Below are 72,089 nucleotides of genomic sequence, written 5' to 3' on the forward strand. Positions count from 1 at the left end.
ACCAGGGCCATCAAAGATGAGGAGATAGATTAGTTGCTCAGAGGATGAGCAACACTTTTAGTAGGGGGTGATGATGAGCCCAAAAATGGATAATTATATGGGCTCATTCAACCTCATAATTCAACTTAATCCACCATTCTCATTAGTTTATTGCATGTTTTTTATTATATTTATGCTAATAGAGTGAATTGGGTTAATCATTATGCCAACAAGTCTAATGTGTGCTTTGTGTAGTCTTTTTGGTCAATTTGGAGACAAAATCAAAGGTTTTAATGAGCACTTGGCAGCCAAATTCGTGGGAGAACAAGGGAGAGGATTTGTAGGAAGGTGTCCCCTTCATTTATGGGCCCTTACCTCAAATTCTCCACCATCAGCTCGGAGTTCAAGGGCCACCAAATCAATTATCACAAGGGCAGCCGAGCAAGTGCTAGTAAAAGTGTTGTTAACTACAAGTTTTGGCAGCCGAGTTCCTAAAATTTAGGAGGGTTGTTGGGGTCCTCAATTTGTATAAATAAGAAGGCTTAGGGCCTCATTTTGGTTAGCCAGTAGTTAGTCACTTTGTAGGCAAAAGTTAGCTAGCTTGTAGTTCGATTTTAGTCAGTAGATTAGCTTTGCATTTCAGCACATTTTCAAGCTTTCCCTTGTGGACAGTTTTGATGTAACTCTTCTTTTCTTGCTCAATAAAGATGAATCCAGCTTTGCACCAGTGCTAAATCTCTCTTAGGAGGTTGTAGCTCTTGGGGTTGGGCCCATCTCAAGTGCCCAATACCTCCTTTGTTTATCTTTATGTGTTTTTGCTGCATTCTTAGAATAAAATCTGCTATTTAGATTTAAATCTTGCTTTGTTATTTAGATTGCTTTTGATGATTAAAGAAGGCTTTTCATGTTCAGATTTAGTTGATAGGTTAATAACAGGGAAGATCTTCAAAAAAAAAGGGCCATCAAACACCTCTGATTTCACCTCTCCCTCAGTGGGATCGTGAGCTGGGACAAAGGTGACATTGCTGCCAACAAAAACACTAGTTTGCTTTACCATGCAATCCTTAGTGTACTGTCTTCATTTGCAGAAGTTGGTTATGTGTTCAGATCTCTGAAATGTTTCATTGCACAGTTGATATACATGGTTCTCTCTCAAATAAAGTTGTTTTTCATTCACTTTATTGTTAGTTAGATTAGATTAGCTAGGACTTTGATCACTTGCAAGACTTTGTTGATTCAGTTGAATGTATACGGTGCAGAGCATCTCTACCACTCCTTCATCCACCTAAGCTTCATCAGAGCCATCTGCTCCATCTCCTAGCTAGGTTCCTCGTCTCACATCGATCCTCTTGCCCACGTAACCCTACCTTTTTGTGCAATCATTGTTTCAGCCTTATTTGAGCCAATTTAGCCATCTACACCTTCTCACCACTCCATCCACCAGTCCCTGGGCCACTTCAGACCCCTATCCTACCTCCATATCCATTCATGCATCTTCCCTCACTCACCCATCCTCCAAAATCCAATTTTTAAACATCCTGTAGAAATTTCTGAACATCCTGTAGAAATTCCAGAACATCCTGTAGAACCCCTGCAGACTTCCTGTAGAAGCTCACGAATGAGGTTTCTTGATAGCCAAACTCTGTGAAACTCTCTGGAAGGGTGTTAGGGACCCCTTAGGCCCTCTCTGAACCTTCCCGACCTCTTCCAAGCATTTCCTCTCGCCAATCCACCTCTGCACAGTCAAAAACAGTTAAATTGCATGCATGATAATTGTGACAACTTACTCAAAAATACAAAAAGATGGTTCTTTCATATTCTGTTGTAGACATAGCTTAGATACATGCATTTCGACTTCTTAGAATTCAATGGCATCTCATTCAGTAGATTGCATCTTCCTTCTTGCGTCAGTAGGACTAGCTGGTAGAATTAGGGTTTGCTAGGGTTTGCGTTTCTTTTTGGCTTTCAGTTTTTTTCCGCAAGTAGATTAGCTTCCTTTGAGTTAGCTTTCATCCATAAGTTAAAAGGCTTCTTCTAAGAGCTCATAGAAGTTGGCTTAAGCTCCTAGCGGATTTGTGCCAGCTAACCAAGTGACAGCTGCGGCAAGAGCTAGTACTTGTACATACAGCACTGTCGCTTCCAAGTTTGTTACGAACTACCAGGTTGATAAAATTAAAGAAGGGAGTTCCAGGAGTTGCAGCATTATTGTTGCAATACTGGGGCTCACCACCGTTGGCATTTGCTTAAGGCCATAAAGTGCCTTCTTTAGCCAGCAGACATGAGTCTCTCTATATTTTACTTCAAATCCCAAGGGTTGTTTTATATAGACTTCTTCATCAATAGTACCATTCAGGAATGTTGTCTTGACATCCATTTGATGGATGTTCCATCCCATCGATGTTGCCAAAGAGACCAACGATCATATAGTTGTATACCTTGTTGTAGGTGAAAATGTCTCTTCATAATCGATGCCTTCTTGTTGGGAGAAACCCCTAGCCACAAATATTGCCTTATATTTATCAATACTTCCATATGTTGCATGTTTAATCTTGTAGATCCACTTGGAAGTTACCACAGATTTGTCTTCAGGCCTAGGAACGATCTCCCAAACTCCATTCTTCATTATTGATTGATATTATTCATTCACGGCATCTTTCCATTCTTGATGTTTGACAACCTATTCAAAAGTGGATGGTTCTGCTTCAATTAATTTTGTCATATAGGTTGCATACCCTAAATATCTTTTAGGCTTCTTAATCACCCTAAATGTACCCTTGGTTGTTCCATGTCCCTCCGCATCTAGAATGGCTGACTTGTTGCACAAGTTCATTGGGACCTACTTCTTCCTTATTTGAATCATCTTCCTTACTAGTGCATTCTTCTTCACATATTGTAATTTCTTCATCATCTGAGTCAATTGGGAGGTCCTCTGATTTCTTGAATGCAATACTTTCATCAAAGATCACATCTCGGCTTACTTCTATTTAGTGTCCTTCCTTTATGTAGATCCTATATGCCTTTGAAGTATTACTATAACCAACAAATATTCCATTCATGCTTGTAGGATCTAACTTATTTCTCTTATGTTTTGGAATGTGAATATAGAAAGGACAGCCAAATATTCGGAGATGGTCTAAACTTGGTTTCTTCCTAGTGAATGCTTCCTCAAGAGTCATGTTATCTAGTGTGTTGATTTCTGGTAGCATCAGATGTGCTCTAAGTCTCAAAATTTGCAGGGAGGCTTAGACACATGCATTTTCCAATACCCAAAAATCGTTTTGGGAAATTCCACCCAGAGACAATTTTATTAAAATAATTAATTATTTTTAATGGGACCGTAAGTCTAAACTTAGGAAATTAAAATAATTAAAGGGTATTAGTCTAAACTATGGGTAAAAGTTTAAGAAGGCGGAGATCAAGTCAATATATGATCCTAGCCATTAATTAGAATCTAATTTGGGTCGTTGATTGATCAACAAGAGGATTATAAGAGAAGGCTTGATGGGCACTTGGAGAACACAGAGAGAGAGTTCAGAAGATCGAATTTATGAAGCAGAGCAACCGCTAGTGAAAAGTTTGAAGTGAGATTTTGCAGTGAGGGGCAGGGATAGTATCCGAAAGGAAATATTTCTCGGTCGAAGAATACTCAACAGAGAAGGCAAAGGGAGATCCAGCAGTGGCAGCGCAAAGCTAGAGGGGCTGACGCAGAGCCGCGCAAAGGCAGCGTAGAAGCCGAGAGGAAGTCCAAAAATTTATTGAAGGAATCAATTGCAGAAGTCGGGAGCCGAGGTGTGAGACCGGGAGGCAAAAATCGAAGTTCCTTGGCAACAAATCGATTAGTTGGAGGATTGATGTTGTCCCCAGAGGGTTTGACGCTGGGCTAACACAGAGACTGCGCAAAGGCAGCCAGGGGAACTCATTCAGGGGCTGGATCATCCAGGATTTCCAGTGATAGTGTGAGGTGATCTCACAAATCTCTCTGTCAGTGATATTCTTTGTAACTAGATTGTCGAGAAGGCATCCAGAAGTTGTATTTAGACATTAATACTACATAATAATAAAACCCTCAGTTGTTGCACCGGTTTTCCCGCATTGGGTTTTTCCGGGGACATTTGTCCAAAAATAACGGTGTCATTGTGTTGTATCTTTTTCATGTTCAGTTTCCTGTTTCGACATATTATTTTAAATAGTGAATGTTGCGGTGGTATTTACTTCAATATTTACCATAGAACACAGTAAATAACTTGTATGGATTAACAAGTAGGAGAACATCAATTTGCTGCAATAGGGATTACGGGTTTAGGAATTTTCACATAGTGATCTATGAGGAATTTGATTTTGAACATACACAGTATTTTTTGTTGCTTCACCCCATAGAAATTTAGGCAAGTCTTGATCATGTAACATGGCTCTAACACTTTCCTCAATTGGTCGATTCTTTCGTTTAGCAACTCCATTTTGTTCAGGACTATATGGGACTATCAACTCCCTCTTAATCCCAACCACCTTACAGAAATCTGAGTTCCTTAGATGTGTACTCTCCTCCATTGTCAAATCTTAATACCTTTATCCTCCTTTCTGTAAGATTCTCTACTTCAGCTTTGAATTCTTAAAATTTGTCGAATACTTCATTGTTGGACTTCAGCAAATAGATCCAAGTTTTCATTGAGTGGTCATCGATGAATGTTACATAGTATAGATGACCTCCAAGAGACTTTGTAGACATAGGACCATAAGCATCAGAGTGAATGAGATCCAAAAAAAAATTTTACCTTGAAGCACTGCTTCCAAATGGTCTCTTAACATTTTCACCTAATGCACATCCCTTGCATACTCCCTCATGATCCTCCTTGAGTTCAAGGATGCCATTCACCATTGAATTTAGAATTGGTAAGATTTTGTAGTGAAGGTGTCCAAACCTTCTATGCCAAATTTCACATGGACTTACTTCAATGTGAACCAAATCTTGAGAGAGAGGCGTCAACAATCTATAGAGTCTTCCTTCACAAATCTCAATGATCTTAAGGTCCCTTTAAGAATAATTAATTATTTTAATAAAACTGTCTCCAGGTGGAATTTCCCAAAACGATTTTTGGGTATTGGAAAATGCATGTGTCTAAGCCTCCCTGCAAATTTTGAGACTTGGAGCACATTCGATGCTACCAAAAATCAACACACTAGATAACATGACTCTTGAGGAAGCATTCACTGGGGAAAAACCAAGTTTATACCATCTCCAAATATTTGGTTGTCCTTTCTATATTCACATACCAAACATGAGAGAAAGAAGTTGGATCCTACAACCATGCAGGGAATATTTGTTGGCTATAGTAATACTTCAAAGGCATATAGGATCTACATAAAGGAAGGACACTAAATAGAAGTAAGCTGAAATGTGATCTATGATTAAAGTATTGCTTTCAAGAAATCAAAGGACCTCTCATTTGACTCAGATGATGAAGAACTTCCAATATTTGAAGAAGAATGCACTAGTAAGGAAGATGATTCAAATCATGAAGAAGTAGGTCTCAATGAACCTGTGCAACAAGTCATCATCCTCGAGAGTAGAAAGAGACCTAATTGGTTAAAGTCTGCCCTTCTAGATGCTGAGGGACATGGAACAGCCAAGGGTACGTTTAGGGAAAGTAAGAAGCCTAAAAGATATTCAGGGTATGCAACCTATATGACAAAATTAATTGAAGCAGAACCATCCACTTTTGAAGAGATTGTCAAACATCAAGAATGGAAAGATGCCATGAATGAAGAATATCAATCAATAATGAAGAATGAAGTTTGGGAGATCATTCTTAGGCCTGAAGACAAATCTGTGGTAACTTCCAAGTGGCTCTACAAGATTAAACATGCAGCATATGGAAGTATTGATAAAAATAAGGCAAGATTTGTGGCTAGGGGTTTCTCCAAACAAGAAGGCATCGATTATGAAGAAACATTTTCACCTACAACAAGGTATAAAACTATATGTTCGTTGGTCTCTTTGGCAGCATCGATGGGATGGAACATCCATCAAATGGATGTCAAGACAACATTCCTGAATGGTACTATCGATGAAGAAGTCTATATAGAACAACCCTTGGGATTTGAATTAAAATATAGAGAGAGTCATGTCTGCATGCTAAAGAAGGCACTTTATGGCCTTAAGCAAACGCCAAGGGCTTGGTATGTAAGGATGGACACATAGCTTCAAAGATTGGGCTTCTTGAAGTGTTTTGTTGATCCAAATCTCTATATCAAGGTTGTGAAAGATGATTCGTAATCATTCTTCTATATGTGGATGATCTTTTCATGATAGGTGTGGAAGGTCGTATTTAAGAATGTAAAAAGCAATTGGTAGAAGAATACAGTATGAAGGATGTAGGGCTGATGCACTATTATTTAAGGTTGGAAGTTTGACAAGGACCTGATGAGATATATCTGGGTCAAGGAAAGTATGTGATCGAGATACTAAAAAGGTTTGACATGATGGATTGCAAACCTACGACAACCCCTATGATCACAAACTTGAGGGGCTAAGAAGTTTTGAATCAAGCCTTGTGGATCTGACAAGGTATAGACAAATTGGTTGGCTCACTGATGTGTTTGGTAAATACTCGACCAAACATTTGTTTTGCAGTGAATATTCTCAGTCGGTTCCAGGTAGAGCCCAAGCATGATCATTGGATAACAACCAAGCATATATTGAGATATCTGCAAGGAATAATCCACTACTGCGTGAAGTATGATAAAAGGAATGATGTCCACTTGATTGGATATACAGATTTTGACTAGGGAGGTAGTGAGATGGGTGGGAGAAGCACTATTGAAGGATGTTTTAGTTTGGGATCCTCCATGATAGCCTCGATGAGTAGAAAGCAAGAATCGATTGCTTTGAATAGTGCTAAGGCTAAATACATTGTAGCTGGCGAAGTAAGCAAAGAAGTTGTTTGGTTGAGGAAGCTACTGTCCGACTTATTTGAAGGATCGATGGATTCTACGATGGGACATTGTGACAACACCAATTGTGCAAGGGGTTCTAAAGACCCAGTGTTCCATGGAAAGACTTAGCACATAAATAACAAGTATCACTACATACGAAAGTTGGTGCAAGATGAAGTGTTGCAGCTACAATATATCTCCACTGATAAACAGGTCACTAACATGACAAAATATCTTCCTAATAAGAAGCTTGTGTATTTGAGAGATAAGCTTGCACTGGTTGATATATCCTCCCCAATGGAGAGGGAGAGATAGACACATCATTCTTGTCTTCACTTCGTGAAGAAAGAATGGAGGATTGGGTAAGCATCATACTTCTGATACTCTTTGAGGATGAAGTAGGGAATCCAAGATATAAGAGTAGTCAAAGAGGAAATTCCTTGATGATGTATTATTCCAAGAAAATATTAGGACATACCCTATGAACACCCGGGTGGGGTATGTGCCTTGAGAGACAATGATGATGGTGTCTATCAGTCATTGGTCTCGCAACCATTGTGCTTTGATCTTGTGAAGAGATAGAGATGTTAGTCAAGGCATTACTATGTGACAACGTTGGTTGGTATGATGCAAAAAGATAAGTTGGAATGATAGCTTATGATATGGCTTACCAATCTGACTCTTCTTATGAGATCTCTTCAGTTTGAGAATGTCCATGTACCATTATGAATACCTCCCTAGTTAAGAGGGAGTGTTGAAATGTGTAACTAAGCTCGGTTGTACTTTTGATTCTTGTATATTGTAAAAATAAAGAAAATTTATTATTGTTATTTTTGTAGCATGGGTTTCATACTCAAGGTCTTTTATTTAAAGGTCAAGCACCCATTGAGTGCTTCTAGGGTTTGTCCCATAGTTTTAAAACTCTAACTTTGAACCGGTGGAGGGTCTACTTCAACTCTGACTCTGACTCGGTATCGACTCGGCCTAGTTGATTTCAATGACTCAGCGTTTGTAAAAAATATATTAATTTAATGAGATCAAATATTTTCTTAAAATATTCTCAAACCCTAATCTTAGATCATTAAAACAAGATTACGAATTAATTTAATGCTAAATAAAAACCTTAATCAAAAATTCAGAGAAACAATCCTAAGGTGTTTGTTTAATACCAATAAAATAATTATAAAAACAAATTAGATAAACATAACTCATCCATAAACAATTCAAAATAACTAAAGCTCATTAATCTACATTCTAATTAGACACTTTCAAAATTTTAAACTAATTTTAAAATTATACATTTAAATCCATTAAATAAATATGATAATATTGGAATTAAATACATTAATTAGGTCAAACATTTAAAAAAAAAAAATCAAAAAAATCAATATACCAAATAATTTAAAATTCTTTAGGACATCCCCAATAACTAATCAAACCCTAATTTTCATAAAAAAATTCAAATTAAATCCAGATTGAATCATTTATTAAACAAATAAATAAATATAAAATTAAAAAATAAATAAATAAATAAAATTTTAAAAAAATAATAATAATAATTCTTCCTAATATCACATGAATTTGGCCGAATAAATCTTTTCTTATTGTCCCTTTCCAGTATACATACATACATAAATTTTAGCTCTACAATACATCATTAATCTTCTCTTCTTATTGTCCCTTTCCAGAATCTATATACATACATACATAAGTTTTAGCTCTACAATACATCATTAATCTTCTCTTACACTATTAGTGTATCCCCTAAAAATAGACTCACTTGAAAATCCAAAACATCAAGTTAATTAAACTCTATTAACAAACTATTCTTCTCTTATCTAAAAACTTTATTATTAATAATAACTTCTTATTGTATCACTTATCTCTTAAATTTATATTTTTTTAAATTATAATTTAATTGTATTTTTATTTTTTTATTATTTAGTTATATGGTATCTCCCACTCCCAATGCCTTTTTGACCCTAAATTAAGAGAATATATAATGAGGGAAACTGTGATTGGGAAAGTGGGATTGTTCTAGTTTTTTTCTCTCCCACTCCCGAGTGGCTTCTTAACCCAATGAATTAAGAGTATTTAATGAGGGAAAGTGTGATTGTTATAAATTTTTTAAGTTAAGTTAAACATCTATATTTAAGTGGCTTGGAATTTATTGTGTTGATAGCAACTTTAAAAAAATGATTAAAAATAAAAATAATTTATTGAAATATGATATTTATTCATGGTATTTATATATGAACATCTATATCTAATTGGTTTGGAATTTATTGTGTTGATAGGAACTTTACAAAAATGATTAAAAATAAAAATAATTTATTGAACTATGATATTTAGTCATGGTATTTATAGAGAATATAGTCTATTTAAAATGGTAGATTTTTTAAAGGAAGATATATAAGCCTAAATCCATTTTAATTCAAGATCTCGTAAACACTCGAAAAATCAAATCTTCAAATTTGTATCTCAAAAAATTTAATCTTCTCCACACTTGGTATTCATATATTCAAAAAATCAAATCTTCAAGTTTGCATCTCAAAAAATTTAATCTTCTCCACACTTAAGAAATTTAATCTTCTCCACACTTAATAAATACAAAATTAAAATATATCTGAAACAATTTTATATCAATAAAATCACTGCGGAGTAATTTAATACCTATAAAATTAACTCAAAATCCTAGAAATCGCCATAAAATTAAGGCAATCCGGAAACGCATAGTGAAATTCAATAGTTATGACTACATGTAAAAAAGACAGTCAAATTCAATAGTTACGATGCGGTACATTTATAAATCTAGATGCTCGGGAGGTTTTTGGAAATCTACCATGTTGACTTTCCAGCACAGCGTCCTCTCGAATCATCTTCCGTGTATTGCTCTCAATTAATACGACTTGGTATTATAATTATGGATACGCATAGTGAAATTCAATAGTTATGACTACATGTAAAAAAGACAGTCAAATTCAATAGTTACGATGCGGTACATTTATAAATCTAGATGCTCAGGAGGTTTTTGGAAATCTACCATGTTGACTTTCCAGCACAGCGTCCTCTCGAATCATCTTCCGTGTATTGCTCTCAATTAATACGACTTGGTATTATAATTATGGATACATTTTGATTGAGAAAAATATTATATTGTCATTATTTAGTAGAGTTTATAATTATGTTATTTTTAATTAATCAATGATTATGTCATATAAATAGATAAACAACTTATAAACAATTAAAAGCGAGTCGTCCTTTAATTAAATTGATTGATGTCATATAAACCAACAAACAAGTATATTTAACAAATTTAAAATTTATCATATACAGCACAATTAGATGCTAGTTTTAGTTTTACTATATGCTTAACACAATTAATTGTCTCACCAGCAGTAAGTACAGTCAAACTTAGATACTCTTAAATTATAGTTTTACTATATGCTTAACACAATTAATTGTCTCACCAGCACTCAGTACGGTCAAACCAGCACTCAGTACGGTCAAACTTAGATACCCTTAAATTATAGTAGTTTGCACTCAGTACAGTCAAACTTAGATACCCTTAAATTAAATTATAGTAGTTTGCACTCAGTACAGTCAAACTTAGATACCCGGTTGATAATTAGATTAATGTCATATAAACCAACAAACAAGTATGTTTAGCAAATTTTAAATTTATCATATACAGCACAATTAAATGCTAGTTTTACTATATGCTAAACACAAGTAATTGTCTCACCAGCACTCAGGTACAGTCAAACTTAGATACCCTTACCCTTAAATTATAATAGTTTGATAATTAATGTATGATAATTAATTTAGGACCATGTGCTCACTAGTGAAAGAATGCGTCTAAAAATACACTTTTTGTATTTTAGTTTCTAAAAAAACTGTAATATTTTCAAAAATTATAGCTTTTAGTGAGACTTTACAAAAATTATAGCTTTTAGCGAGACTTTTTGAAGTTTTCTAGTGGATTTTTCTGGTCTAATTTTTTTAAAATCTCACCAGAATTTATTGAAATCACGAATTTGATGGGTAAACATTACACAATCAAAGTACCCTATAAGTTTTTAGGGGTGCTAAATCCATATATACAGTCAAAAAAATCAATTTAAATAACAAAAATCAAAATTTCACCTCAAATTTTTCCACCAGATTCCACACCAAAAAAATCCAAAAAAATTGAATCAAAACAACTCATTTTCAAAACATCGCCTCCCACCACTCTCAACGTCTGTCCACTCTCAACGTCTGTCCAACAACCATTGCACAAGAATCTTGCCAATTGTAGTTCTTATGCTTAATACTTGTTTTTATCTCTCAACGTCTGTCCAACAACCATTGCACAAGAATCTTGCCAACAGTAATTCTTATGCTTAATACTTGTTTTTATCTCTAGTTTAGATGGTGGACATTATTACGTATAGCACGAGAAAATCCATCAGCGTTCAACATTTTGGTAACGTTTCATTTAACATCAGCCATCGCATACTCCTTTAAAAGAATTATGAAATAAAGCCGTGACATGGATATTGTACAGATTTGCAACATTAAAATAATGGTAATAAGGGAAGACTTTCATAAGGCTTTAGGACATGCCCCGGAGGGAATGGCTAAATATGTCTTAGACGTACATGATAATATAGTAAAACATAATCCCTTGCATTGAAATAATCTCTCAGCCAGAGTCGAGAGTCCTCAAACTGATAAACGCCGAGGGGAATGGCTAAATATGTTTTAGACGTACATGATAATATAGTTAAACATAATCCCTTGCATTGAAATAATCTCTCGGCCAGAGTCAAGAGTCCTCAAACTGATAAACGCCTCGGGAAACCTGGTAAACATAATGATGGGGAAAATAGAATTTGCACGGCTATTGCTGAACTTTCCGAGTTTACATGTTTGTATGTATTTATTAAAACTAGAATGAAATTAGAACAGCATACAATTATCTTTTCTAACATCCAAGTTATGCCTTTGCGATTAAGACAGGCTGCCAATTAACAATCAAAATGTTACTAGAGCGAATGAAATTGTCATCACCCGGGCTTACTGTTTCACCCGTCTAAGGGAAATTATAGAGAAATAAATACTGGGAGATATCTTTGGCCATTGTTCCCCTAAAATTGTAAGCAGAATTCTTTTAGTTTCTTTCTACAATAATTTTATTACATTCATTCTGCAGAGGAGAGATTATTATCAAAGATGAGGCCTAAGTGAATTTTTATTCGAAGCAAATATATTAAGGATAAATAAGATCAATTTCAATGAACTTACAAGAGGTCGCTCAGACCTGCAACAGTTATTTATTTACCAGAAACAGTTATTATTAGCTGCTGTATGGACCTCCTGGCAACATTCTTTAAGATAGCTAACTCCCTAAATAGAAGGTCATCTGTATTAAAACAAATGCTCTAGCATTTTCCCTGGCAATTAGTAATTTCAAGGCATACATCATGGGCTTTAACGAGGCCGCCTCAAATCAAAGGCATAATTCAAGAATCTTTCAATAACAACAATTTAAAATAAAAAAATATGGACCACAGACAAACAATTTGTGGATTTGTGAATAAGAGAATCCCAATTAAAGTAGTGTTCAGTATCCAGTTATCCCACTACATAAGAACCAGTTGACCCTAAAGTGGTGTTCTTAGCTATACAATAGACGAATAACGGGCGCCCTGAATTACCAATTAAATTCTTTACATAGGCAGACCAAGCAGCCATGACCTTTGAAAAACATCAAGCTTCTTGCAAAGGAAACTGGTCTGTCAGTTATTACAAGCTAAATGTGTTGCCAACTCATCAATTGTATAAATTTTCAGGGGTTATAAGAGAATAACCTGGAATGTTTCTTGCCATAGCTTGCTATCAGTATAAATTCATGTACATCTGAATATAGAAATCAACTTTTCAAGCCTTAAAAAATCAGACCTCAAGAGGTTTCATTGAATATCATTTCCTGTAGTCACAGAAAACACAAACAAAAAGTGAGTAGATCCTATGCCACGAGCCAATTAAAATATTGTCCCTAATCATCAATAGTCCATCCATAATCCATTCTTCAAACAGTTACGACTCCTAGGAAAAAAATTAAGCGCAACGGGAACGAAACGTTTTGAAAATCAAGGCAAATTGTAACCTCCAAACGTCAAGACAAGGAAATTAAACGCAGAAATAGAATACAGTATACTAATAGAAAATTTGAATAAGCGTAAATGCAACCCTTTTCAACTAAGGAAAAGGATGCCGGTCTTGCTCTGCTGTTCTCAGCCAGAATAGCAAAACGCTTATGAACAAATAAACTAATCTCATTTAATTTACTTTTAATGCATTGACTGAATAAAAATTTCGATGGCATGCTTATGTGTGCCGGAGATCGAGACATGTGAGGTCCAAAATAGAACGTCTAGGATACATGATGCTCAGATAATAGTATTGTATTGTCAACTCTGGATGATTTTACAAATAGAAAAAAAGTTCATCGAGTATAAAGAGAATCTGCACAACAGTGCCACTTGACCACCTCAAATGTATAATAATCTTACGTACAATCGTATCATAGAATATAAACGTGACATGATAGAAATAAACATACATTAGTATTCTATAATTTGCAAACATAATGATGCTGATGTTGGGGGGCCTTGTTATCAGCGTTTCCCCGTTTCTTGGGACTTGGAAGCTGGAACGAAACCTTCTGTCTTGGGCAGGAGAAATTGCAGGAACCTGTGGGACATTCTCGGAGCTTCGGGTTAGTGCCGAGCCACTCCCTTCCCAAGATGTTCCATCCAGTCAGAAATGCACCAAAGTTCCCAACCTCTCGAGGAGACAATCCCGACAGGGCCAGCACTGCTGACATTCCCAGCCACGTGAACCACATAGAAGGCACAAATAGACACATTTAAGCGTTGTTTCAGTGGTACATTAGCACCATCGGGTCCTAAAACTGGGCAACAAGGTCTAATAACCCTAATCAGGATTCTAGTAGTTAAAAGAACGTTCATCACATGGAATATTTCTTATTCGAACAGGAGTAAGATGAGATAAAAATGGTGTTAAAAATCCGAAACAATGTTGCTTCCTGCCTTATGCGGATGTTTTTGCGCAAGTTTTCTTTCAATCTGCAATCTACAATAGTTTCATGTCTTAAAGAAACAGGGCTGCAAGGCCAGCAACGCTGTGAAAACATTGTTACAGATAGCCAAGCTTATGCTATTCTAGAATATATACTGATACCAAGTGCTCTTGCTTGCCATGCAATCATCACCAACACTTTTGTAGCAGTTTTCAATAATAACATTCTGACAAGAATCTGCGAGGAATTAGACCTTTCGAGCCTTTTCCATTATAAAATCTGAATAAAAATAAACTTTAAACATAATAATTCTTGATGGATATCTAGATAACAGGAAGATTCCAATGTGAGAGCATACATCACGATAACGTGAAAGGTTAATAAACAATTCACAGGTATGTACAGATCTTGAGTTACATTTTCCTGGTTACGAAAAATTCAGATATAAAATGCTGAAAGTTTGAAACACTGTTTCTAAATTTTCAAGTCAAAAGTTTGGATAATGTTTTACCATGTTACGACACACTTCATATGAAAAAAGCCATGTGCAGAGTAGGTTTATTTGCTAACTTTTTTAGTGTGCTTGCCATGCAATCATCACCAACACTTCCGTAGCAGTTTTCAATAATAACATTCTGACAAGAATCTGAGAGGAATTAGACCTTTAGAGCCTTTTCCATTATAAAATCTGAATAAAAATAAACTTTAATTCTTGATGGATCTCCATATAACAGGAAGATTCCAATGTGAGAGCATGCATCAAGATAACGTGAAAGGTAAATCAACTTACATACACATCTTGAGTCACATTTTTCTGGCTAAGAAAAATTCAGATATAAAATGCTGAAAAATTGTTTCTAAATTTTCAAGTCAAAAGTTTGGATAATGTTTTACCATGTTACAACACATTTCATATGAAAAATAGCATGTGCAGAATAGGTTCATTTGCAAACTGTTTTAGCGTGTGAAGCATTTCTGCAAAGGAAAACTTAAGCAACTCTAGATCATTTTCATACGATACGTTAGATAGGGTTAGTCTATTCAATTAACTTAGATATATATCCTTGCAAGAATTAGTTTCTTGACATTTATTAAACTATTCTTTGTTATTTTGGCATCTAGGTTTTCAGAATTATTAATTGGAAAGTAATTTAATTTAAAGTTCTGATATAAAGCCGGATATATTTAAGAGTTGCACAAAACCTTGATTGTGCAAAGAGTAGCAAGCTGCCGAGGTAGGTGTGTCGTGTCTGTAACATTAATAAACTTGTTGGAAGTACTACACACCTACATGCAGACTCTTACTTAGAGCATGAGACTACATGCAAGATTCTTTCTGCATGATTTACTCCTTGATTTGCTCCTTCTTTAACTCCGCAACTGGTTAGTTCTTCTGCATGATTTACTCCCTGATTTGCTCCTTCTTTCACTCCACAACTGGCTAGTTCTCTCCGGAACTTGTTGTAGGTGTTGAGTCTTCTCATTGATCACCACTATGGTGCATTACCTTGGGATCTTCACCCAGTAATGCTATATCATGAGCATTGTAACCTATTTTCTAATGAATCATTCTTTTGTTCTTTCGATTTTCTTTTAGTGTTTTTGCTCTGCAAAGTTGTGTGTTCAACCTTTACTAGCTAGATTCATCTGTGCAGGTTTTCTAACACATTTACATGGTATCAGAGCCCACAGGTTGCTAGATAAAAGGCGCACCAGTACTTTATTTTGCAGGTATTACAACTTGGAGATCGAAGATCGACAAAAAAATGGAGTTTCCCAAAGCATCGATCCTAACACCGTACAACTATCACGAATGGAAGGACCAAATGGCTCGATACCTTCGTCAAAAAGGGTTGTACAGGATTACCATGGTTGCAGAAGTGGAACCCACTTCAGCCATAGAGAAATCCAAGTACCTCAACCACATGGTATCAGAGCTTGGACCCAGGTTTGATTCCCCCGAGTTGCGTTTGGGGGGAGGTGTTGGAAGAATCACCACACCTCTATGGAATCCGTAATTTCCACCCTGGGGATCCTAGTAACTGATTTGTAATGTTTACCAACACCTGCGGGTTTTGGTGTAATGTTACAAATCAGTTAAACGTTACAAATCAGTGACTAGGATCCCCAGGGTGGAAATTACGGATTCCATAGAGGTGCGGTGATTTTTCCAACACCTCCCCTCAAACACAACTCGGGGGAATCAAACCTAGGTCCAGGCTCTAATACCATGTGGTTGAGGTACTTGGATTTCTCTATCGCTGAAGTGGGTTCCACTTCTACAGCCATGGTAATCATGTACAACCCTTTTTGACGAATGTATCGAGCCATTTGGTCCTTCCATTCATTATAGTTGTACGGTGTTAAGATCGATGCTTTGGGAAACTCCATTTTTCTGTCGATCTTCGATCTCCTAGCTGTAATACCTGCAAAATAAAGTACTAGTGCGCCTTTTATCTAGCAACCTGTGGGCTCTGAGACCATGTAAATGTGTTAGAAAACCTACACAGATGAATCTAGCAATTGTCTTTTCTTCCTCTTTTCTTTTGATTACATTGTATTTTGAGGTGGGGGTTTTCCCACGATGTTTTCCTTCTTTCCTCAATCTTAGTACAAGTTGCACTGTATTTTGGGTGACCTTTGGCCTTAGTTGTCAGGGCCCATTTTCTATTTTTCCCCATAGTGGTGTTCAGGGGGGGTGTTGGAAGTACTACACACCTACATGCGGACTCTTAGTTAGAGCATGAGACTACATGCAAGATTCCTTTTGCATGATTTGCTCTTTCTTTAACTCCGCAACTGGTTAGTTCTTCTGCATGATTTACTCCCTGATTTGCTCCTCCTTTAACTCCGCAACTGGTTAGTTCTTCTACATGATTTACTCCTTGATTTGCTCATTCTTTCACTCCGCAACTGGCTAGTTCTCTCTGGAACTTGTTGTAGGTGTTGAGACTTTTCATTGATCACCACTATGGTGCATTACCTTGGGATCCTCACCCAGTGATGTTATATCATGAGCATTGTAACATATTTTCTAATGAATCATTCTTTTGTTCTTTCGATTTTCTTTTTAGTGTTTTTGCTCTGCAAAGCTATGTGTTCAACCTTTACTAGCTAGATTCATCTGTGCAGGTTTTCTAACACATTTACAAAACTAAGTTGAAAAAAAATCAAAATGCATAAAAATTAAAGATTAAAAAACAGCCAACCATAATAACTATAAAAAATTATAATAAAGTAAACCAACATAGATCCATCAACAAGATCTTTTAAGCACCAAGAGAATTTCATTTTTAATATTTTAATCCCTCTCAATGCTTATTAAATCTGGGTTAAGATGAATCAATGCTGGTATAATTGAGAGTGCAACTGCAGATATGTAACCATGAGTGATATTAACCCATAATACTAGTCATGTATGTATCATGGTTATTTTTGCATTGAGAGGTGCTCTACATATGGGGGAGATGTAGTGGTGGTTGTAAATGAGTGTAAACATTTAAATGTCTACTCAATATGGGAAATAATGTTGTAGTGTCTCTCAATTAAAAATAAGAAATCAATTCAATTCAATTTCTTATGTTGCAACTTTGATTTTATTTTATAAAATTTCAAAAAATGATAATAATAAAACATAATGTCCGCTCAATTAATAAACAATAAAAATAATAAATCAATTCAATTCAATTTTTTATATTGCAATTTTGTTTTTATTTTTTAAAATTACGAACAATTTTTTGCAGGAAAAAATCATAATATGCATGTCACATTAAAATAAATTTAAATAATAAATATATCGCATTAAAAAATTAAATTATAAAACATGTTAAAGAAAAATGCCACATGTAACTATATGTATTATATGGTTTTAATAAATTAAAAATAAGAATAATTCTATATATAGAGATGTAAAATTTATATAAATATAAATAATATTACTAAGAACCAATGTAGATCCATTTTAAATCCAGATCAACCAGGGGCCAAGAGGAATCAAATCTCTCAAGGCGCAAACCTTTCCACCAGTTTGCACTCAAAAAGAGATTTGTATTTTGAGAGATCTGATCCCATTCAGCACCTGGTAGATCCAGAATTAAGATAGTTCATGCTGGTTTAAAAATGTTCCTATAGTAAATTAGGAAAAATACCAAGCAAAAAGCCACCAACAGCACAACTAATAAATCTCAACATGTAAAAAAAGTGATCACAATTAGTGCTTTGCCTTTTAAATTAAAATAAGTTAAGCATGATCACCTAAAAGCATGAAAGCTACAATAAAGCAGTCCCTTTATGCACAACTCAGTAATGGAATTTCACAATAGTGTAGTTTTTCATTGCATCTGTTAAACAGAACCTACAGTTCGTCAATTCTGCTCCTCACATGCAATAAATGTTGCAACACCACATACAGACAAAACTGTAAAGACTTTTCTACATGGCATAGAGAAAGAGATGACCCTTCATCTTGAAAACTGTGACCAAATTATTGACTCATCAATTTCAAGCTGCAGGTATGGCTAACAAATAACTCTGATATATTTAGAGCAGGCAAAGGTAAAGAATAACCTGGTAACATACGGGACAGTTATCACTCCTTTCCATCCACTCGAGAATACATGCAAGATGAAAATGGTGTTCACATTTTGTAAGTATTCTGGGATTTTCCTTATCGTATCCTGCCATAAGATATCAAATTCAAATATTAGCTAATGACATGTTCAAAGCTTACGGATGAATGATAAAAACTCAATCCGCCAATAAAGGAGAGGCCCTAATTTCAAAACAGCCAGAAAAACATGGAGCTTCCTGTCACAAATAGCAAAAAGCCAAGACTGAATGCAACTTAATTATGATTACGTGCATGAACTCATTAGTCTATTTAAAAAATGATAGCGTAATTAGGTGATCATAACTGGAAGAACGTATTAATCTTAGAAGGCAAAAAAATAAGATAACTGCAACGAAGTATAATAAGAATAAAACAAGCTATATCTTTTGCAGGTCATCCTTGAATTTTCTGATATCAAGAACAAAGGCGTAGTGGTGTCCGTTAAACTTTCACCAACCCTTCAAACATCTATGCCAAGCCAAGCAAGCAAAACCTCACTACATAAGTCAAAACAATTAGGAAACTAATCCTATGCAAAACTGGGTCCTAAGAAAAATATCTACCTGTCATATCCTAATACTCTTGAGCCTAATATAGATAATCTATCTAGCTTTACTTCCTCTTGGGCAGGAAGTAAATGAAAGGCCTGGAAATCTATAAAGATCGCCAGTAATATGATTCTGCCGCATTAATCTCTAACAGATTACATAAGGCTTAAAATGTTAAGAAATCTAAAAGGCTGCAATTAAGATGATTTCTCTTCAATTTGATAACTGCTTGTGATGTATTTTTTAATTTTCTTGATTATTAGCTTCTTCTCTTATTAAATATGTTGTTCTTATTATCAAACAACTACCAAAACAAGAATATCAACAATACACAAGAACACAAGATGTAGGTTAAAAGCCAGGGCCAAAACCTCTCCACCTGAGAGGAAAACCCACAAATCTCTTCTCTTTTTTAAAGATTCTTCAAATGATGAATTTCAAGACCTCTAGACCAACACCAATACCCTTCCAAGACCAAGTCAAACGTTCTTGATAATGTGCTTCCTCTATCCAAGTCAAACCCAGTCAAATCTCTTCTAGTGCACAACTTCGACCCCCAACTACACAATTTCAACTTCCATTGTAAGTCTGAAATTTTCAGCCCCTACAACTACATTCTTTGCCGGCCCGCATCTGGTTTCACCACCACAGATCGGTAATCGCTGCTCTCTTTAAGGCTCTTTCAGCCCTCCAGCTAGTTCCTGTGCCCCCCATGAGACTTTCCCCTTCAAACCTTCATCCTTGCCAGTGCCATTCTGACCCACCCCCCAGCGCGGGGTCGCTTCCACACGTGTGGGCAATTTATGGGCTTCCAAGGCTTCCTTTGACCTTTGTTTGATTTCCTCCTTCTAGGCTTGTAGGTGATCTGATACACCTCCTTGCATCAAAACCCTAGCCTTCCTCCTTCGCACGTGAGAGAGAGAGAGAAATAACCCAAACCTTCTTCCTTTTTCGCTAACCTTCTTCTGCTTATCCTTCACTTGGATGATGAGAAGATGAGTGAGTGACCGAGATCGAGTTCGCTCCTATATATAGGCTTCTAAGGAGGAGGACATGCCCTAATGAAGTCGACATCTCAGCTGTCAGGCCGACTTGGCCCTGGAGGGTATTTTGACCCTTTTAAATACAAAAACAATTCTTTTTACAAGTTACAAGGTGCCCGATGGGGTCTTCTTCATATGACAATGACTCTTTTGACTTCTTGACTCTAGGACAAAGGCTAGAAGAACTCAATGGGTGCTCAACCTCTAAATAAAAGACCTTGAGCATGAAACCCATGCTACAAAAATAACAATAATAAATTTTCTCTTTTTTTACAATATACAAGAATCAAAAGTACATTTCATATTTACGAAGATCGAACCTAGTTACATATTTCAACATAAAACACAGCATTGGGGGCTACAATACATTTAGGAATTCATACTTTGTTGCAGTCATCTTACATCAGCGTGCCAATATCTTGTCAAAGGCTGCAGGATGATTGAATGCAGTTTCAGGTGCCTTAGTGGTTCTCAGTTGTCACCAAGTCAGAAAAACCATTTTTATCTTACCAATTATTGTCCATGATAAAGATTGTATTAAAAATCTAAGGATCAGACCTCTGAAGAACTCCATACTCAGTTACAAGGTTGATTGCAGGCACCAGCAACTGGTTCCAAGAAAGTAATTGCTATATTTGGTCGTTTAACTACCAGGACAATATAGCCATGTTACCAGAGCGCCTATTCTTTTGGATACTGGAAAACTGGATTATTTGTTCACTAATTTGCAATTAACAACTCCGACAAAAGATGTAGTAGTCATTCACCTACCCAATAAATTTGAATGGCAATCTAACGGATAGGAATTGAGCACTTCCCTTGCCATTCTAGCGGATAGGAATTGAGCACTTCCCTTGCTTCAAAGTTCAGATATCAGGAGGGAGTATAGATTAGGATGCATCCACTGCAAACCTTTTAGATCGGACAAACTTGGGGAATCACTATGGAAATTTCATATGTATGGAAAACATATGGACCAGATGACCTAGAGACAAACAGGGTCATAGGACTGACATATAGCTAGCAAATTTAAGCAAGGAAGCTGTAGCTGACAAAGGTGAAGCTTCTCACCAAGCTTGTCAGCCACAGGACCTTTGCAAAGAATTTTGAACCAGAATTATTTTGGGCAAGAATCCCCAGAAACTAACAGAAAGTGGCTGTAAAGAATTATCAGACTCTGCGTGTAAATATGAAATCAATCCATATGTTGGAGAGAATCAAGCCTAGCACAATAGCTCAGAGGCAACAAATATAGGATTTGTAATCATAGAAATTCATCCCAAATAACAAGAAAAGGGTTTTCAAGTAGAAGACAAGGATGACAATAGATGAGGGTAAAGGTTAATCACCAAAGGCCATTGTTTAGAAAAGATGGCCCTAAGGCTTGAGACAAAGAAATTATATTAACATCCACAATATACCGGCAGCACCAAGAATGATATACAAAATTAAGAACAATAGCTTATACTTTCGTGCTTTCCATAGATTTGGTCACAAGTAACTAAATTTCTCAAAATGAAACCCTGATTATTACTCGAGTGCTAGTCCTTTGCTAAATACAATTTCAATTCCCAATTATCATGTTTCCCCCTTCCCACCTATAAATAGGAATACAGAAAACTGGAATTTCTATTGACCACTCTCCCTCCAAATTCTTCTTTACGACCATCTCAATATGTATAGTACAATATTTGCCAACGAACAGACAGTGGGACATTTTTTCTTTCTTCAGAAATCTGATAAGATTATTTATGCAGAAATGCCTTCATATCCCTCTTTGTTCCAGATTTCGCATGGTACAAAAAGGACGCCTGCTTCATTACATAAAGTTTAAGAACTGTCTTATTGAAGGTTAACATATCCACAAACTATGTTAACTGGATGCATAGAAGGAGAAACATCTTGTATGTTATTGCTCTCTGCACCTCAATCTCGGATATAGGCTCTGCAATTTATTTGGGATTCTAAAGAGGAGTTGTAGTCACTAAGATCTCTTCTTAAACATAAATCCCTTCATCAAAAAGCTTTTTCCCCTTGTTACTGCTCAAAATTTCACCAATTGTGTAAAATTCCCAGTCCACAAGGTGAAAATCGAAGGGAAACTTGGAGATATTATTCAGTGTCACCACAAGAACCCACTGCCACTCTTTAGGTTGGCTCTTCTCCAACTCAAGGGGAGCATGAGATTGCTAAAGCTTAGGTAGTAGGGGCTCAAGTTGAAACAAGTGTGTCTTTAGCAAAACAAGTGTTACAAAATCAGTTTAAAAAAAGAGTGATGGGAGGATCAAGACTAGTGTCACACTGTCAAGAAGTGTTACAATTTACAAACATCTCGATTTTATCGTGAAATCGTGACTTTTTGGCCTATCCAATTTTATTTGCTGAAAAATTTGACGATTTTTCAAGGGCAATAAAATCACAATTTTATTGTAAACCGCACGTAAAAATCATGATTTAAGTGATTTTTTGTAAGATACCACTTAGGCGTTTCACAATTTTTCCTTTAATTTTTGAGTTTTGACTGAGTGTTCAGTGTGGTATTTCATCAAATAATTTGCACATATATGGCTGTAGGAGCATTCTTTAGTCTTTTATTGCAATTAAGCATACCCAATTCCAAATGAAAATCAAAGGAACACTTCAAAACAGCAGTATATATTTTATATTAAACTCATAAATTCCACATACCAATGACAGGAATTTGTAACAGCAAGATGAGAGAGAAACATATGAGTAGATGGCAGATCCTTTCGTCAAACAGTTAGGCTGTAGGTGCATGTTTCTTTTATTCAAAATAAACATACACAGTTCCAACAAGTACCAAAAAGAAACTTCCAAACAGCAATATATAATTTATATAGTACTCATAAATGGTACATACCACTGGTAAGGGCTTGCTGTAGCGATATTAGAAAAATATGATAAAGAATATCGACATCCTGTCAGTGAATACTTGGATGTAGATGACTGATAAAAAACCAAAAATATTTGTCTCCAAACAACAACACAAACTCAGCTCCAAAGCTGATATATATGGCTCAGAAATTTATCTTCCATGTACAGTAGTCCAGCTCAGCCACAAAACGATGTAACTCAGCCCCACGAACTGGTTGTCTATGACAGTTAACTCGACCAGCAAGGAAAGTGGAACTTGGCCCCTTCAAGAAGGCTGAACTCGGCCCTCTTCAAAGCGTCAAACTCAGCCAACAACAAGGATATGAACTCGGTTCCTTATGATGTGAAACTCGGCCCTCAACAAAAAAAAATAAAATTGACCCACAACTCAACCAGCAGATAACTGAAAAACCCTCAGCCTCTTTTACTGATTTCAAACAACTTGATATGAAGAGGAAACTCAACCTCTTAAAAGATACAAGCTCTCCTCCAAATATGGCTCAAGATTCGGCCTGCATAGATAATATGAAATACTAAGAAGACAGAAAATAAAATCAACTGATAACACGTTGTATTCACCTTCTTCTGCCATTATCTTCTTCTACTTTGAAAACATTGAATCCCAATGACAAGGGTGTATAGTTTCAACACCAAAACCAACGACTAGAATGAAGGCTTCCAAAAACCCTAGACTCTTTTCCAAGAGCTTTCCAATTTTTTTTCCAAATGGCAAAAGACAAGAATGAGGAGAGACCTCTCATTTCCCCTTTTTATAACCCACTTGACTCTATTTGCCACCTTTTTTACCTTTTCCCTCCAATTAAATATTCAAAGCACTTTTCCTTTCTTTATTTGATAAAGTGACTTCTATTAACTAATTAAAACCACTTTTAACCCCAGCAAATGCTTAATTCGCCTCCATGGTCGCACCGGCCACCCAAAGCCTCTTTTTATCATTCTGCCATGTAGATTTTCCTGACCTGATTCCAACGATCTATTACACTAAAGTGATTCTCCAAGTAATCAACCCAAAACAATGCCTTAGGTGTAATTAATTAAAATATGCCTGTAGATAACCTCGTTTTACAGAAATCGCCTGAATGCAACGGGACAAGAGCGAACCATGTGGAATTGATCCTAATGATGAAATATGGAAAGTGATCCTAGTCGGCTAAAACTCCTCAAAAGCCTCTAGACCCATCAATAATATAGTCTTGTTCCCATGACCTAGCTGACATTGGCTCTGGATCTCTCCTAATCTCACCACAAGGCAATCCGGAAATTGGGGACATTACACATTTTTACTTTTTTAACTTTTGTATTATTTTAATTTTGCCAACTTTTATGATTTTTTTTATTTTCTGGACCCTTGCCAATTTTATCCTTATGTCGATGTTTGCAACATTGGCATCAAGTCCCTTGGACAAGTGGAGTCAAGAATCGGTTAACAAGGGATATAGCTATGGGATTGAAAATGGACATTGCCCTAATAAAAGATCTACAAACCAGTTATGTTGCTGCCCACAAATGTTGAAAATTACTTACAAGAATTCCTAACAAGGAAAATAAACAATGCATGTATGAAGGCATGTATACAGAAGGGCAAATAAAAATAACAGGCAAATACAAATCAAGACAAAGGATGCTACATTAAATTACCATCCATAGACACAAAGATAATTAGAAGGGAAATGAACCACAATTAAAGTCTTCTTAACAAGAGAACGATCTACCTAATTAGGAACAGATGTTACCCATATCATTTCAGCCATTCAAACATCCTTGATGCAAGTGACCTCCATTAGTTTTCAGCAATATCAACCACAAGAAATCTACCAGGGAATTGAAAAACTTGTAACCACACATCCAATGGAAAGATAAATCCCTTATATAGATTTCATCTATGCCTCCTCAACAATAAAGAAGTATTTGTTTTCCTAGATCCATTAGTTCTCCAAGTAATAACAATATAATATCTTCTCAAACACCTCTTTACTAAAAGTAGCAATGAGTTGTTGAAATCCATATTCTTCTCCAAGAATAAACAATAAAATATCCAAGAAAAATGATACAACAATGCTCACATGTAACCAACTCCAAGAGACAAGTCAACAATAACAAAATAGTGGAGTTCAATATATAACACCCTCTAAAAATAGCACAAGAAGGTGGGATGACTCCTATATATGAGTGGGTGGTTAGTTGACCATGAATAAGTTTCAAAATGATACAACAATGCTCTCATGTAACCAACTCTAAGAGACAAGTCAACAATAACAAAATAGTGGAGTTCATCATATAACACCCTCTAAAAATAGCACAAGAAGGTGGGATGCATCCTCTATATGAGTGGGTGGTTAGTTGACCATGAATAAGTTTCCATATGTGCACCAACCAACAAAGAAAGTAAATAGATATCAAGGGTGCACTTCTCCCATGTGGCACAAGTGGTCAAAATGTGGCCATGGTTTTTTTAAATTGACAAAATTGAAATTGTCATAACCTTTTAATATTTATTGGATTTTTTGCTATAACCACCTTTTGGAAATGCCACAACCACTCTGCATCAAACAATTTTGATCTAAAACAAATGGGCAACTTTGTCGAAGATATTTGCAAATAAGGTAACACGCATCACCCAAAGTACCTTCTCACATGTACCATCAAAAATAGTAAGAAGACTAAGCCAACATCCAATGACCTCCTTAAAGCCTTAAACCCCTCCAACATAGATAGTTTCACAAGAATATCTCCATAAATGTGTAATGTAATCACTCAAACCACACATGCAGCCTCCAAGGCTAGACATCTCATTAAATACCATGAAAACTGTGGAATGCATGCTCCATCAAGATAACCATAAAATAATCCATTGCATGGTCTCTAAAGTGATGAAAAGTCAACAATCCATATAATAATGCCATGAGCCACACACCAAGTCTACTAGTACCCAACCAACTACAAGAAGAGGGGATGACCCCATCACCAAGTAATAAAATAATGATAAAAAAGTGACGATGCCCCCACATGAGTGCCAACAAGGTGGGTGCTCCACATACAACTATCATAACAAATCACTTCTAGTGTGAATAAGACCAAGATAAGCTAGATCACTTAAAAGATAAGCCTTCCTTTAGTCATATAGGAGCCAAAACCACCATTAAATGTTGCAGTCATCCTCCAAATATGGGCCAAGGGTGAGTATTCCACAAAGGATCATAATATATGCCATAATAAAGTATAATGTGTCAAAACCCCCCAAGCAAGCAAGGGCATTCACATAAAAAAACTCCAACCACATCAATATCATATCAATTAGACCAATAAATCATGTTGGAACAATTTAAAAAGGGGGTTTATGTGCTAGGAACTCTCCAAGAGTGCAAGTCTCATGTAAAATATACCTTCAAAGTGCTAGGATAATCACAACATATAAACCAATGTCCAACCGCCATAATGAGGCAAGTAATGTACCCAACCACCCTTAGAATGGGTCACACTACCTCAAACTGACTCTAAACGCCTTAATTTTAAATTTTCTTCATACACCCTAGTTCCATGGTTATTAATGTTGATACTATTTTTTATTTAGTATCCCTTTCATATAAACAAACATGCAAGCCAACAAGTAATACTACATGCATAACTTAAGCATATAAGCAAAATACATTAAGTAACATATTTCTTTAAGTTCCCAATAGAAATAACACAATTAATTATTCATAGATAACAACATTAAAATATACATGAACATAAGAACACTTATCTTTAATGAATTTCACAAACTAATTACGGACTAAGGATGTTCTTCCAACCTTAGCCAATGTTTCACCAAATCTCTCAACAACAAGCCACCCCATAGTTGAGTCTATGACACCATAAGGGCTAACAAGAGCATTTTGTCACTCATCCCAATATCCTATGGTACATGGTTTATGTAATCAAACAATCATCTCAATCACCTGCTCTCTTTTTCCCCTCTACCCACACAACCCAAGAGGGGATCCCCCTTCTCTGCAACTACAATCCCTTGGGTCAACTCCCTATTCCGGGGCTTTAGAGTACACTGCAAAGGAAACTCTCCATGTTGGGGCCCCGAGGATGCTTCTATGGCAGTGATACATCAATTTTCTTTGTAATTCAGCGCTCTATAATGTCCCCCCATACTAAACTTGGACAGTCATACAAATTGGTGATAATAAATGTGAGTGAATGAATATGCAAGAACGACCTCAACTCACAAAACCCCACCTTTTGTATGCATGCTTCCCACCTGACACTTGACATCCTAGGAAATCTTTCCCAACTACTTTTTGCCCACTTCCCAAGGTTGATTCCCTTTTACATCAATCAAGGTATATGTGCTTTGAGTTAAAATAAAATAACCATTATTCGTGGCTTTGCTCCACTCGACCCTCCTTTAGCCCCCTCTTGTTCCCCTCACATGGAATCATAGCCCCCGTACTCTTTCCATCCCTCTGTCATGCCACCAACAATGTATTTTTATTAATAACAATTTATGCATCAATTACATTACATGGATTGGCTCTTGGCCATATCATTTGATTCACCATCCCATATAAAAATTATGTACAAACACCTTTCCAAATTGAGGGTATTACAAGGCAACATGCCCCATAACCATCGAAAGTATACCAAGAGGGTGATCCATCAATCAAAGGAATGCAAATATGAGAGGGACCAGAAAACCATAAGCCAACTAGCATAACCATATAACAAGGAGAAATGAATCTCCTCCAACCCAAAACACTAACTCAACTATGAAAAGCATCATATCAAAGCAAAGAAGGAAGGTAAGTATACCCAATCCATTAAAAACTTCAATGGTGCCATGCCGCAAATCATATCTTGTTATAAAAAAATGACTAAGTTACCCTCACACAATCTGATAAGTAACAATGGACTCCAACTTGGAGACATGTTCTCTCAAATAAAATTGTATGAAAACCTTAGGAATCTTTGGTTGTACTTGTTTAAGGAGACTTTGCAAAAAAAGCAAGAGCAAATCAGGTGGCAAAATAAATACAGAGTTGTATCCCTAAACACTACATACAATATCCAAATAGTTTATTACATCCAAAATGGATCAAATTTAACTTTACTAGTCAAAGATATAAACCAACAATGTCAACGACCACATGGAAGTAAATCTAGTGTTCATGTATCTTGAGTTTATTCTCCTAATCTAATGCTCTCAAGAGCTTATTTTTTATACTCCACTCAGCATAGAAATATGAAGTGCCAGGAATAACCATACAAACAATGAAACCAACCTAACACTTGATCAATGCCATGAACACTTCCCCTCAAGTTTTATCACCAACCAGAACATTGTTAGAATTCCATGCACCATAGAACTAGTCTATGTTTTAGCTAGAAAACACAACACACTGAAATGACTAACTTTAAAAAATTTTGCACAATAGAATATACTAGAAATTAGATCAATGTACAAAGTACACGATAATTAATACCCAAATCTAATTTATTATTAGTCCTTTAACAAGAAAAGGACACAGGGCTCCTGTACTAAGGAAAGTGGCCCTTTACAATCCTTATGCAATTCCAAAATCAAAACAAAACACTTGTACAAATTACCTCGACTGAGGTTGAGTCCATTCAGCTCTCATCTGCCTTGACCAATGGCTATCCTTTGCCACTAAAACCTATAGCCACTTGTTGTAGCACACAAGGCATTCCTTTCCCTCCTTAAACTACCCAGCTAACTCCCTTTAAGCTCACAGTCAACTCAAGAGTCAACACAAGCTCTTTTCCCACCTAGTAGCCTCAGCACTGTAATTTCTTCTAGAACTAGCCCTCTGTTAGCCTATAGTAGCATTTACCAGACCTTGCTATACTCCCTTAGGCCCTCAATCCCCCTTCTTGGCCCTTAGCCTACTCCTTTAGCCCTTGTGGCTTGCTCTTTGCTTCTTGTTGTGGCCAGCAAACCCTTCACTATCCATCACAGGCTTGCGGCCTTCCTATAACAGGTTGCGACCTTCTTGTAACACTTTGGCCAACCTTCTTCAAGCTACGGAAAACTTTCCTTCAGCCTACAACTTGTTCTTAGGTGCCAAAATCACAGTCCATCCCTTCCCACAAGGCTCGAACTTCTCCTTTACTAACCAGCGAATGCCCTAACAAAACTCTATCTATCAACAAACCTTAACCTCAATCAATTGTCCTCTGGTCTTTCTCCTGTGGCTAGGGCACTCCTTTAGTAGCCTACGACTAGGTCACTTCTAGCCTCTTGCTCTTCACAAGAAGAATAATCCTTCATGCTTCCTCAAGCCTCTCCATTGGTTTCTTATTTATACTCGACCATTCGTCCTTTTACAAGCCCCCTTGTCCTTCAAGAAACCTCCAACACCAAACTCAACATTAAATTAGAATACTAAATGTTTTACTTGGGCATAGAACCCCATCACTTTGGGTACAAAGCCCACAAATTGGGTGCAAATCCCACACTCATAAAATCAAACTTTATGATCTTTTCTCTCTCACAAGCCTAGCAACAAGGGCATGTAAGGGTACCTCCAAATACTACCCAATTTCAACAAAGATGGGTAAAGAAAGAGAACAAAACGTTGTGGTAGACCAGCAATAACACCTCTTATATTAATCCACAATGATTCTCTCTCTTACATTTGTGAGGTACATATGTACTATATACGAGACTCTTGACCATCACAACTGATTTAATTGCCTAACTAAATCATTCGGTTGACCTCATAGAGAAGTCGATTCATGGTAGGTCGACTCAACTGGACAGTCAACTTGACTTACATGTCAACTAAAGAGTCTAGTCAGCTATCTTGTCTTGTCGGCTTAGTCGACTAAGTCTAGCCCCCCCAATAGGATGTTAGTTGCAATCTTTGGCAAGAATTTAAATGATGTTAAGAAGAAGTATTCTACTTATAAAAGGATTGGAGACATTATTTTACCAAAATATTTTTTTGTATATTGATCATCAAGCATTGAAGGTTATAAAAGTCAAGGAATGTTGAACTAGAGACATATGAGATGGGTGGAATTTTTGCAAAGTTCCACTTTTGTGCTGAAACATGCAAGGAATGAAAACAAGGTAGTCAATGCATTAAACAAAAGACCATTAATGTTAACTATAATGAAGAGTGATGTTTTTGGATTTAAGAACATTAAGGAGTTGTACGTGCAAGATGAGAAGTTCACAAAAATTGTGGAAATATGAAGGAATCCAGCAACGTTGAATAGAACTAAGTTAGATGTTTTTGCATTATGGATACTTATTCAAAGATAGACAACTATGTATCATTGAAAGTTCATTGCACATAAGTTTCATAAGATAATAAAATAGTGGAGGTTTGTCAAGACACCCTAGGAGAGAAACCCAAATATTGTTGGAGGAAAAATATTATTGGCTTAGTTTGAGGGGAAGTGGTTATGTTTGTGGAAAGGTATCACGCATATCAAGTTCTTGAGTCAAACATTGTAAACACCATTGCAATTGCCTTTGGAAAACATACCAATAGATTTCGTCCTATGATTGAGAATAAAGAGAAGAATTGATTCCATAATTGTGATGCTTCATAAGTTTTCTTAAATGGCTCATCTTTTACCATGTAGAAAAACAGGGATGTGACATATCACTTGAGCACTTCTTGAAAGAGAATGTGACTTTACATGGACTACCTAAGACAAGTACTTCGAACATGGACACCATTTTTCTTGGTCATATTTAGGCGACAATTGGAAAAAAATTAGGGACAAGATTGCAATTCAATATAACATATCACCAACAAACAAATGCACAAAGGAAGGTTGCAAAGAGGAGTTTACTAAAACCCTTTAACATTTCTACCAAGAAAGAAGCCAAAACAATGGGAAGCAATTTTAGGACAACAAAATTTACATATAATAATTCAAATTGCATGTCAAAAATATTTTCACCATTTAGAATTGTTTACGGGAATTGTTGTCGCCTAAAGTGTACACCTAAGGTTCAACGTTCAAAGTAGGGGTTTTCACTCTAATCCCTACTCACTCTGTTTTAAGCTCCCTCCTAGACAAGCTAGGGGGGGTAGTCCCCAAGGGTAGATGGAAAGGGGAAACTTGTTGGAACAACAAGTTCTAGGACTAAGGGCAAGGCAGTTATTGTTAATGCAACTTAATTTAGATTAGCAAGTGATATTATTAGCAGGCAATGATGGATTAGATTAGATTGTAATGACACTTGAAGGGATAAAGTGCTTCGAGAACAATGCCTTCAATATAATGCCAAAAACAAGATACTTGCACAAGTTAAGGATTACAAATTACAATAACAACAATGTTGCAAGGAAAGGTTAGCATAAGATACAAGACTGATATATGAGCACCAGATAACTTGCAATATAAATGAAACAATTACTTTCGCTTTAAAGAGATATTGATATTATAAGATAAGAACAAGAGACAAGTACAAGATAAATGGAACTTGCAAGTAAGTCAGGAATGCTCATAAATCAATGATGTGCTAGATAAAATGATGTTAGATGCAAGCCTCAGCCTAGACTATGTGAAAAGCAGATTATCAAGATGCTTCAATGTGAGAGATGCCAGATCAAGATTGTCACAAGACTACAAGATTCTAATAGTAACCAATGAAGCACTTTAGGACTATTATATGAAACAATGACAATAGAGAGTAAAATCAAATACCTTTAGTTATTGTGCTTGCTAGGATGTTCTTCACTTATGATATATCAATTAGAAGAAAGTGAATTTTAAAGGATACAAACACAAACAACTAATGATAAATGAGATTGCTAACAATGATAAATGAAAGGTTTAGACTGGAGGTCAGATCTAACTAATGAAATGAGGTGTTAACGTGGACAACAGAGGGCAAGAGAAAGTTAGTACCTAAGCTAGAAGAGCATGAAGAGAGAGGGAGGCTCTTCACCTTAGCAATTCTATAACCAATACTACTCCTCAAGTTGTCAAGTATGCAAAGATTAGCAACGTAATGATGAAGAAGGTGAGTAGTATATTTCAGCGTTAACAACCATGCACCAGACCTCCAAAAAACCCCACTACCAAGCAAATTAGTCACCCAAAGCCCACGGCCAAGCAAAAGAAAGGCAAAAAAGATATTACTAAAAATATTTATGGATTATGTTGTTGAAAAATGTAACTAGTTTTGGTCTTCATAATTGTTGTACTCATTTCAATATGTGTCCTATGTAACAAACAAGAAAATAAAAGAAAAAGAAATTATTATTAAAGCATGGGTTTTATGCTCATTATTGATGGTCTTCTAGGTAAAAGCATGTTCTTCGTGCTTCTAGGGTTTTTTAGGTCTTAGGATTTATTATATTGAGTCAAAAGAGTCACCATCATTTTTAAAAGACCCTTCCAAGCAAAAATTTAATCGTAAAAAGAATTATTTTTAATTATCATTTTTTGGGATTCAACTGCGTTAAGTAAGTCATTCATGTATGACCATTTCCATGAGAGGTAGTCGTAACTGACTAATTTCTCATGATTTTTGAATAATTCACTTAGCACTCATTGCATCGGGTGATGCTCACAGGGGTGAAGAAGTGGGATTGAAACTAGTGAAATGAATCACATAGCATCAATCATCACTTCCGGGGCTTGCACCCGGTAACCAGGACTTCCCAGGAGGTCACCCATCCCAGAACTCCTCTGGCTCAAGCGCGCTTAACTGTGGAGTTTTCCCCACAATCAAGCCCACTTAGCTTGCTACCCCATTTGCAAAACCTTAGCAAGTATTGTGCCTCATGAACCATTCAAGTAGAGATCCCTTGACTCTTTTTGAATTTAAGTATGGGGGTTTACGCAGTGCATTATATTAGATATCATTTTTTGGGATTCAACTGCGTTAAGTAAGTCATTCATGTATGACCATTTCCATGAGAGGTAGTCGTAACTGACTAATTTCTCATGATTTTTGAATAGTTCACTTAGCACTCATTGCATTGGGTGATGCTCACAGGGGTGAAGAAGTGGGATTGAAACTAGTGAAATGAATCACATAGCATCAATCATCACTTCTGGGGCTTGCACCCGGTAACCAGGACTTCCCAGGAGGTCACCCATCCCACAGTCCTGGTTACCGGGAAGTCCTCCTGGGAAGTCTTGGTTACGGGGTGCAAGCCCCGGAAGTGATGATTGATGCATCCTCTAAAAATAGCAAGTCCTCCTGGGAAGTCCTGGTTACCGGGTGCAAGCCCCGGAAGTGATGATTGATGCTATGTGATTCATTTCACTAATTTCAATCCCACTTCTTCACCCCTATGAGCATCACCCGATGCAATGAGTGCTAAGTGAACTATTCAAAAATCAGGAGAAATTAGTCAGTTACGACTACCTCTCATGGAAATGGTCATACATGAATGACTTACTTAACGCAGTTGAATCCCAAAAAATGATATCTAATATAATGCACTGCGTAAACCCCCATACTTAAATTCAAAAAGAGTCAAGGGATCTCTACTTGAATGGTTCATGAGGCACAATACTTGCTAAGGTTTTGCAAATGGGGTAGCAAGCTAAGTGGGCTTGATTGTGGGGAAAACTCCACAGTTAAGCGCGCTTGAGCCAGAGGAGTTCTGGGATGGGTGACCTCCTGGGAAGTCCTGGTTACCGGGTGCAAGCCCCGGAAGTGATGATTGATGCTATGTGATTCATTTCACTAGTTTCAATCCCACTTCTTCACCCCTGTGAGCATCACCCGATGCAATGAGTGCTAAGTGAACTATTCAAAAATCATGAGAAATTAGTCAGTTACGACTACCTCTCATGGAAATGGTCATACATGAATGACTTACTTAACGCAGTTGAATCCCAAAAAATGATATCTAATATAATGCACTGCGTAAACCCCCATACTTAAATTATTTTTAAGTCTAGAAAGTCCTGGAAACTCCAAAAGTACAAGTCGGCCCTAGCAGCATCAAGTCGGCATAAAGGAGGGAACAGTGTTGCAGGAAGCGCCCCCCCCGGATCCTAGGCCCGAAGCGCGCCCCGTACGGAAGCGCCCCCGAAGCGCGATTCCGAAAATGGCGAAGCGCGCTTCGGCCTTTTTAATGCGCTTCCTGGTTTTTAGGAAGCGCCGGCCCCGAAGCGCGCTTCGGGTGGCGCTTCGGGCCTCTGAAGCGCAGCGCTTCGGGCCATGAAGCGTGCGCTTCACGCAGCGCTTCGGAGCGCTTCCTCCAAAACCGCGCGCCCAAGGGAAAAAAACATAATTTTTTTAATTTTTTTTTAAAGTTAACTTAAGTTAGCATTGAGGGGGTGGGTTAGGGTGAGTTTAGGGTGAGTTTAGGGTGAGGAATGAAAAGAATAAAGCCCCCATTCATTCCTCATTTTCTCACTTTGAGTTTATGAGAGTTGGAGAAGAGAAGAGAGGAGAGGAGAAGAGAAGAGAGGAAAGGAGAGGAGAAGAGAGGAGAGCTTGGAGGAGTGAAGAAGGAGGAGCTAGGAGAAGGAGGAGGAGCTTGGAGCAAGAGCTTGGAGGACTTCATCTACAAGAGCTAAAGAGGTAAGTTCAAACCCCAAACTCCCTTGTTTTTTTGAAAAAAAATTTGTATTTTTCTCCTCCCTCTCCTACTCTTTCCCATTGTTTCTACTTGCTCCTTTATTTACAGGTTGTCCACCACCTATATCCATATTCCAAGATGGTGTTCTTTTGGCTTCTATGTATCATTCCACTCTTGGTTTTAATGATGGCAAGGGTGAAGAATAGAAGGGAAGAAACAGAAGAGGACATTGGTGATGGTCCTAATAGTAGTGACCCAATGTATGATGAGGAGGAAGGGTTTGAAGAGGAAGGGGATGAACTTGAAGGGGACACTGAAACACAAGATGGGAAAGCTACATCAACACCCTTGTGGAACTATGTGACCAAACTTGATGGGGGAAAGGGTGGTGGATCTTACAAATTTGTGTGCCCTCATGGTTGTCATGGAGGAAAACCATATTGTGGTTCATATACCCGTCTGAGGAGGCATCTTTGTGGGGTGCTGGACAGTGATGAAAAAAAGGGTTCTGTGGGGGTACAAATTTGCCCAAACATTTCAACTGAAGAAAGAAGAAAATACATCCAAATAGAGATGGCTGCACAACAAAAAAACAAGAAACCAAAAACTCATTCTGAATCAAGTGCAACCTCTAAATTTGGTAGTTGCTCATCTCCTCATGGTACTTCTGCAACCTCTCGAGGTAGAAGAACAATAGGGGATTTCCTTAATGTTGCTGGGAGGGATGATGTGGATGGAAAGATAGTCTGTTTTCTTTGTGCTTGCGGTGTACCATTCAATGTGCTTCGCTCTCCCTATTGGCATGACATGGTAAAGGCCATCAATGAAGCCCCAAAAGGATACAAGGCCCCCAACTATGAGAAAGCTAGAACAGTGTTATTAGAAAGAGAAAAAGCTAAGGTTCAAAGAGCTTTGACACGTTTTACAAATGAGTGGGTGGATTCTGGGGTATCCATTGTATCAGATGGGTGGACAAATATTAGAAACCAACATTTGATAAATGTTCTTGGTGTTTCTTCTAGTGGTGCAGTATTTATTGCATGTCATGACTCCTCCTCCATCAGTGCAACTGCACAAAACATTGCAGATCTCCTATTGAAATCAATCAAAGATGTTGGTCCGAATAATGTGGTTCAAGTGATCACAGATAATGCAGCAAATTGTAAGGCAGCAGGAAAAATTATTGAGCGTACTCATCCACACATCTTTTGGTCTGGGTGCCTGGTTCACACATTAAACCTTTTGATGCATGATATTGTGAAACACAAAGATTGTGGGTGGATTGCTGAGGTTTACAGGAAAGGGAAGCAGCTCATTAAATTCATCACAGGGCATACAAGGGTAAACTACTTCTATGGCACTTACTCCAAGTTGCAATTGCTTAAAATTGCAAAGACAAGATTTGCTAGTTATTACCTCACCTTTAGGCGGCTAGTGAAGGTGAGACAAGCTTTAACTAATCTGGTGTGTGCTGAAACATGGGATGAAATTAACACTGACACAGATGGTGCTAATGCAGTCAAGGACACTGTTCTTGACAGTTACTTTTGGTCACAGGTTAAATATATTTTGCAATTCACCAAACCAATTTATTACATGATCAAGTTTGCAGATTCAGATCGACCAGTAATTGGGGAGGTGTATGAGCAAATGGATAGCATGTTGGGGCAGATTAAAGACATTGTTGAGCCTAGAGATACCACCTTGTACAATTATATTCGTGTAGAGGTGCAAAACCGATGGGAAATGTTATATATTCCATTGCATGCATTAGCATATGTTTTGACACCTAAATACTATCATCCATCATGGCTTTCAACACCAGCACCTGGGGGGGGAAGCAGGAGAAAACCACACCAAGATCAAGAGGTTCACCAAAAATATATGGCTGCATTGAGTAAATTAATCCCTGATGAGGAGGAGGCTGCATTGGTACGGAGACAGGTGAGCAACTATACGCTCAACACTGGTCCATTTGGGAGCATGCATGCAATTAAAGATCGAGAGACTTTTTCTGCTCTTGGGTGGTGGAACATGCATGGAGGGGGTACTCCACTTCTACAGAGTTTGGCATTGCGGGTGCTATCACAGGTGGTAAACACTTCTTCTGCAGAGAGGTGTTGGAGCTCTTATTCTTTCATCCACAGTGTTAAAAGGAACAGGTTGAGTTTAGACCGGGCATAGAGCTTGGTTTATGTTCATTACAACTTGCGATTGTTGTCCCATTACTGTGAAGATGCAAAGTCTAATAAAGACTTGTTGATTTGGGACAAGAATCCAGAGGAGCCCAATTTGGAGGATGGAGTGTTGCGACTAGAGCAATTAGAGGATGCTCTTTTCCAGGTATGTCCATTGTGGTATGAATTTTCCAATTTTCCCTTATAAAGCATTTCTCTAATTCAATTATTCATGTTTTTAATTTTTTTGTTAACTAGTGTTTTTTTTTTGCATGAATTTTTTGAGCGATTCTAGGATGATGATGACCGTGTTGATATGCCACCACCCCCACCCCCATCTGGTCCCTTGGTTCCTAGGTTCCATGGTTCAACACCAACAACAGGGGGTTCTTCTTCATCAGTTTCAGTGCCACGACTTCCACAGGCACCATCTTCTTCATTGCCACCACGTGGAGGCCCGCCACCACGTTCTATTCGTGGTGGAAGGAGGAGAGATTAGTAGATATATTCACAATCTACTACTTTTTGTCATAGATTACTCATTAGACTTGTAGACTTCTGAATTTGAATTTTGAACCTTTTTGGCTTGGCGGTGACCAAGTGACATATTTTGTAAACATTATTATTTGAATTTTGGACATGACAAATGTTGACAGTTGCTCACTTGCTAGATAAATCATAATATGCTCTATGTTTTATGTTTTATAATATGCTTAAATGTTTTATGTTTTATAATATGCTTAAAAATTTGATGTATGTTTGTAATAGCTAGAATATAGATGATTGTTGTACATACTAGTAACTACAATGGAATCATGGATGCCATATCTATAAATATGCATGTTTTCATGTCTTCTACAATTAATTTGGTATTTGGGATGTTTGTTTTGAGTATAAATGCAAAAAAATATAAAAATATATATATATATATAGCAGACGCTTCCGCGGACGCTTCGCTTCCTAGATTTTTGGAAAATGACGCTTCCGCGCTCCCGCTTCCCGCTTCGTGCAACATTGGGAGGGAATTCGACCCCTTGAGAAGGCTATATAAAGGAGCAGTTCGACCTCATTTGGGACTCACTCACTCCACAAGTTTGATATCACAAGAAGAAGTTTGATCTGTAGTTGGGAAGGGCAGAAAGGAGAGCGAAAGCCAAGGAAGAGAAGGAAGGATGAAATTTTCTTGTTTTTGGGCTCGATCTATCTCACAGGTGTGAAATTCTAGCGTTTCTAGGATTCAAGAAAAGGCTGAAATTGCAATACCAAGTTGCAATAGGATGAAGCGCAACATCTTGTAGATGGAAGGAAGGATACTCTATCTAGACCTCGTTGACCTTAGGAGGAGTTGTCTTGCTCCAGGAAGGTCTCAAGAGGAGTTTAGGGTTTCCTTGGAAGTTGCAAGACCGAAATTGCAAGGTCAAAGTTGCACTGAGTAACAGTATCAAAGTTGGCAGGTCGAAGTTGCAGGCTGACTAGCAGTATCAAAGTTGGTAGGTCGAAGTTGCAGTGTGTAGCAGTTTGGTGCAGAATCAAGGAAGGACTTGAAGAAGGGTTGAATTGGTACTAGGAGAAGGACTTGGTCTAGGGTTTGTGTCTTTATATCTCGTTTGAAACAGATTCTAAGAAGAGAAGAGTTTTCAAGTTTTCCCCTTGGAGGGGTTTTTCCCTGGCTGAGAGCCTAATATATGTGTCCTCTATTGTTGCCATTATTGTTCTTGATATTGTTGGATGACAAAATCTAACTAAAAAACATAAAGAAGATAAATAGGATTCACAAGCAAATATCAAGGCTAAGGAAAATAAGATTAATAGCTGCCACTATCAATTTTCCAGCATATGTGTGATTAGTGTTTAGCTATTTCCAAGCCTTTAATTACTGAATTTTGTTGAAAACTCTTCAATCATGTCTGCTTTAGATCTGAAGGCTTTTTGGCCTTCCAAGAAGCTCACAGCTCTGTGGTTTCCTTCTCAAACAATGATACGTGAAGACAAAACCTTAAGGGCACAGCCACAAATTAGTGATAAAATTCCTCAAATGATAGATCAATAACCTGAAAATGGTCAATTGTTAGTCCAGAAGCAAATAAGGTGTGAACAGACCTTAAAAAGGTTTGCGGCTGGGCTAGATAAGGCCTCTATGCCTTGTGGGCTAACCTTAGAAAGAGTCTCGAAGTGATCAGATGCAAAACGACTGGTCATAAACCCCAAATGAATGATAAATACCCCTTGAATTGATGGATGTAGGCCTGCAAGACATAATGTGTTAGTTCTTTAAGTAGCAGACCCTTAAAAAACTCTGCAGCTAGGCCAGATGAGGCCTTTGGCCCTTGCAGCTAGGCCTAGGAAAAATCCTCCAGTGATCAGATCCAACAGGCTAGCTTCCAGAACTAAACCAGAGATGAAAACCCTTGCAAACACTAGGATTTAGGCCTACAAAACATTAAACATTAGTTTGTTGATCAGGTCCAATAAATTCCAAACCCAGCTAGGCCTACAGCTAGGTAATGAGCCCAAATAGGCCTGCGGCCAAGTCCAGAATGACAGATATCCCTAGCAGCTAGCTAAATCAAGCTTCTAATCAAATTTGAGCCCCAAAATTGCCTATGAGCCTGCAAGAAACCAATCCAAGTGAGATTTTAAATACGAAATAACTTCTTGAAAGGGCACGTTCTTTGTGACCCTTGTAAAAGAAGTAAAATTGAATTTTTGTAAGCGTCATTTGTCCCTCCATTCTGCCAAGTCGGCCCTCCAAGAAGACAAGTCGGCCTGCCCAAAGGACGTGCCCCTTCGCATGAACAAACAACTATATATTTGCATCTATAATCCTTCACTTGAAAAGCAATTTGAATCTTATCTACAATTCAGAGTTGTTCTTCTGTGGCATACGAGTTTTCTGTGGCATTATACCTCTGTGGATCCGAGCTTTCTGTGAGACTATACTTCTGTGGATTCAAGCTACCTGAGACATTGTTATTACAATGAGTGTGAACTACCTGAAACAGTGAATGCAATCTACCTGAGGCAGTGTTATTTCGGAGGAATGCAGGCTATTTTGAGGCACTATTTATACTGTGATTATTCAAGTTATCTGAGGCATTCTATGTTTGTGGGACATGGCATCTAAGGATAGACATGTGGCAAACTTATTGAAAAAACTGTGGACAAGATTATGGAAAAATTTGGGCTGTTGATGGAGGGCTGTCTTGGCACTTGGATTACTGGTCAGTTTATTTATGACTTGGATTTCTTCTGTTAACTAAAGATTCTATAAAAAAATGATTGTTGGGCTTTCCCCTTGTGGGTTTTGCCCTGGCCTCTGGTCTAACTCCTGGTGTCTTGTCTTTTTTGCATTGTATTTGTATAATTGCTTGATAACCTAATGAATGATGTAAATGCAAAAAGAAAAACATATATACATAAGTCACAAGTAATTATCATGATGATAAATTCAAGCCTGTACTCGCATTTCAATACAGAGATCCCCATCAAATTGACTTTTGAAAGAATTTGAGGATTCAGCTTCTTCAGAGATATAGAGAAGACTTACTTTCTGAGACTTCTTGGTCACAAAACTTTGAGATCGAGACTTTAAAACAAGATATGCTTCAGTAACATGTAGACTCTGTGGTGATTTGAGCTTCTCTAAAGTTACTAAGCCTTTATTAATAGTCATTTCCTGAGGTTCTCGGTCTTCTGAACAGGCTTTTGGATTTGCAGAATTTCTAAAGTCATCTCTTGAGGCTTTCCAAATTTCTTCAGCCACAATGAGTTCGGTCTTTCTTTTCGGCCTCCCGTGACATGCAATGGAATCCTCAGAGCTTCTGAGGTCCTGAGGCTCGGTGCTGTGGTTATCCTCAAGGTTCGGTCTTGTCACAAAAATTATGCTTCATGGAGATCAGATACTTTGTTCATGTCAATTCGTTCTGGACACAGAGATTGTGAAACTTCATTCTGGTTACTTAATTCTAGTCACAGGGATTGTCAGAGTGTAATACTTCATTCTGATTACAGAGATCAAATAACTTTGATGTTTTTCACAGGGATCACCAAGATTATGCCACTTCATTCTTGTCTTGATCCTCAGACATCCGAATTATCTTGAACAGAGGAGATCTGAATTGGTAGGTTAGGGCTTCTATATATCAGACTTCTGAACGGTAGATGATTTCAACCTTCAGTTTGGAGTGTGATCTCAATGTGTCTTCCTCTTATCATAGCTCTGATCCTATGTTGATTTTTCCAATACATATACTTATCTCTGAAACTTGATAATTACTTCCAATGATATAGATAGTTATTTAACTCTTTCAATGTATCATTAAGAAATTACATATTCAGAAATTCAACCATAGAGACAATAGATCAATAGAGATCACAATGCACAAAGAGACGAAGATTTTACCCTGGGAAAACCCAGCCAACCTTTTCCTTCGAGAATAAATGCAACAAGAGATGCATCAAAATCAAACTAACCAGCAAGAGGACCATCCACCAAGAGCCATGAAAACACTCCACAAAATCCAAGACAAATGTCCTCAATTCTGTCCACAACAAGGTCTGAAATAAGGTCTGCTACAGCTCTCCAAGAGGGCCGAAATTCAGCCTGCAACTAGGCCACAGAGCTCAAGACTATACCACAGAAAATTTACCTCAGAACTTCACACTGAACTCGACCTCCTTTATCTTCAAGAGCGAGGGCAGATCAGGTATCTTTCTTCCTTCTGCTTTTGGCCTCTTTCCTTCTTGTCTTCTTTGCATAGAACAAAGATGCGATGGATGATTCGAAGTGCTCCAAAGAGAGGACAATTGAGGTATATATAGCTTTTCAAATGATGTGAATGGGTGCCTCCTTAGGCAGGCCGACATGATGACTGGGAGGGCACACTTGGTCTCTTGTGAAGGCAAAAATACAAATTTCAAATTTCATGTTCCTGCTCTTGATAAGGTCATGAAGAGCATAAATATTTTTAATACAAAATAAAAAATTTCTTTTTCTTGCAAGCGTGAAGAACATGCTTCAAATTATTCTTCGTTTATCACAAAATATAATTTATATTATGACAAGTACAAATAAGCATTATGACAACCGACCATAGCTACAAGCTTCAACAAGATCAAGCAATCTCCAACTCATAGGCAACATGCTACACAAACACATTGCCCTCACTACCAACCATTTTAATCTAAATATCAGACTTTAAAAGATGATTTGCAGTTATCCATGGCATCAAAAGGGTGTGATGATACTACCATATATGATATGTCTGAGTCTTTTAAGGCTCATTTATCTCAGGCATGAATCATGGCAGTCAGAAGAGTGATAATGCCACATTCCTAGTGAATACCTATTAAGCTTCCATTCTGAGAAGAAATTTACATCCAACAGTAATGTACATCTAAGAGCTGGTAAGAAACAAACACAATTTTACGGAAGGAGAAAATAAGCCAAAAAGTTTTTGTCAACAACATTTCATGCTCAAAATAATGCAACAGTTAATAAATATTAAGAAATAATGAAATATTGCTTACCTTCAAGGCATGTCGGACAAACATCCTCCTCATCTGTTACAGAAACAATCTCACTCAATTTGGATGGTTGGCACATTCCTGGAGAGCTAGGCTTGCTATCTGGCACTTGACCTTTGAAGTCTGTGCTCTTCAAATTTTCAAATGCAGCCAGTGCTTCACCCTCACCCTCAGTTGTGTTTTCTCTAGGTGATTGAGAATCCCTTTGAATAGAACAACTCTTATCATTTCTTATCCCTGATTCATCACGTGGTGTCCGAAGGTACCTCGTATCTGCATCAAAAGGTAATGGTGTTGGAGGAGCCCGATATGTATCAGGAATAGATGTTTCCAAAGATGCTCCAACTAAAAGCCCAGCTGAAGATGACACACCTTGCCCAGCTGACAAAGACTCGTCCTCTTCGGCTGTGGGAGAAGACTGCACCAGACATAAGTCATTCAGCAAACCCACACATTGAATTTTCAATAATAAGTCATTTGCTGGTTATGCAGTCTGAGCATCAATATACCATGTGCAGGAAAGGTGCATGAATATCTGCGGAAACTTGACAAAGAAAATAAGAATATACTTCCATTGTTGAGGTCCAGTTAATTCATGACCAAATAAAGAAGTACTTTATGAATACTGAAATTCAATTTTGGACCTAACGGCTCTTGTGAACAGTGTAAGGATAAAAGCAGTTTAATAGGAGCTTTGGTAAAGAACAACCTGTATAGAAATAAAAATAACAGTAAGATTCAAAATTCTTTGCTGTTTTCAATTCCCTCCTAGACAAGGATCTAGCTTACATATGATCTAGCCGAATTATATTATAAACTATGTGTGAATTTGATCCAATTTTCAATAGTTACGTTTCAGAAAAGTTTAAGCTATTCATTGTCAGTGACAAGAGACACTTGTAGTGGTCCACTTCAAAAACTGTTTTTGACAGTTAAGTCAAAATACATTTACTGTTTAAAACATCTATTTTGTTAATTTATCAAATAACCACACCTATTGCATTCACCAAAATAGTGGTGAAAATGGAAACAACAGAAGTGCAGCAAAAAAGATCACGAGAGTAGCAATATAATAAGAAAGGAAGGTGACATACACAGAGCAGCAAAAAAGCACTAATAGAAAGAGACCAAGACAACAGTACATTAACAAGTCGCTAGGAAGATACAAAAAAAGAAGCACACAATTTTTACAAGGCTCTTGAAAAAGGAATAAGGGATAGATCCTACATTAAGAATATAAACTGCTTCTCTTTCCTACAATAGCAACCACTTCCAATAGAGAGTATGTGTGATGTGTATACAGATCTTACTACATAGGAAATTCTGCCTTGCGAAACAAGGAAATCTCACACGCAAGTGTTGCGGAAACAAGAAGCCCACAGACAGGAGCCGCATGTCTCAAATACCCACAAGAGTGTTGATTTCTAGTAGCATCAAATGTGCTCTAAGTCTGAAATTTTGCAGGAAGGCTTAGACACATGCATTCTCCAATACCCAGAAATTGTTTTGGAAAATTCCACCAGGAGACAGTTTTATTAAAATAATTAATTATTTTTAAATGGGACCCTAAGTCTAAACTTAGGAAAATAAAATAATTAAAAGGTATTAATCTAAACTGTGGGTAAAACTTCTAGAAGAATGCGGAGATCAAGTCAATATGATCCTAGCATTGATTAGAATCTAATATGGGCTGTTGATTGATCAACGAGAGGATTATAAGAGGAGGCTTGACGGGCACTTGGAAAACACAGAGAGAGAGTTCAAAAGAGCGAATTTCTGAAACAAAGCAACTGCCCATGAGAAATTCGAAGTGAGTTTTTGCAGTGAGGGACAGGGATAGTATCTGAAGGGAAAACTTTCTCAGTCAGATAATCACAAAGCCAGAGAGGCTGACACAGAGCGATGCAAGGCCACGCAGAGGTAGCGCAGAAGCTGAGAGGAAGTCCGAAAATTTGTTGAAGGAATCGATTGCAAAAGTCGGGAGCTGGGGTGTGAGACCGGGAGGCAAAAATCAAAGTTCTTGGACAGTAAATCAATCAGTTGGAGGAGTGACGTTGTCCCCAGAGGTTTGACACTTGGCTGACATAGAGAATGCATAGATGCAGCGAGGGGCAGTCATTCAGGGGCTGGATCAACCAAGATTTACAGTGATAGTGTCAGGTAATCTCACAAATCTTTCTATCAGTGATATTCTCTGTAAATGGATCGTCGGGAAGGCATCTAGAAGTTGCATTCAAAAATTACTACTGCATAATAATAAAACCCTCAGTTGTTGCACTGGTTTTCCCACATTGGGTTTTTCCGGGGACATTTGTCAAAAAATAATTGTCGTTGTGTTGTATCTTTTTCATGTTCGTTTCTTGCTTCGGCATATTATTTTAAATAGTGAATGTTATAGTTGTATTTACTTCGATATTTACCGTAGAACACAGTAAATAATTTGTATGGATTAACAAGTAGGAGAAGTAACATCAGTGTGCTACAGTGGGATTCCAAGTTTAGGAATTTTCACATGCTATCAGAGGTGCAGGTGAAGCAAGAAGAACAGAATCAGAAGCCCGAGCGCTGAAGGAAAAAGGGAATTTCGAAATTCCTGCAGAGGCAACAATTCGAATCCCCAAAGGGTTTGCGCAATTCAGGCCAGGAGGGCTAGATTTTCAAGTCGACAAAGAAGTAATATTTCCATATCGAAATCTGTCACCAACTAAGGGAGCAACGCAGCAGAAGCTTCAGCGAAGAGGGGTTTTTTTGGTGGGACGCAATTTTCTACAGGCAGTTGCTGGGCAGAAAGACGTCAGAAGGAAGAGAGAGACACAGTTGAGGGAATTATTCCTCAAAGGACTCCCAGCCAAGAAGTCTGAATTCTCACTAGCTGAGCAGCAGCGAAGAGGGGCAGATCTACAAACTCCAGAAGGGAGTGCATAGGCCAGTCTAGTGTTGCGCAGAGGAGAGAGGAGGTTATTCGACTGTTTTGATTGGCAGAGATGGCAGCCAGTGGACTAAGAGATCAGGATAGGTTAGATGGGGCATCCAACTATGTGATCTGGAAGGCAAGAATGTCATGCCTTCTGGATGAGCATTTTCTCAAAGTCTACGTCGACAACATGGTAGTTGAGCCCACAGATCCAGATCAGCTCAAGAAGTACAAAGGAGAAATGGCGAAGACAAAAGGAATGATCCTCAATGGAGTGAAGGATCATATAGTCTATCACATAGCTGACAAAAACACTACCAAGAAGATGCGGGATGCATTGTCGACGTTGTATCAAGGATCTTCTAAGCAGCAGGAGATGTACTTGGAGCAGAAGATGAGATCTATGCAGATGCGGAAGGGGGAACGCATTGATCCATTCCTCACTAAACTTCAGGAGACCCAAGATGAGCTAGCAGTTGTGGGGTCAACACCTCAAGGCTCTGAGATGTTAAGACTGGCTCTAAATTCAGTGTCTGAGGAGTGGCAAGTCTTTGTCCAAAGCATCCTGGGCAGGGCGACTTTGCCAAACTGGGATAAGATGTGGGCAGCTCTTAAGCAAGAGGAGCTGAGGAGGGATTTAGTCAAGTGTAAACTTCACGGAAGAAGCAGCAGTGGGTCGAAGCCCAAGAGGAGGAAGAAGAGAGTGCATCCCTAGCATCCAAGGGGCAGCAGGAGCAACGAAAGAAGAAAGATGTTTCAAAGATCAAATGCTTCAGGTGTGGTGAATTCGGTCACTACGCAACACAGTGTCCTCTCAAAAAGAAGGACAAAGATGAGAAGCATGATCCAAAAGTTGCAGCCGCGAAAATCGAGAAAGATGAGTTTCCCATGAGAGCCGAGATACCTCGAGAAGGGAGGTGGGTTGATTTAGAGTTGTAGTTCGAAAGAGCTAACAATGGGCAGGATCCTTGAGGAGGGTTGATTTAGAGTTGTAGTTTGAAAGAGCTACAGATGGCAGGATCCTTGAGGAGCCCACCTCTCGGATCAATTCCTTACTACGAGAGCCCAAAACAAAGGTAACACGATGGATTGGGCCAGTTGATACAGAGGAGTGTCAAAGTGATAGTTGCGGAAGCTAGTAGCGCCAGAGACTGAGCAGCGCAGAGCAAAGTTGGCAGCAGTGCAGATGGCACAAAGCAAAGGTTAGCAGCAGCGCAAAGGCTTCAAAGTGTCAGAGCAAAGACCAGCAACAATAAGACTTCAACAACGAGATGCATCATACTGAACACTAGTTTAGTGATTTGGGATGCTTTTCCGTTGTTGATGCAGTAGCAGCAACAGTTGGAGAAGGTTGCAGTGTAGATGCAGTTGGCAGTGGCAATGCCAGCAGCAGCACGGATGCAAAATTACGAGGGAGTTGCAATACAGATGCAGTGTTGACAGTGGTAGGGTCAGCGACAGTACAGATGCATCATTTGCACAGTAGTTGGTGAACAGGATGTCAGACATCAACAGCGCAAAAGGAGATGTTATAGAACAGAGTGATGCTTCATCACAGTGCATTGCTAGAGCACATTCCTCGCTAAGAGGGAGTGTTGATTTCTGGTAGCATCGGATGTGCTCTAAGACTCAAATTTTGCAGGAAGGCTTAGACACATGCATTCTCCAATACCCAAAAATCGTTTTGGGAAATTTCTCTCAGAGACAGTTTTATTAAAATAATTAATTATTTTTAATGGGACCCTACATCTAAACTTAGGAAACTAAAATAATTAAGGGGTATTAATCTAAACTGTGGGTGAAACTTCTATAAGAAGGCAAAGATCAAGTCAATATGATCCTAGCCATTGATTGGAATCTAATCTGGGCCATTGGTTGATCAACGAGAGAATTATAAGAGAAGGCTTGATGGGCACTTGAAGAACACACACAAAGAGTTCAAAAGATCGAATTTATGAACCAGAGCAGCTACCAGTGAGAAATTCGAAATGAGCTTTTGCAGTGAGGTGCAGGGATAGTATCCGAAGGGAAATCTTCCCCGGCCAAAGAATACTCAACAGAGAAGGCAGAGGGAGATCCAACAGTGGCAGCGCAGAGCTAGAGGAGCTGACGCAAAGCCACGCAGAGGCAACGTAGAAGCCGAGAGGAAGTCCAAAAATTTGTTGAAGGAATCGACTGCAGAAGTCGAGAGCCGGGGTGTGAGAACAAGAGGCAGAAATCGAATTTCTTAGGCAGCAAATCGAACATCTGGAGGAGTGATGTTCTGCCCAAAGAGTTTGACATTGGGATGACGCAGAGGCATCCAGGGGTAGTCATTCAGAGGCTAGATTAGCCAAGATTTCCAGTGATAATGTCAGGTAATCTCACAAATCTCTCTGTCAGTGATATTCTCTGTTATTGGATTGTCGGGAAGGCATCCAGAAGTTGTATTCAAAAATTACTAATGCATAATAATAAAACCCTCAGTTGTTGCACCGGTTTTCCCACATTGGGTTTTTCCGAGGACATTTATCCAAAAATAACTGTCATTATGTTGTATCTTTTTCCTGTTCAGATTCTTATTTCGGCATATTATTTTAAATAGTGAATGTTGCAGTTGTATTTACTTCGATATTTATCGTAGAACACAATAAATAACTTGTATGGATTAACAAGTAGGAGAAGTAACATAAGTTTGCTGCAGTAGGGATTTCGGGTTTAGGAATTTTCACAAAGAGCATATTGTGGAAGGGCCATACAGCAAGGAGGCATTGCTTAGATAAGGCACCATTGCATACTCAGAGAATTGCAACACAAGATCAAAAACACAGAGAAGAATTGATATACGATTTTCCCCATCTTGGGGTTTTTTCCTTGGCTTGAGCGTGTACTCTTGCCTTGGCTTATCTTCTGCAGCTATCCTTTATGTTCTTTCTTCAGTCACTGTCAAAGAATGTTTCATGAGATTACTAATGGAAATAAAATAGACTGACAAATGGGCTTATATGGAATTTTGAAGTGATTGTCTTAAGCAAAGAACATGTTAACTAAAATTAATAGGGGAGGATGCATTCCATATTGACTCTTGCATTAGAATTTAATATCATATTATGTTGTCATGCTAGATTAGAATTGCATTTAGAATTAAATTTTATTTCATGTTGATTTTTCAGACTAACAAAAGCATGGGTAATTAAAGGAGGCCATAAAAACATGCTACCCCGTGTGCTTAATCTTTGATGTGTGGGTAACAATTCTACAGTCCCAAGAGATTGTTGGTGTTCCCATAACCTCCAATTTCGAGTACATGGTTCATGCACGCTACTAAGAGCTCATGTCCTAATTGGAGCCAGATGTTACCCACCACCAGAGGGTGACCCCTATAGGAGAATTTTTCTACTAGATTTGTCCTCAGCCAGTAACCCCTTACAGCCACCAGATAGCTCGATGTGCCACCATTCTTTACCACCTGAGCCAGTCATTATGTGCACTCATTCATCTGTTATGATCATATGTTTGAAGGTGGGCCTTTCAACCCCAAAGGTATGGCTTTTCATTATGCAATTGGGTGTTTAAGCTTGCTTTTCTTGCACACATTTGGTCATGGATTAGTGGGGGGATTCGGCATAAAGAATAGGCTTGGTCTGTACTCTTGTTTCCTTGTCCCAACTTGGTGGTTAATCTTGTACCCTAGTCCTATGGGATCTCCTTTATTGGCTACTAGCTTCAAGAGTGCTATTACATGGGAAACCTCGATTTTGGTTACATGGTCCAGTTTCTCGAGACCATATGTATCACTCCCCTCCTCTCATTATAACCCCTTTTCACACTTTTCCTATTCGGGTCCACATTTGTCCATTAGGTCCACAAGGAATTAGCCTCCCCCTACCCTTATCCACACTTCCGATTGGGCCTGGAATGATGCCCCAAATGTTAGTGCAACTAAAAAGAAAGTTAAAAGCATAATTTGGCCAGTTATAACAGGAAATATACCATAAAATGCAAAAGATGTTGGGGACATAAAAATTTAGTGCGTGGGAAAAATCCAAACATGAGCTCTACCCTCTATCATTATGGCCATCACCCTAGTTCCTAGGGCCCCTATATGTGCCCCTTGCATCATTAAGGAACCCATGATTGTCCCAACCCCTGGTGGGCGATGAATTGCCCAACCTTAAGGGGGTAATCACTGCTTTATCATACACATCATGCTCTCATCCCCTAGAGCCCCGAGCAGTTAAAAGAAAGAAAATCAATAAAAGGCAAAAGGCATATGAAGAAGGGTGGAAAAACAAAGGTCGAAGTAACTCATGTACCATTATTGCTTCCTCCAACATCCATACACCCAATGTGTGGGCTTCCCTCATTATAGATGCCCTTGTACCATGGCATGTGGCTTGGAGCCTTCCCTGTTGCCCCATTTCGTTCCACCATCATTTCATATGACACCTGCCATTTGACGGATGTACCATGGACCCGTTACTCCCAAAGGCAAAACAAAATCAATAAAAGGCAAAAGGCATATGAAGAAGGGTGGAAAAACAAAGGTCGAAGTAACTCATGTACCATTATTGCTTCCTCCAACATCCATACACCCAATGTGTGGGCTTCCCTCATTATAGATGCCCTTGTACCATGGCATGTGGCTTGGAGCCTTCCCTGTTGCCCCATTTCGTTCCACCATCATTTCATATGACACCTGCCATTTGACGGATGTACCATGGACCCGTTAGAGGTTGAAACCACCTAATAGGGTCCTTTATTTACCTCTCTTGTTGAGCAAGGAAACACATGTACCTTCTAAAGCCCATTTGGAAGGGCATGCCACTAAGAAGTGTCCACTTTTGCCCCTGATTTGCAAGCTTATTTACTCAATTGCACTAATGAATTGTTGTACTAAAAGGTGAGGAGACGCATTGGATCTTATACATGATTGCAGGTGGGACTCCACTTGGACTTGGTCTCCATATACGGGGTCTGAGCCCTCCAGAGGGTCCTAATGGCACTTGTATGGTGAGCATTGAGAGCCATGGGCCTCCACCACAATAGAGAATTGATTTCCATGCCATGGGCTTCTTCAGCACCACATATTGATTGCCCATGCCTCAACATTACAGAGATGATGATGCACTTGGACCACGTTGCCTAGTCAACCACATACTTGCACCAATCACTTGGCAGTTGGTCCAGAACCCAAATGGGGTTTTGTCTCATCCAGAGAAACATGGGAGGGCTTGTATCATATTTCTAACCCTTATTGATGGAGCATCGACATGTTTAATCCAGTTGGAGACCCATGAAACCATTCATTGTGCCCCACAACCACTTGGGAGCACCACAGATGTTTTGCTTGGAAACCAAGGGGCCAACCCCTTGGTCATCATTTTGAGAGCCCTCCTCTTCATCTTGGCACATGGAGGACTTATCTTGGCCTTCCAACGGCCCTTTGCACCATTATTTTATCATTTCAGCCTCATTAGGAAGGCTTATTTTATACTTTTGAGCTATTTGGTGGGCTTGTCACCAATAGGATTGTTATTTTGCACATTAAAGTCATTTTTAGGGGCTTATTAGGCTAATTAGACCAAATTGAACTCCTAAAGGCTCATATAAATAAAAGGAGAGCCTCATTTGTAAATCATCATCATTTTAGATTAGGAATTCTCTTCTAAAAAGAATTCAAACCTGCAATTGATGGACAAAATTGGTATTTTTTTATGCATTTTGATGTTTGGATCTTCGCTATCTTGTCTTGGAGCTTCTTATTGCAATTATGATGGATGGATATACTCGCATTTCCTCGTAAGTGTATTTTGATGCTATATATTTATATCATTGCATGTCTAATGTACGAAATGCCTTGTCATAATCTTGTTTATGCCCTAATTTGATGTGAATTATTGAAAGAACTTGGTTATTGAAGCATTGCATGCATTACTCATTAGGAAATCTAAATGAATGTTCCTAGAGGCTTGCCTTGTCTTGCAATCCTTGGAACTTGCCTTGTCTTGCCATCCTTGGAACTTGCCTTGTCTTGCAATCCTTGGAACTCCATCATTTCTTGCCCAACGAAGTATAAATTCCTTTTGTAGTTGAATTGTTACCTCCTAGGGTTAGTGAAGGCTACATAGGACTCTTTCGTAGAGCAAAATTCCTTCATCAAAGCTAATCTTGACTCCATTTCTCCCAATTGTTTAGGAACTGGTCCTAATCCTAGTTGATCAACCCAAAACATCTTTCTTTCTCCCTTTTTCCATTTTTTTGCCCTAACCCTAAAAGGTTACCTAGGGCCTAGTGCGAATTGCATTACAGAAGTCTCCTTGGGGTGCAAATTGGTATGCTATTGTGTTGATCTTTCCTCTAGTTGCCCTCAAAATTGAAGCAATTATCGTGGCTCGTTTGAGATAAATCTCAAGCCCTAGCTTCGAAATCAATTCTACCTTTCAACTTCTTTGGTTAGTGGTATTCCTAAGGTCATATTCACTTGATAACTCAAAGGAAGTTAATCATTCTTCGACCTCTTCCATCCTTGCTTGACCTAGGTATCTCTTTCTCCTTGTAATTTTGCAAACCCTAGGCCCTGCTTGGATTCTTCTAGGTCTCTCTTGTGGTCCCAAATGTTTATATGGTTGTCATCTTACATAACCCTAAGAGAGGTCTTTCCCATCCCCTTAGGAAGCCTTGATTTAGGAGTATCCCTTGTATTTAGTATCACTCTCTTTCTCTCTTGATAGGTTCTTGAGTCGTCCAAATTCATTTAGTATTTCGTAACATCATACCTTGGTCACAGTTTTGTACATATGTTCTGATGTTATAATTATGTGAGTTTCTTTCTTTATATTATGTGAGAGTTGTGCTTTCACTCCCACATTGTATTCATACTAGTTGTACTCTTCAATCTGTCTTACCTACTTTTATGGCCATTCATCAGACATTAATATAATTATCTTATCTTACCTTATCTCATTATCGACATTTAATTTTTTCATGGACTGTCACAAGAAGAAGGGTCTTTGACCCATTAAACTCATGTGACAGTTTTATAATAATAAATGGAGTAGAAACATTGGTTGACTTCATGAGTATGTCTTGCCACCAAGGAAGAGCTAAAAAAGATTTACAAAGCTCATGTGATTGGGAAAGGGCAGGAAACACGACAAAAATCTCCCAAATGCCAATTTTATCAAAAAAAAGATCTTGCGTCGAATTCATTTGCATTATTGGCATGTTATCAAGTTTTGGACCTTGGTGAACAGGAAGAGAAGGCGCACAGGTTTGGAGATGCCTCAGTCGAAGATGCTTCTTCACATTGATTACCCTTTCTGTCAAGCATAGAGGGATGACTGTAGTAGAGCTTAATGCTGCAAATTTTGCTAAGGCACAGCTGCTGGAAAATATCTTCAATCAGAGATACAGAGGACATGAAGATTTGCTACTTGGAGAGGCTTCAATTTGCCTTCATAGCTTTCACAGATTCTCTGAAGACGGCTTCTCAGAACTTCTTTTCCAGACTTTGTTTGTGGGATTTCTTTTATTTGAAAAGAGAAGATCAACCAGTTGATGAAGAACATATTTACCAGGCAAGAATATTAAAGAATGGGCATAAAGTAAAGCTTAGATAGTTTTTTCCTGTTTGCAGAAATCATGCCCAACAGGCATGTAATCCAAATGACCTCGGAGGAAGTTTTACATTATTAAACCAGCCTGGTAACCAGTGTTGAAGGACAGACATATAAGATTTGTATTACAGCATTCTGTGGGGTCACGATCTCTGATATCTCATTTGGGATGTGCAATAAGGAGCTAGCAGCCAGTTTTTCCCTTGAAAAGGGATGGAGAAGGGATTTTTTTTACTCACCCAGAATCTGTTTTCAAGTGTCAAATTTTGAGGTATCAAAAGCACTGAACTAGAAAATCATGTGCTTGTCAAACATTTCAGAGGAATGAAATGGTTGATATAGAAGTAATCATGCCCACAACTGGAAACACTTCATTTTAGCTCTTGCATTTAGATAACAAGTTGTTAGAATCAGCCACATGACAGGAACATAAATTTTGGCAAGAAACACCATAAGCCTTCACATTTTTTGCCCTTTTCAGTGTATCAATACTATTTGACTCTGTTGCAAGAAGGAAATGTAGAGGTCCCAATCAGCATTGAAACAAAGTGTTTTTTATCAGTCCTGTATCACAGTAAATACAGTAGCAAATGACCTTGGAAAGTACAGGTCGAATACTCGAGATTGAGTTGAGCATCGTTTCTCCACGCTCACAATCAAAGGAGTTGAAGAAAGGTACTAGTGTGTATGAAACCTGTGTTCAATGGGTCAATTTTCATATTAAGGTTTCAAATTAGCTGTGTTTTCTGACCAGCCTAAATAGTAAGGGGGTTATAGTATATATAGATCTAGAAATGGCCAAAGTCACCTTATCAAACCTCCAGGATTTTTTTCACCCATAAAACTTTCCTGTCTTTCTTTGCTTTGGAATGTTTTGATCATTGATGAGGATTCATCTTTGCTGTGCTGCAGACAACATTAGACCTACTTCCTTGGGCAACATAATGTGATGTCTAGAATGGAAAGAACAGGTCAACTGAAAAGGCCAAAGAACCAACTGCTAGATAAAGCCTTAAAGGCAAACAACAGGAAAAATCTTTCAACCAGTAGTCGAAATGGAAAGAGTAGGTCGACCTCGAGGAAAAGCATTGAAGAAAACTATATAAAAGGAAAAAAGGGTCACATCCGCTTTGAATGAACAACCTTTGCCATTTTGGAGCTTTTTTTCCTCTTTTCTCAGCGTCAAAGGAAACTTGAGTTAAAGGAGATGAGTTTTCTTATATGCAGATCTTGGAACCATTGCAGGGATTAGACAGTTCATTATTGAAACATCCATAGGATCTTGACTACCACCTCTTGCTCTTCCATCCATAGGATCTTGACTACCACCTCCACTGCAAGCAAGAAGTTCAATGGTAGCCAATCACCTACCACCCATCATAATGCCAACAATATTCTAGGTAATGTCTCATTTAATATAGTTATGCTTCATTCTAGCTCTCTAAATCTCATGGTTGTGTTGAATTAATTTCTTTCTTAGTAGCATGTTTATATGCATTTACTTTGAAATTGTTTCACTTAAAGTGTATTTCTTTCATATACTTACAATTTGATTTCGTAATTATTAAGGTCTCTGAAATCTAATCTCAACAACTAAAAATCCTCTTCTAAATTTATGCTCACTCTTGATTGTTTTTGGATTGCCTAAGAGTGGGTTTTAGTATGCTGACCGTCATTGAAATAGATGCAGAAATCTTATTTTAGATGGTTGCATACACCTATTTGGGACACGCCATTGAGACTGCGACAAACTATGATACTATACTTCTTTTGCCAGAATGATACATACAGGTAAAAATTAAAAAAGTTCGCCAACTTCAAAGCCACTTAACGATAAGATTGGAAACATGTTTTAATAGAATAATTTTTTAAACAATAATCATTTTGTCTGTTTGGGAGACAACAAACTAATAAATCAAATACATTTGTTCCAGAAAGACTATCAAGAAATATTCCATATTAAAATACTACCTTAGACTAACTATACATCTAAAACAGAGACAACGCTCATTTGGATTGCACAGACCATACAATGAAACTCAATTGGGATCTGCCATAAAATTCAGCACAAAGAACTCATAATAGCAATAAGCTCAAGATTCCTAATTTTCTCCCTCATAAACAGTCAAGACAGTGCAGTGAATACCATAGAAATAGACAACACCAACTATATTGGTCAAGTGTTATTCATTGTACTTGAATGCAAGGTGTGTTTACAATCGAGCCAGCAGAAAACTTCCATTCCGTAGTTTTAACCCATTCACAGTAATTTTCTTTGAGACTCGTTGGCAATCATTATAATATGCACAGGACCATAACATGATCGTTCTTATATGCTTCATTTTCCTGATAACTAGAACAATATTCATAATTTATATTTATGGTTTCAAAATCCCAAAATGTTTAACAAATCTCACAAGTTTCAAAAGCCCTCTAAAAAGAAAAATAGTAATTAGCAACTAGTAGCCAAATCTGGTAAGCTTTAGATACTTTCTGCTTTTTCCAGGTTGTTTGTTGTTCATGGTAATTGTTTTTATTTTTTCCTAATTTTACCAGCATCCCTTGACTTTTCCATAACTACAAGTATTTAGTGTTTCTATGTATTATTCTTCGATGACATAGAACTGAAAATGCTAGAAGTTTTCGTCACTAAAAAGTGATATAGAAGTCAAGTAGTTCATGACTTCTTCAAGAGTACTTGAGTATCCCAAATAAATAGCAATCAGGATTATCAGTCAAAACCGGAAGCATGAATTAACGAATACTTCATTCACACCTTGAACAAGAAATCCAGAGAAATTCAAAGTCTCAGGATACTTTTATCTAAGGGCTTCATTCAGCAGCCTCTCAGGTAGAAGGTCAGTAAATTAAAGAGTCTATTAATGCACATCAAACAACCAGTTTATGAAAGTAAAAAAAATGTCCTAATGCAAGAGAATAAAGTTCTATAACAGTTTCCAGAAAAGAAGGAATGAATTGAGTGAGTTGAACCATACCCCACAACAGCAACAGTCAATGCATGATGGACAACAGCAGCGAGCACAAATGCACCTTGTGCTTTCCTCATTGTAACCATCTTCCCTTGAGCAACAGCAGCAACATGCCCCCATTTCTCTTGCTGATTCTCTGACCTTCCGCTTGTTCAAGAGGATTTCCAATGATCCTTTGCACACTACTCAATCGTGAGCACCATGATTAAGTGCCCACAGTGAGCTGTGAAGGCCATTCTACAAGCCTCAACATGATTATTATGAACCTGCCAAGTATAGACTCAGCACCATTGCACTTGCAATAAAGCTTAACACTGCCTTCTATAACCAGCAATCATGCAGTTTTATAGACATGGACATGTATTTGATTCTTCAAAAATTCTAGCCCGTCCTAGGTTTCACCCTGTTCATTCAATGACTAATGCCAAATCAGCAAGACACGATATTTGAAGGTGACAATTTTCAAAATTAAAAGCATAGTCTACAATATGCATACAAGGGAAAACACCCCAATACGAACATAAATCCTAAACGTCAATCTAGACTCTAGAAATCAAAGTAGTGAACAGAAAGTTGAAACACTCAGACTAGAAGCAATTATTTTTTTTTCAAAATAGAAATAGTGAACAAAAATGATTGGATAAAATGCAATAAATTCTTTATACAATGACAATAACCACACGTGAAGTGAGGATTTGTGAAAAAAGTCCAATTTTCTTTAACATGGCCTCAATATTTTCTTTACATTGTCTCTTCGGTATCTCTTGTTTCCTATTTCGATTACCCTTGTCTCCAGCCTCATAATATCTAGTAATCCAAGATCCCAACAAAAACTTTGACGAATTGGTCATATATTTAAAAATTGGACCAACATGGGGCTACCTGCATGCCAATAACCACCACTCAAAATAGCGCATCAATCATGAACATACATGCTATAAATATTTTAAGATTAGAGACATTAAACTAGACATACGATTCTCATAACCTGTCATACTCCACGTTACAGTTATGCAAAGAAAAAGAAACCAGTAAACACTGCAAGAACTGAAAACAATAACAACAACCCCTTGAAAAGAAATAGCAGAATACAAAGAGTAGGATCTCGATGGCATCATTGACCATAAAAGGTCACCATATGATTGCCCTTTTGCAGATCTTGAAATCACGCTCTGTTTTTTCCAATACAAATCTGCAATCGAGATGGCACCAAATCCAACATCTCTAAACAGAAGTTCATTCTAGTTCAACCACATCGCACTCCAACTTGAATGATTAATTAGTGAACTACAAAGGATGCACCTCCAGCAACAGAGAGAAGTGTACTATAAATGTTGCATCCCTGATCACCATGTCATTTAGAAGTTCTTGAAAGTAAATTTTTGCAAAGTCGGAATATACAAAAGATTACTATGTAGTTGTTGCAAGTACTCAGGTTGATGTGATAAGTTGATAACATCCTCCATCACTCGAATACTTACATCATTGGCGGTTTCGGTATCATGCCTTGTGGACAATCTTTGAAACCGACCATCTTTGGATTGTGGTTTCAGTGTCATGCCTTGTGAGTCATCTTTGTTTCACATTCATTTTTGTGATGTTATATGCTACAGTTGGGATTCCATTCCAAATTAATACAACTCTTCTTCTTCTCCCAGAAAACTTTGCATCCTAGGTCCTCTTGTACAAATGGATCATAACCAGAAATGGTTTTCCACATTATAGCTCTGCCTCAACCCTTATCCTAATTATAAGCTCTATCGAAAAATGGTCGATTTTTAACGTTCCTTTGATTTAAAAAAGACACGATACAGTAGTGAACTGTTGTAAATTTACAGCGCTTCCTGCAATAAATTCGTTTATCGTATTTTAAATATCTGAAACAAGCCGTGAAGCTTCAGCCTTCCAGGAGAGGGATGCCATACCAACCGACTCCTCATCCATTATTGAACAAATACTGAATACGTTCAGTATTTAAAACCCTAGGATACCATGCAAAATAGAGTTCTCTAAATTTTCCCGCCCTAGGTCATTAGTCCAATTCAAACCTACTATAAAACAATCCGATACCTAGCCTTTAAGAACATTTTTATGGTAGAAAACCTCCTCCTGCTAATCAATTTTCAACTATAATTCTAATCAAATGTGACAGCAAATAAAATGTGTGAATGCTTTCGCTCGTATTTAAATTTACCAGTCCAATGGTCAATAAATGATATGCCGATCAAATTCACGGCCGAAAATCGGAAAAATGGCCGTAGGCTGCAGTCTAAATCCTAAAACAGATTCCACCAGTGACGATACATTTATGTGACAATTTAACAGCATATCTCCGGCTCTTAAACTCCATCAACCTTTGAAAAACTCGTGAAGGGTATACTCTACAAAAGAAAAAATTATCGGACAGAATGAGACCAGAACGCATATCTTCACAGTTTCAGCTTAAAAAAATACGGGAAACAACAATATTTGAAGCCAATAAATGATATTAAAGTTCAACACACTCCAGTCCCTGAAGACACAAAAAGATGCCCCATTAAATGACTCAATGGTTGTATCATGCAAAGAACGCATGTTGTCGAACACATTAAGGTTCCAAAAAACCATTGCTTCACAATTCTCACTCAAATAACTTGAAAAGATCATTATTGAAAGCCGAAAAGCGAAATTCACCATTAAAACGCACGCAAAGCTTCGAATTTCGATCAAACAAAGCTCTACAGACAAATTCCAACCGCTAGAAATGAAATTTTCCCCCGTTTAAAGCCAAAAATATTTATTATGCAGCAAATTTATAGGTCGGCACCTGTAATATCTCCCAAGCAGCCAGTCGCTCCTTCCACTGCAATACAGGCGGCTGCGAGCGAATCCCTTAAAGACTTTGGACAATTTCTTTACACTATCGGGGAATATCTGGGCGGAAATTCGCCAAAAGAGAGAATGTAAGATATGCTTGCCGGTGGAACAAAGCAATCGTCACAGTCCTAGTCAACTCGACCTCCTACTCCCGGTTGCTCTCTGGGCCGCCGGCTAGCCGGGACGGGAGGAGAAAATACTGAACCAAAGCAGGTCGGAACGGGAGGTTTTTCCTTACACGTGTCATCTTGTCGTCAAAATATGCGCTCATGCACGCCCAGTCATCATGATTGCGATGCCTCGCTCAAATCCGTCTGTTTTTTAACTTTTTAACTGTATATTTAACGTTCTGCATAAAATTTAGCAAAGATTGGCGGTAAACTGACCACTTTTGGTTTATTGGTTTTGTTTGTTTTTGAAAAAGGTGGCCTAGATGAATTAATAAGCCTTTTCTTTACGCGGGGATTAAGATTTAGAGGTACTTTTGGCCAAATTCTTCTCGGGCGCCGTGTATAAAATAGAATGTTGTACCTACTAAGCTAGGAAGATAAGGGGAACCTATTCCATCTGATTTCCATGGAATTTTGACTATAATCCTACGTTAGTAGAGTATAATAAAGATTAAAGTTGTATTTTAATAAGAAAGAGTATCACTTTATTGTTGGGAGTTTTATTGATGAGGGTAGAGGATATTAATTTATTCAAATACCAATATCTTTATGTTGTTTTTTAAGTTACGGAGTGTGATTAAAAATTATTTTCAATTGACTGGGAACTTGTTGGGTAGAGTTAACAAAATAAGTTAATGGTCTCATAATTAAAGAATTAAAGGGTAATTGGGAATTTGTTGGTTAGAGTTAATAAAATAGGTTAATGGTTTAACAATTAATAAAATAAGTTAATGGTTTAAGAATTAAAGGTAATTGGTAAGAGTAAAAATTAAATTTTTTTAAGTTAAAGAGTAAAAAGGTAATGGTTTAAGAATTAACGGTAATTGGTAAGAGTAAAAATCAAATTTTTTTAAAGTTAAAGAGTAAAAAGGTAATTGGTAAAAGGAAAAATCAATCTTTTTAAAGTTAAAGAGTAAAAAGTTATGAACCATCAATAAGTTATTTTAAGTAGTTAAGATTTTGAGATTGTATCAATAGAGGTTATGGCAATACCCTTAGATATGTAGATTTTTTCTTTTTTTTAAAGTAAAAAAATACAATATTTTTCTTTTGTACATAATAATGTTGTTGCTTTTGAAAAAATAAATTTTTTTTTTTTCTTAAAAGCCCAAGAGTAAAAAGTGACACTTTTATGAACCACAAGTAAGTTATTTTAGGCAATTCACATTTTGAGATTATATCAACAAAAGTTATGGCATTGTCCTTGAATATGTAGACTTTTTCTTGCTTTTGAAACAAAAAATACAATATATGTAGATGTTTTTCTTGCTTTTGAAACAAAAAATACAATATTTTTTTGTTAATACACAATAATGTTGTTGTTTTTGAAGAAAACAAAAAAAAACATTGTTTTCTTTTCTTATCTATCTTATCTTAAACCTTAGTATTTGATTTTTGTTATGACACTATAAAACTTGGTATCTGAGAGCATTTGTTATAATGAATTCATTTAAAACTCACATTACTTAATAATAATAAAAAAATGGATTGTTGCACCCAAGTGATAACAATAGTGAAAGGTATTTGACATGTTGAATTCACCCATGACTTACACTTAAGTGATGTAAACATTAAGAGTATTTATTTAGTCAAAGTTGCTCGTGACTTGTAATTAAGCAATCCCAACAATGAGGGGCATTTATTTTTCCAAATTCACTCAAGATTTGTACACAAGACTTACACTGCACAAGATGAACATCCCTTAGTGTATACTAGGAGTATTTATTTTGCCAAATTTTTCTTTAAAAAAAATTAAGGGCCTTGCTTGGAATTTGATACATGGAGCCTTTATTATGTTAGCTTCTCCCAAGATTTCTAATGGATTTTCTTCACTTTAGTTGTCAATAGAAGTATCTATTCTACCATAATTCGCCCAAAATTTGCACCTACCCTCTTCTCTTTGGTTTACCAAAGTGTCATTTTTTGAGGTACTCTACAATAAGAGTGAAACCTTGGTAAATGAATTTGACATTCTATAAGCTAACCAATAAACCAAAATTGTGTTGATGCTTATGTTTTTTAAGTGCATTTTTTAAATTCACATAATTGCTATTAGGAATAGTGTTTATTTTAGAGAGTGGTTGGAGAATTGTTGGTTGAGAGATTTTCTCAACAACATTCTCCTGATTCAAAATTTGTTAAATCTAATATGCATTATGTTAGTGTGATGTATATTGGTTTGAAGATGAATATACAGATATCAAATATCTTTTGTGTGGTGTGCAACGATTTCTTTCTTGGAATCAAAATCTAGACTATGGGCTCAACTCCCTCACGGGAGGGCCCACGAGAACGTGAGAATTAAATTGAGAATTAATTTGTTGCAGGGTAAGAGTAGAATAGCATAGATTTTTTATTTTTATGTGATTTCTAATGTGAGATTTTAGTTTTTGAGATCAATGTGTTACTCAACCGTAAATGCTTTGTGCTCTGCTAGAACTTAACGTTGCACCCTCAGCAATAATAGTTGGATTTTGGCTTTCGTATCAAGTAAGAAACGTGAATTTTTCATTCAAAAGACTAAATTGAGTTTGAATGTGCAAGTAATTCTTTGCAGCCGAGAAAGATTCTTTACTTATCACTATTTATCAAGAAAAAATATTATCTTAAAAAGTAAAACTAATGATATTCTTAATTTAATTCATTAAACATGAGACTTAATTGTTTCATTAGTTTAAAATTATTCTTGTTTCATTAGTTTAAAATTATTCAAATTTTAATTTTGAAAATAAAAATTTAGCAAAATTTATTTTTTATTATTTTTCTTTCATCCCATTATTATTTTCAAATTTCTATTCCAATAAAAAAATTCCGTAAAGGATATGTGCATTTATTCTCAAGGAGAGAGAACTCCATATAACTCTCAAGCCTCATTTGAATAATTTGCTCACATTATTAGAACCCTCGTCGTTGTCATCATAATGATCATTGTTAAATGATGTAGTTGTTATTAAGAGGAACCTAGACCTGTCTTTTCTACATAAAACATCGGTTTCAAAAATTTAATTTGAACATCTTTTTCTCTCAAGAATTGGAGTTATATAGTTTTGCCAACACATTTATAACTCGTATTCAATATTTATACTATATAACAAAACTTTCTTCAAAGTAGGCGATGGGTGTTTATTTTACCAATTTAGTTTAAGAAATAATGTTTTTGACTTCACTATATGTCACATATCTTTCTAAGGATTTTCACTTTTTAATATGTGGTTTCTTTGTTTTAATTTTTCACTCTATATATGTGTTCTTTGTCTTAATTTTTCATTCTATATATGTGGTTTTGTCTTAATATATGTGGTTTTGTCTTATTGTAAAAATATTTGTTTGTTATGAGATTTATATTATATAATATTATTTTTGTTTAATTTAAATGTTAAGATTAGAAGTGTTTATTTTTTCAAACTCTTTAATTTAGATAATAAAATTGAGATATGTCTTTATGTTAAGTTTATTTAATATTTGTATTTCAAAATTATGTAATATAATGTGTATTTTTTACATTAGATGTTAATATTGGGGTATCTATCTTTCTATAGTTATTGGAAACTTGTGTCTATATTCTTCCTTTTTCTTTAACAAAGTGTAATTTAAATAGAACAAATCACGATGAGAATAGAGCCTTATATATAAGTTATCATCCCATAAACCTTTATTTCCAAGAAAACTTTCACAAAATCCCCTTCTTTATTGATATATGACAATGGAGTACAACTCATTAACCAATCACAATAACCATTGTCAAGCCCAAAGGACTCAATCAGATCTGAAGTTGTGTCTGATATTCTTCTTATCGACAACATACCTTAGGTAAATGGTTTAACTGATTGAGTTCACCCTTGGGATTAATCTTCAACAGCTTAAGGCAACTAATTTTCTCTTCAGATACCAAAAATCCAAATACATAGTCAACTAGATATATAAACCAAACTATAAGCTCAATTAACATAAACTTTTAAAGATTATGAGAGAACTTAAAGAACACAAAATAAACAATGGCATGCCATCAATATTTACATGGCACACAAAGATTTTACCCTTGAACACCTTAACTAGGAAAACTAGCCAACCTTTGAGCTTCACCAGTGTTATATTCTCAGCTCAATGTTACAACTAGTTACAATGAACGACAATCTTGGTCCACACCTAGGACCGATGTATTCATACATCACCTGATCTCTACTACTCATGAAAAAATTATCATACATCATCATCTCTCATCAACCTTACAACATGCTCTATTTATAAGCATAGAAAAGCTTAATTTGAAACATTTCGAATTAGTATGGGTGGTTAAATTATTGGCTAAGATCTCAAGAATCTTGGAATTCATAATCGCTTTCCAATCAGTTTCGACTATAGTTGATTCCCTTGAACCACCAATAAACCATTAGTGTAAATCAACTCTGTGCATATGCTTGATTACAATCCTTTTGACTCCTCCTATGGATTACCAACTTGTGTCAATTGTCCCATTACCCATCAACTTTGACTGACATAACTTCTCTCGACTTGACTTTGACCAAACTCGTTAAAGTTTTCGAGTTGTCTTGCCCAGCCAGATCATCGATTAACTGAACTCTAGTCAGTTGAGATTACCCACAAAGAGTGTAACACCTCAACGCTATAAACTTACCCACAAACCAAAATCGTGTTAATACTTTGTTTTTTTAAATGCAAGTTGGGATAGATATATTTGATTCATGCACATGTGACCACTCTCACAAGGGGTGAAGGTGCTTATGCATGATTACACCTTTTAGCGTAAGGATAAACCAAAGGTTGTTTGTCCATCGTTGCTTTATATGTATTTAAGGAAATTACTACAAAATATTTCCCCACACTTAAGTATTCAACATCCACTATCTATAAGAAAAAGGGCATCGAGTTGAATTGTAAAACTAATACCATGCTTAACTCACTTTCACAAACATTTAACCCATAATTACATAAATCAACATGCCACAATTTTAATAGAAATTGAATCTATATAGAGTATCACAATTTTCTTTAAATTAATAACTAAAATGTTTAGTGATTTATTTTATTACATTAAGAATAACTGTAGAAATTATGGTGTAGATTTGCAACTGCTCATGAATTTTTAGTCAAAATCACAAGACACAAACCTACTCTACTACTCTGTGGAATTCAATTCATAATTTAGAACACAAATCTCAGACATGCAATAAGAAATAACTATCGATCTTAGTGTACCAAGCACAGGATGCTTTTTGAGACTGTACAACGCTCACTTGAGTCTGCACACATGAGACTCCCGATCAAATGTCTCAAAACCTTTTGGTTATTTAATGTACACCTCCTCCTCAATAACCCCATTGAGAAAAGTTGTTTTTACATCCATCTGATGGACCTTCCACCCCATCTACGCAACCAATGCAAGAATTGATATAATGGATGAGTACCTTGCTACAGGAGCAAAGGTCTCCTCATAGTCAATTCCCTCAACTTGAGAGTACCCCTTTGCCACAAATCTGGCCTTACACTTCTTTGTGCTTTCACATGTTGTTTGCTTCACCTTAAAGATCCTTCTCGTACCCAGTATTGATTTATCTGCTGGTCTTGGGACCACTTCCCAAATATTGTTCTTTACAATGGATTTGTATTCATCCACCATTGCATCAACCCATACAGGTTTCTCTACTGCTTCCTTGAAAGAGGTTGGATCAATCTCCACAATATTAGTCATTAGAGCCATGTATCCAATGGACCGATCAAGTGACCATCTCTTCTTGCGCAAATTTAAAGGAGCCCCCACATTCTCCCTCGCATCCTGCACAAGTCTATCAACTTCCCTGGTTCTTTTTTTCTACATTCTATCGATGGTTATGCTTGAATGGATGTCTCCACTCTTTGTTCGTCAATTTGTGTCTGCTCCACAACTTCCTAAGGCTCCTATTTTGGAGCTAAAATATGCTCTTCTAGTGGGATATGAAGCTCCCTCTCAAGAGAGCACTGCATCACTTTCTCCTCATCAAATTTTATATCCCTTCGCACAACTGTCATTCTGAGGGATGGCAAGTACACGGTAATTGTGAGGAGTTTCTATGTAACCCCAACTCTATTTTCGACTCAAGCCTCTTCCTTGACTCTTTGGAGTCATGGCAGTAAATAGAGGCTCCAAAAATCCTGAAGTGTGACACATTTGGCTTCCTCCCCAAGAAATCATCCTCCAATGTAATCATACCTAGAATCCGATGAGGACTCTGGTTCTGCAAATAGACTAATGTGTTGCATGCTTCAACCCACAAATGCAAAGGTAGGCCTTGGTCATGCAAAAAAACCCTCGTTGCTCCCACAATGTTATGGTTCTTTCTCTTAGCCACCCCATTCTGTTGTGGGTTGTGGGGTGTTTTCAACTCTCGTCGAATGCCTTCTTTCACACAATTCTTTTTGAATTCATTCGACATGTATTCACCTCAATTATTGATCCTGAGAGGCTTCACCTTCTTGTTGATTTCTTTCTAAACTAGTGCCTTGAATTTTACAAACTTGGAGAACGTCTCATCTTTCTTCCCCAATGAAGAAGATCCAACACTTCCTTGAGAAGTTATTAATAGAAATGACAAAATATTTGTATCTGGTAGTGGGGGTTGTCAAGAAAGGTCCACACACATCAAAGTGGATCCTTTCCAAGACTGCATGTGCTTTGTTGTCCTGATCATGGAATGTGGATTTTGTGTACTTCCCCAAGGTATATCTGTTGCATACATCATGTTGCTCAAGTGCTCATTTGGGGAGGCCAGTGGTTATTTTCTACATAATCTTCAAGGTTCCATGATGCAAATGGCCAAGTCTTATGTGCCAAAGTTCACCAACATCGTGGCCCTGCACTTTCTCTACCTTAGTGCTTAATGCAGCATAGTCTTCCACATCTGGCTTATATAGGTTCTTCACACGAACCTCGATCTGCTTCACATGTCATGTGGCTGTGTCTAAGGAATACTTTTCTTTTGCTGAAGATCACATCATAACCACTGTCTTTCAAAACTGCAACAAAGATGAGATTTTTCTTTAGGCCTGGAATGAACATGACATCCTTGAGCCTGAGAGGGGAGCCTGACTCCCTCTAAAAGGTGACTGTACCAATCCTCATCATGTTTTACCTTCCATCGTCCCCTAGCTCAATGTTCATCTAGAGATCTATCTCCTCCATGTCGCTGAAAAAGGTCTCTACACCCTATCATGTGGAACGAGGCACCTGAGTCCAAGTACCACACATTGCCTGTCATTGTGCTTGCCATGCGTGCGATAAGGGTAAATTCAAGCTCGAGCTGTGAAGCCAAGGCTTCACTTGTTGCTCCTCCTGAGGTCTTCTTTCTTGCCCTTTTGTGTGGACACTTCATGGCATAGTCCCTGAATTCATGACAATGGAAGCATTTAATTATGGACAAATATTTCTTCTTGCCCCCTTAGCTGGATTCTAGTTTGGTTTGAAATTTCTTCCCTTTTCCTTTTTTTCCCTTTCCAACCAATGCAAATTTTATTCACCCTCACCCTTGGATGAATTCCCATCTTTGGTATTCTGCCTTATTTCCTCCTGTACCAAATCGAACCATAAGCGTTCCCAATTCGGTAATTTCTCTCTCCTATTCACCGTATCTTGGTAGTTATGCTAGCTCTTGGGAAGGCCTAGAAGGGCTAGGCTTACCAAGTCATCCTCTGAAATAGTAACACCAACTCTTGCAAGCTCATCACGAATTTCTGTGAAACTGCTCAGATACTGCAGGACAGTGTCATTCTTCTGCATTTTGATATTTCGAAGTTTATCCTTGAGCGCTAACTTCCTTTGGTCACTACTATTCTGGAACAGATCCGTCAGTGCCTTCCACATTGCATAAGGAATTTCTTTCCCATGGAGATTGGTGACAATGTGGTCCCATACTCCCTCTGATATTATTCTCCTTGCCTTGGTTACATCTTTCTTCAATTGAGCAAGGTTTTAGGCATCAAATTCTGCCAGTTTTGCAACATCTCTATTGATGTATTCTAGTAATCCATTGTCATCGAATACGGCCTCCATGCGATGAAATTAGAGTTTCCTTCCAAGGCATACTCTAGCCTCAACCTATTTAAGGTCATCTTCTTAGCTTTGAAGAGATCCTACTACACTGAATTGCAAATTTGAACCTCCTGAGAAACAACTTTTAAATTCCTTCTCTAATGTGAATCCTGCTCTAATACCATGTAGAAATTATGGTGTAGATTTGCAACTGCTCATGAAGTTTTAATCAAAATCACAAGACACAAACGTACTCTACTACTTTGCGGAATTCAATTCATAATCTAGAACAAAAAGTCTGAGACATGCAATAAGAAATAAGACTCATGCACACAATATTTTTTCAGGGGAAAGAAATATGCTAAAAACTACAATGTCAACTTGCATTAATATGATGAATATAAATGTATTACAATTGCTTTGCTTAATTGAGCACAACTTGCAAGTGAATAACCAATCTCTCTGCTCACTGAGAAGCTTTGACCCAGACTTAGTCAATTTCTGCTTCTCCTTGAGCCCCTATTTCCTTGCGCAACCCTTGAGAAATTAGGGCCCTATTATTTAGGAATTTCTTCAAAATGGATTGCGCAATTCCCAAGGTTGACCATCTGACTGCATTCAACACCTCTACACTCAAGACTAGTCTATAATTGATGTTACACTGCCTTGGAATCTCCACCACAAATGTGGAACTAAAATTCTTTGCATGCACTAACTATTTTGGGTTGACTAATCAATTAACTAGATGATCACTAAGTTTGAGTGAACTCTCACTGCATAACTGACCTTCCACTAGTTTCTCGAACAGTTGGAACTAGTTTAACTAAAAACAACTTGAGATAACTGACTTTGATTGCTACAAATTAGCAACCACACATGCTTAATTGAACTCTAACTCGTCCAACTCAAATTTACTAAGTAAGATGTGTAACACAAACCATGTCACAAAAGTTAACTGCATCCAAATTGTGTACTGATATGAAAATTCCAATTTTCTCAATTTAATCAAGGCAAAATCAAATTAAAAATTCCTTACTGCCTTTTTCAACAATAACGAAATGCTTTTACAATCCAACATAAAAAATATTTTCATAAATAAACATAACATTTCACTAAAAATAATTAACCAAAACATAAATAAATTAAATGTATATATAATACAACATCTAAAAAAGTAAACCATTTATTTTAAATTTTGATTTAAATAACACCACACAAGCAAAACAAATTTATTAATGCTTAATTTTTTCAATTAATGAATGACATGTAATTAAATAATTATGGAAAATAAATGACATGTAATTAAATAATCATAAAAATTTAATCCTCTAAATACTTGTTAACTTTAATTTTACGAAAAAAATATAAACTAATAGTTAATTATTTCGATACTAATTTTTAAAATAATTTTTTATAAATCTGCGCATAATATATATTTTTATTAAACCGATATAAAATATTTTATTAAATCATATTGATGATTCATATTCGCTATCATCGAAAAAGAAATTTATATTGGCTCGAAGACCCATCTGAATAGTATGCGTGCATTATCGCAATAACCATCATTGTCATTAAAGATACTTGTCGTTAAAGATACCATTATAAAGTTGCCACAATGCTATTGAAAAGTATATTCCTTCCAAATCAACCTGCACTTTTTCTTTTCCACAAAGAACACTGACAGAATACCCACCTTAACGATACTCTTGCAATATCACAAGAACCGCTTTAACCACATTGAAAACATCAACACTACAACACAAGAACCGCTTTAACCACATTGAAAACATCAACACTACAACCAATGTAGTTGAGCAGATCTATGTTTATTCAAAGTTAGAGTGAAACTTATACAACTTTATTTTATAAAAAAAACACTTGCATGGCCATAAAAATTCACAATAATAAATAACAAGATCAATTTAACCACATAAAATAATATATATTTCAAAAACTTCTATCTAATTGCATCATCATATAAGAAGTAGATAGTTTTGACGGTTAGTTTAATTGATCGAGTTTTGTAGTTAAAAGTATCTTTCATATAAGAAATGGATAATTTTGACGGTTTGTTTAATTGGTCGAATCTTGTAGTTAAAAGCATCTTTATTATTGAGAAGTCAAAGTTTAATTCTCTTGATATTCTTGAAATCAAACTCTATAATTGAGCTAACAAGAAGTGATCATTTTCAATAAATCTCACCAATGTAGTTGAGCAGATCTATATTTATTCAAAGTTAGAGTGAAACTTATTCAACCTTATCTTAAAAAAAAAACACTTGCATAGCCACAAAAGTTCACAATAATAAAATAACAAGAATCAATTTAACCACATAAAATAATATATATTTCAAAAACTTCTATCCAATTGCATCATCACATAAGTAGTAGATAGTTTTTACGGTTAGTTTAATTGATCGAGTTTTGTAGTTAAAAGTATCTTTCATATAAGAAATGGATAGTTTTGACAGCTAGTTTAATTGGTCGAATCTTGTAGTAAAAGCATCTTTGTTATTGAAAAGTGAAAGTTTAATTCTCTTGATATTCTTGAAATCAAACTCTATATTTGAGCTATCAAAAAGTGATCATTTTCAATAAATCTCGTGTTACAAATATGGTATAGAAATAACAGCCACCAATCTCCAAAATCTATAAATCACTTTCAAAAATCACAAACAAAAAAAATTAATAGAAAAAAAAAAAAAAAAAAAAAACATTCATTAATTTTACTAAACCGTAGGTCAAAAGGCTTTTACTCAATTGACCTTATCACATGAAAAGTGACTCTCACACACTGAATGAATGATTATGACGATGCGAGAGAGACTTCCGGCTAATTCTGGCAACGTACCTAATTTGATGAGTCTAACACATTAGAGTATGTTACACGTATCACCTTGGATGTGACATTCTCCCACTTAATTATGAAGAAGTGTTCGCCCTTCTTTGTTAGCGAAGGCGGTTAAGGCGAAACTCTAATCGTGTTGCTATTGCAACCATACAAGCTTGTGGTATAGGTTAACGTTTCCCCACAAGCCACTCCTCTCATTTTCATAGCATAGAAAAATAACCAATTAAAGATTAATACCCTATAACGATTATGTCATATTATATTTAAAAATACAAAGTTATACTAAAAATTATATTAAAATGTTTAAAAATATTAGATAGGGTGTATCCAAAACATTTCACATAAAAGAGAAGTCGAATTTGATAAGCAATTAATCATTATATTTTATTATATCTATCATATGGTCATTGTTTTTATGAATAACGTTTAAGGTAGTGTGTAATATTTTTATATATTGATTGGTGTGTTTAGATTTATGGCTGTGTGGAAACTTTTGATATTATAGATATTGAGTGAATCAAGTTACCTCTAAATTTATGTCATGAACATGTCGAATTATCAAGGAGTTGTTTTTTTATTCGTGGTTTTTATTTTGTTAATTATTTTTAAAGATAATATAATTAACCTAAAGATTATGGTATGTTTTGATTTATATATTGTCATAATTTAAAACTTACAATTAATGTGGGATAGTAGACAAAAGTAAAAAATTATAAAATCGTAAAAATTATTCAAAAATCTCAAACATGACATATCTTAAAATTTGTTATCATCTTTACAATAATATTTAATAATTAACAAAAATAACATAAATATGTCTAAAAATAAGTTTAAACATAATCAATTTTCCAATAATGTAGGTGAAATAGAGAGTGCAAGACAAAGGTTAAGAAGTCCATCATTACTTTATTCAATTTAGATAATAAACAATCTCTAAACAAGCAAAACAAAACCTTATTTTACTTACACCTTCTATAATACTAATATTTTATAGAATCTTCAATTATCATGAATTTGCACCTCCACATAACCCATGATGTAGGAGGTATCATGGCTTAAACTACATGTAAATGTCATCCACTAACCTCTATATCACCTCATTCATGGGTTTAATAATATTTATAGTTATTTTTTTTTTAGACAAATTTCGGTTGCTATATTATGATCTGAAAAAGAAAAGAGAGGCAGTTCGCCATACAAACAATGTTTCTTGAGCATCATGGATCCAAGGAATTACAAAAAGGTTCCCTTCCTTGATCCTTGTTCTAATATTCCTGCCTCTAAGGCTTCTTATACTACTGCAAATCCTTACATATTGCAAACACCAAAACTTACAGCTACAAAACATATTTAATCTATCTCTATATGACTAATCTTCCTAGCTGTGGACTCTTCTGGGTATGGATCTGGCTCATTCTGTTTTGCACTGGAGGTAGAAGGGGCTTCCTTGAGCTTTTTGTCCATCATGAACTTGAGAACAGTTATCGATTCTTCGGCGTGGCTGCACCGGTTGGCCAAGTTGCTGAACTGCTCATGTAGAGAATGAACTCTGTGCAGGAACAGATTGATTTCTGCCCGATACTTCTCATTGAGAACTCTGAACTGATCTTCGATTCGTGTTTCCAAACTTCGGACTTGGTCTTCCAATGCACGTTGTTGCGCTCTCAGCTCCTCAAACTCTGCCTGAAGGTCTCTGCAGTGGAAGCAGTCCTCTGAGCGGTCCATTATCACTGAGTGCTTCCTGTCAGTGGTGTCGACCTCTATAACGCAGAACCTCTGAACTCTCTGGCCTCTCCGCTTATAGCAGATTGCGACCACAACTCTCGCAGGGTTGTTACGATGCTGCTGAGCGCTAAGACATCTACCTTGGGCTGATTGGAGGCAAACGGGAGCGTTAAAAGCCTGTTGTTTGTATAACCTCCCTTTCTGAATTTTTTGAGGAGTTCTGCTACCTGGGGTATAAATAGAGTCCTTTTGCATGCTGTGCAGGCGGGAAGATGCCCATCCGCGTCTCATGGTAATCCCCAGAATGGTCAAATGCAAATCTTTAACCGTAAATGGGATCATTCTGCAAGGACGATTTTCTCCTGGATTTCTCTTGATTCCCATGCATTGAAGCGATATCCTGATCTCGTTTCTGATCCAAATCCTGCCTATCTTACCTGCTCTGTCGTCGACACTGACTGCTTGACTGATGTCACTGATTCTGTCAGCTGAGGTACATCTGTTGTTGACTGAATGTTGTAGATTCATGGTAAAGGTTGAAAAGAGACAGTATTATTACAGCTCAGGCTGCCCTTGGAACGCTCGCATGCCCTGCTGGCATGCTTATCGGCCTCCT

General features: G+C 37.0%; 1 protein-coding gene across 5 annotated transcripts; it reads right to left on the minus strand.

The window, feature by feature from the left end:
* Positions 1–12,415: 12,415 nt before the first annotated feature.
* On the minus strand, positions 12,416–58,877 carry LOC149148582 (putative E3 ubiquitin-protein ligase RHB1A). 5 transcript variants are annotated; one of them, XM_089442126.1, is made up of 6 exons: positions 58,652–58,877; positions 55,852–56,248; positions 42,716–42,761; positions 42,347–42,616; positions 18,569–18,678; positions 12,416–12,886 (listed from the first exon to the last, which is right to left on the minus strand). In XM_089442126.1, exons 2-6 carry the CDS (start codon positions 55,963–55,965, stop codon positions 12,860–12,862), a joined length of 567 nt encoding a protein of 188 aa, XP_089298252.1. In that variant the 5' UTR covers positions 55,966–56,248; positions 58,652–58,877; the 3' UTR covers positions 12,416–12,859. The 5 variants fall into 5 exon arrangements, with proteins under 5 accessions (XP_089298252.1, XP_089298249.1, XP_089298248.1 ...); XM_089442123.1 differs by adding an exon at positions 56,591–56,727 and having other exon boundaries at positions 42,347–42,761; positions 58,652–58,873; XM_089442122.1 differs by having other exon boundaries at positions 42,347–42,761; positions 58,652–58,873.
* Positions 58,878–72,089: the final 13,212 nt, after the last annotated feature.

Source organism: Pinus tabuliformis, chromosome 9, assembly GCF_031772625.1.
Source record: "Pinus tabuliformis cultivar Carrire ecotype Pingquan chromosome 9, CPIR1, whole genome shotgun sequence".
Taxonomy (NCBI): domain Eukaryota; kingdom Viridiplantae; phylum Streptophyta; class Pinopsida; order Pinales; family Pinaceae; genus Pinus; species Pinus tabuliformis.

Excerpts from the sequence above, each read along its gene's own strand:
- LOC149148582 (XM_089442122.1), bottom strand. The coding sequence starts at position 55,965 with ATGGGGGCATGTTGCTGCTGTTGCTCAAGGGAAGATGGTTACAATGAG. Across the intron at positions 18,679-42,346 it reads TTGTCCGACATGCCTTGAAG|GATACGATAAGGAAAATCCC; the intron begins GTAAGCAATATT and ends ATCTTATGGCAG. Across the intron at positions 12,887-18,568 it reads ACTGTCCCGTATGTTACCAG|GAAATGATATTCAATGAAAC; the intron begins GTTATTCTTTAC and ends CTGTGACTACAG.